Source organism: Anolis sagrei, chromosome 6, assembly GCF_037176765.1.
Source record: "Anolis sagrei isolate rAnoSag1 chromosome 6, rAnoSag1.mat, whole genome shotgun sequence".
Lineage (NCBI taxonomy): Eukaryota > Metazoa > Chordata > Lepidosauria > Squamata > Dactyloidae > Anolis > Anolis sagrei.
In genome coordinates, this window is record NC_090026.1 from 24,572,579 (window position 1) to 24,644,667 (window position 72,089).

At 41.9% G+C, this 72,089-nt stretch overlaps 3 protein-coding genes across 3 annotated transcripts in view; 2 read left to right on the top strand and 1 right to left on the bottom strand.

Moving 5' to 3' along the window:
- Positions 1–804, top strand: part of LOC132779523 (olfactory receptor 10AG1-like) — a 1,028-nt gene extending 224 nt beyond the window's left edge. Inside the window, 1 exon segment of the mRNA XM_060783208.2 lies at positions 1–804. This exon segment is cut by the window's left edge and continues 206 nt beyond it. Coding sequence (XP_060639191.2) covers positions 1–804 — 804 coding nt within the window.
- A 2,168-nt stretch (positions 805–2,972) lies between these two features.
- LOC132778001 (serine protease 33-like) lies at positions 2,973–18,142 on the bottom strand. Its single transcript, XM_060780588.2, has 6 exons — positions 17,843–18,142; positions 13,048–13,074; positions 8,176–8,341; positions 6,862–7,139; positions 6,392–6,579; positions 2,973–4,357 (listed from the first exon to the last, which is right to left on the bottom strand). The coding sequence occupies exons 1-6, from the start codon at positions 17,892–17,894 to the stop codon at positions 4,127–4,129; spliced, it is 942 nt and encodes a 313-aa protein (XP_060636571.1). The 5' UTR covers positions 17,895–18,142; the 3' UTR covers positions 2,973–4,126.
- Positions 18,143–29,705: 11,563 nt separating this feature from the next.
- VWA5A (von Willebrand factor A domain containing 5A) lies at positions 29,706–57,000 on the top strand. Its single transcript, XM_060780600.2, has 18 exons — positions 29,706–29,812; positions 34,672–34,729; positions 36,685–36,887; positions 37,250–37,472; positions 39,583–39,755; positions 42,344–42,458; positions 42,580–42,752; positions 44,427–44,515; positions 44,644–44,788; positions 45,791–45,870; positions 45,950–46,064; positions 48,919–49,083; positions 49,264–49,367; positions 50,726–50,943; positions 51,825–52,025; positions 53,728–53,864; positions 54,047–54,170; positions 56,187–57,000. The coding sequence occupies exons 2-18, from the start codon at positions 34,687–34,689 to the stop codon at positions 56,264–56,266; spliced, it is 2,388 nt and encodes a 795-aa protein (XP_060636583.2). The 5' UTR covers positions 29,706–29,812; positions 34,672–34,686; the 3' UTR covers positions 56,267–57,000.
- Positions 57,001–72,089: the final 15,089 nt, after the last annotated feature.

Genomic DNA, 72,089 nt, shown 5'->3' on the forward strand with positions numbered 1-72,089 from the left:
GATCCTGCCTTGCATACTCCCATGTATTTCTTCCTCCGCAGCCTCTCTGGACTAGAGATGTGCTATACCTCGGTCACACTTCCCAAGATGATGGCTAGTCTGGCCACTGGAGACCGCTCCATTTCTCTGCCAGCCTGTGCCTCTCAGATGTTCTTCCTGCTTTTCCTAGGTGGAACTGAGTGCCTCCTCCTGGCAACCATGGCCTATGACCGCTATCTCGCCATCTGCCTGCCTCTGCGCTATATGACCATCATGAACCAAAGGATGCAGGTAGGTCTGGTGGTTGGCTCATTTATCATCAGTCTTCCAATGCAGTTGGTGCAAATTGCACTCATCTTTTCCCTGCCATTCTGTGGACCCAATGAGATGGACCACTTCTTCTGTGACATCCCACCCATTTTGAGCCTAGCGTGTGCTGATCTCTATGCTAATGAGTTGACTATATATATAGAAGATACAACCTTTGTGTTGGTTCCATTTGTGGTCATCTTGGCTTCCTATGTATATATCGCGAGGACTATACTGCACATGCCATCAGCTACAAGTCGTCAGAAGGCCTTTTCCACGTGTTCATCACATGTGACTGTAGTAAGTCTTTTCTATGGCTCTGCAATGTTTTCATACATCCTCCCTAAGACTCCAAATTTCACGAAAGTTGGCAAGTTACTGTCGCTCTTCTACACCATCATCATTCCTCTCTGCAATCCTCTCATATACACTCTGAGGAACAAGGAGGTAAAATCTGCTTTGCAAAGGTTGCTGTACAATAAAAGAACTTCTGAAATGGGCATGGAGTCAAATTAAGAACGTAAGCTAGTTATCTCCTATGTTTTCATTCTGTCCGACATCTCTTGTATGCATTTCCTTAACTTTTGGTTTGTGAAAAGAAAATGCAGAAACCTTAATGATGATGGACAAAATGACATTACGAACCTGCTTGGAATGGCCAGTAATTATGATCCAAAATAGTGGCACTCATACTTACTCATAGATCCATCTTTTGGGTGTGAACCTCTTGTCATGTAGTCTAAACTTTGTAGGTAATTTACTCAACATACTTACCTATAACCAGTGTCATTGTCTTTTCAGTTCTGTGATATTTTAGATTCTTTACCCATAGTAAGAAAAATAATCCTCCCAGTATTTACATTTTTGTATGGGGCCTGGGCCAGATTTCCTTCATAGAAAACTAGCAAGGTTGTGGTTTAAATGTTCGACTATGGCTCTGAAGACAAAGGTTCAAATCTCTGCTCAGCCATGGAAACCATCTAGATGATTTTGACAAATCACATTTTCTTAGTCTCCTGGCATTGAACTGCATTATGTGAGACTATACTGACCATATAATGCAGTTTCAAATTGTATTATAGGGCAGTGTAGACAGGCCCTTACCACACCATGTCTCTTAAGATGGGTTCTCATTGTCAAAAATATGAAAATAATTCTGCTCATAAGGGGGTGCTGTAGAGCAGTTGAACTAATGAGAATTAATTGGATTTGCTGGTTAGTCCCTTTTTACAAAGGAAATGAAAACTTGAGAGACCTAAAGTCAATAATTGTACATGGCTGTTATAAAATTTCAGGGCTGCTCCAGTAGAGAACAAGGGAAGGCAACAAACCACTCTTGAGTAATTAACTCAATGAGATCTGGCCTGGGTAACTGGTGGTGGCCACTAGATGTTTTGGACCTCAAAATTCAGATCAGTCCTGGACAACATAACTAATCATGAGGGATTATAAGCAGTCGATTTGTGCGTGGAATTTGTTTCTTCCGTTTTCTCAGTTTCTTTCGGTACTTCATGAGCTCATAATGGTAAGGGCCCTCCCAGTATGAAAAACACACCCGTCATGAAAGCAAGTGGGAGCTGATCCTGGCTCCTCTCCTGCTTTTCGGCATCACAGTCTTGGGACTTCTGAGGGGCAGTCCAGATAGCCCTCTCTCATTTTCCAGGCTGATTAAGCTTGGAAAGCCTCAAGGACAATAAACCCCTTCCCAAACCCCACCCTGAAAAGCATTTAAAAATAAAATAACTTACTGGGCCAGCATTTCCCTGCTGCTGGCCCACTCCTGGCATGTAGGAATGACAGGCCTAGAGAAGGGAGATGGAGGAAAATGCTTTTTCAGGGGTTTGGGGAGGGGTGTATCCACCTCCCTGTCATCTGGACACCCTCCTAGAAAAGCATGTCCTTTCTGTGGGGAGGGGGTGGACTAGAACCTGGAAACATGCATTTTTAAAACCCGATTGCTCCCGGGATAAACGGTTGTCTGGAACTGCCCTTAGATCTGTTTAGGATTGGAAGTTCCTTTCCATAATCCATTCCACTGTATTTTGAGTTGGTTCTGGATAAGCACCTACCTTTGTCTTTTTAATTCTGCAGTGATTTTTTTCCTTCCCTTTTGTGATCTAGGATTCACCATTTTTCAGGCATAGCCATTGTTTGTCCATTTGTATTAAATCCCACCATTTTCCAGTGATCTTAAGGAAATATCCTTCCTCCCACAAAATCCCACAAATAGCCCTGTGAGGTAAGGCAGACAGGGAAAGTGCCTGGCCTATTGCTAAATTGTCCAAATCCCTCCAGCATCATATTAAAGTCTACAATAATGGCTCTTATTTCTAGTTGCATTAGACTTTACCATTTGTTCCACTTCTGATGTATTCTTCTTAGCCTTGCACTAACTCAATAAACACCCATCTCTCCCCCTCTGCATTGTGGCCAAGTGGCAGTAGACTCCTGGAATCCACTGTTTCATGTCTTTAAAAAAATGGAAAAGAAGTCAATTCTGCTGGGATCTGGTCTTCAAGCCCTGGAATAAAAATTAAGCACTTGACTATGTATTGTGAAAGAAAACATTTCACTTGAAGGAGTCCTAAAGCTTATTTTAACCCCTCCCCACATCACAACCACCACCTTTATTTAATGACTCTATAGTGGTAAGAAGACATAATGTCACAGAATTTTAAGGGGAAAGTCTGCTGTTTTTATTGGAGAAATTAAAGTAAAATATGGCTACGTATGTGAAGAAATGTTCCCACATTCATGCAGGCATATATTTCTGGAAAGCAGGAAACCATGGGTAATGGTGAACCATAATGCTAAAAACTTCCATAGAGCCTGGTTGGAGACCAAAAATATTCCTAGAGAGGTATTCCTCTCTAGGAATTTTCTAGTCCCTCCAGTGAGACTCTATGGTAACTTACAGAGGACCTAGAAATTCCCTAGAGAGGATATATTTTGTCATATCCAGGGAGGTGTCATTCCTACTGCTACTAAGGTCATACTGTATAGTGTAGTGTGTGGTATATGTAAAAAGGATCTGTTGGAACACTGGGGTGACTTCTGATTGGTTGAATGCCTTGAATGGGTTTTTTAAATAGGTGTGTATGGAAGTTAGAGACACGAGTCTTTCAAAATTAAGAATATGAGTGAGATCATTCTTTAGGGTCAATCAAAATTTGGATGTGAGAAATGAGTAACTTTTAACTGTATTCTAGACAGGGAGCTCTGGCGTGAGTGGTCTATAAGGTCATGAAGAGTCAAAAGCGACTGAACGAATAAACAGCAACAACAGACTTCTACTTCGTGAATTGATTTTTGGGTTAAACCATTGTGCCTCTGAGAACACCACCATAATGTCACTGGGTTAAATGAGTTCATCCATAAGGTGTCTGTGGAGGCAGCAGTGGTTTGAAATTGGCGATGTCCAGTGTTTGGGATTATAAGGCTCCCATATTTGATGCCATAGTGGATGGAGCTGGTGGAAGTCCTCACATTTAGTAACATAGTGGCGGGCTAAGGTGAGTCCTTACAATTGGTGGCAGTGCTGGGATAGGTGGACAATCTGGATGGAAGTGGGAAGACTTCTTGAAATTTATAGCCTGCTATCTGTTTGAGATGTAATTCCCAGAACAGATGAGATTATTGTAACAAACCAATGACACATGTGAATGTGCTCTTTGATATAGGAAGAAGTCCCATTGCACTGAGTGGGGCTATATAAGGCCATGCCATGGCTATAGGCATCACTTATTTTTTTTGGTGTGGTACAATGCTACATTGGCTGTGATGTTGAGCTTCTATTTTGATTGCACTTCCAACAGGTTTAGTACTAAACCTAAAGGGTTCAAGCATGAAAAATACCCAGGAGAATGGGCAGAACTAGGAGGATGGCAGGGAGATGGACACCACTAGCTGAGTTCTTTTCCATTGTGCTCTGAATCCAGTCCATGTAGGAAGTGACTCGGGTGTAGACTCCAGGTCGGTTGGGCTCTGAACAGCTCAACCCAAAGCTCACCAGGCCAGCCAGGTACCAAGTATCATTCTGCTTGCAAGCCAGGGGACCTCCAGAGTCACCCTAAAAAAAGGAAGAAGAAATCAGTGAACATCAGTCTTCTGAAAAGGGAACAGATATAAGATATTACATGTTGACACTGAGTGATAGTGTCAATGTAATTTTTAGCACCATGCTCTCACTTGTTCTAAATAAAAGCTATAGACTTTGACATTCTTCTCTGGTCAAAAGGAGAAAATTGTAGTGAAAGCAGTTGCACTGATAGGAATAGTATCAATCACTATTACTATTAATTAAAATTAATAACAATGCCATGAAAACCCACTGACTTGGGCATTTACACTTTCAAGCTCAGAAAACCCCATGATCACCTTAAGATCTCCATAAATCAGAAATTAAAGACACTCAACAACAATGGTTCTCAGTATCTATATTGCTGGAGGTGGACAACTTGTGTTCCTTTAGATATTAGATTGGGCATTGAAGGTTTGCCTTTCATGTTAGTGATAAACCATGAGATTTTCAGTCTAGCAACATATGTTCCCCACACCAATATTTAACTTGAGAACCATTTTCCTGTCCTACAGCTATGATTCACATAATCTCAATCAAACATGGTCAAATGTCACACTGGCTGGAGATAGTGATAATTGTAATCCAATGCATCTGGAGTGCACCAGGTTGGAAGCAGCTTGCTTTTCGAGAGCTAGAGCTTGTGTTATGGAATCATGGGTGTTATAGTTTGGTGAGGCACAATTTAGTAGAGAAATCTGAAGACAACAGCTCTATTTATTCTACAACATTGAGCCATTGTAGTTATTGTGGTGTTGAAACACATTAATTCTACAGTGTAGAGGCACCCTCAGTCAAGGAAGCCATAACTGGTAAATTTGGAGGCCTCTCATTCATAGGGCCATCATAAGTCAAAGTCAACTAGATGACAAAGGACCTCATCACATTTCAACATTTCAGCATCTTAGGACGCTTCCAGGATGCTGGGAGGACAAAGCCTGCCAGATCCCATCAGATGACACACAGCTAACTTCCAGTGGGGCTCTGCCCTCCCCAGCATCCTCACAGCCTCCTACAGTGGAGCCCTGGGAACACAGGAGGCTTCCCATGTTCTCAAACGACAAATAGGAGAAAGTGTGGAGGGAAGCCGGGCAGCGACACTTCCCCCCTTGGGATGGGGGAGTGATGCAGGCAATGCAGGGTACAGTGACAGTTTCCTTCACTGCCCACCAGATATGCCCCACAGTTGCCCCCGCTTTCCCCCAGGTTGAGGATCTCCATCTACTGAGGTCCAAAGAATAACAACTATGTGTGCTTATCTCACAATATGGCAACGTTTACTATGAGTCACACAGCTTGATAGTTTATGAAAAATAGTATCTGTTTAACTATTGATTTAGCATTATCTATATCTATGAATAGGGCCACCTGGTGGTGCAATGGATTAAACTGCTGAGCAGCTGTATTTGCTGACCAAAAAGTTGGCGGTACAACTCCCACTGTTAGCTCCAGCTTCTGCCAACCTAGCAATTTGAAAACATGCAAATGTGAGTAGATCAATAAGTACGGCTTTTGCAGGAATGAAATAGTGCTCCATGCAGCCATGGATCTAGTGGGTTAAACCACTGAGCTGCTGTATTTGCTGACCAAAAGGTTGGCAGTTCAAATCTAGGGAGCAGGGTGAGCTCCCACTGTTAGCCCCAGCTTCTGCCAACCTAGCAGTTCAAAAACATGCAAATGTGAGTAGATCAATAAGTACTGCTTATGTGGAAAGGTAACAGTGCTTCATGCAGGAGGTGTCTACTGACAACGCCGGCTCTTCGGCTCAGAGATGAGCACCACCCCTCAGAGTCAGACATGACTAGACTTAATGTCAGGGAAACCTTTACCTTTACTTATATCTATGAATAACAACAGGTTAACTGTGCATTGCCCAGCCTTCATTGAAGGCAATTCAAATGAAGCTGACACTGGACCCCAATCACAATTATGCACAGCTATCCATTTTTGCACACGTATATATAGTTACATAGATGCATTGTAGTTTTTATTGTTGATTTGCTGCTTCAAATCCATAATTCTTACCTGGCAGGAATCCTTTTTCCCTTCTGGAAACCCAGCACAGATCATATCATCATAGATCAGTTTGTAGCCCTCTGGGACAGTATCACTCTCACTTTCAGCATTGGAGTCATTGTGGTACATTTTGTCACAATTATCTACATCAAGGATTGGCACCTCCAACTCTTGCAGGGTTCGTGTAAGGAAGGGGGCTGGTACGAGAAAAGAGAGTCAGTGAGATTGAATGTGGACTCCATTGAACTAAACGCAAATTGAATATTCACCATTTAACCTTTAACCACCTCGACATGGTTCTTAAACCAGTTCGAGGCCAGTTTCTGGGGTTAACATACCTTCCTGACCTCAATCCTGTTCCAAATATGTCAATCTAATCATTCACACAGCAAAACTGCTTTCTGCCAAACTGTTTCCAAACTGACCTAAGTGGCCAGTGTAGATGAACCCTAAGGATAAAGTTGCAAGCTCATACTTACCCTCTGGATAGAGGCTTCCCCAACCAGTGACCCAACATGACATCCCAACAGGGAAGGGTTCTGGATCTTTTGTAGAGGGTAAGCAAATGGGCAGAACGGTGCGGGTGAAACTGACCGGCGTTTTTAATCGAACCAGTGCAATATCCCCACTGAGTCCATCTCCTGCATAATAGGGGTGCACTATGATCTGAGCAATTTCTGAGGAGACCATGGTGTCTGCAGGTTTGGGCAGCTCATATTCTCCCAGGTTTATCCGGTACATAAATCGATTCAATGGCCTATGAAGTTAAGGAAATATCAATGTCTCTTACTGTAGGAATGTATGGATTTAAATCCCTGTTCTAAAAGCAAATGGGAAGACATTCTTGCTCAAGCTCATCTGACTCACAGAGTTGTTGTAAATCTCAGGATGGATTAAAGGGTGAAGCATTTTATACACTGAACAATTATACTGCTAGCTTGATATACATTGCATTGATTTCAATTAGATTTATAAACATACTAGCCACCCCCTGCCACACATTGCTGTGGCCCAGTCTGTGTATATGTGTTTTGTGTATGTATATATGTATATATATATTTGTGTAGATGTGTATATATGTGTGTTTGCATGTGTGTGTGTGTGTGTGTGTGTGTGGTTTTGTGCATGCGTTGTAATGTATTTATCTATTTATTGTCTTTTAAAGTCTCTTCTGCTGTGTTTTTCAGTGTTTTTATGAGTGATAGTCACTTGTTGGCCTGATAGGTGTTTTGTGTCCAAATCTAGCGTCAATTCGTCCAGTGGTTTTTGAGTTCTGTTAATCCCACAAATGAACATTACATTTTTATTTATATAGATTTAGAAATTATGAACTGTGATAACATGGTCCATAGTAGGTATCAATTTTCCAAAAATGAACACAAAGTTTAATATTTGTATAGTGATTTTAGACTGCAATCCTTTACTCCCTTATCTGGCAATAAAGGAGTGTCTAAAATGGTGGAAATCATGCAATATGTCCATTTTAACAGGCATGATTCCATGCTATGGAATCTTAACAGTTATAGTTTGGCAAGACATCAGTATTCCTTGGCTGAGACAGCTAAAAAACTTGTAAAACTGGACTTCCCATGATCCCATAACATTGAGCTGTGGCTTCTAAAGTGATGTCAAAATGCATCACTTTAGAGGAGGAGGAGAAAATAGTTGAAGTTGCCCCCTTGCTGAATTGCTCTTAAATTAAGATGAATTGCCCCATACTGCTTTCTCTCTACTTCCACGCTCTGGTGCATTTGAGGTGAGCAGCATCTTAGCATGGTGTTCATTTTACTCACCCATCAAAGCAATGAGCTGCTGTCACCACCCAGTGGGGTGAGATGAGGCTTCCACCGCACACATGTCGCCTATGTTGTCGGATACTGACCTGCCAGGGCCATTCCCCTTCTTCGGCCTTCTGCCCTCCAACAATCCGGAGGGAGCGCACTTTAGGTTGGCCACAGACTTCAAAAGAACCAGAAAAGGGCAGAGGTAGGTTAGCAAGTATGAGCATGTAGATGTTCACATTATTCAGCAGTGCAAGCATGTATATTGCCATATTATAAGAAACGCAAACTACACATACTGTTGTAATTAACTTCTTTTTATCTTTGAAAGACGGATACCTTCCAGGGCCTTCTCTGTTGTAAAGTATGGTGCTTTTTATTGAAGTCTCAAAAGCTGTGGAATTGGAGTCCTGGAGTCAGAAATAATTCTGGATGAGTGGGAATTGAGTCAGAGTCGATAGAAACATTCTCACTCCAACTCCAGCTTCAAAGTATATACAGGCTGGGTATCTCTTATCTCAAACAGAGGTGTTTTGACTTTTTGAGTTTGGAGGATTTTGGGATACCTATATGTTATAGAATCATAGAATCAAAGAGTTGGAAGAGACCTCATGGGCCATCCAATCCAACCCCCTGCCAAGAAGCAGGAATATTGCATTCAAATCACCCCTGACAGATGGCCATCCAGCCTCTGTTTAAAAGCTTCCAAAGAAGGAGCCTCCACCACACTCCGGGGCAGAGAGTTCCACTGCTGAATGGCTCTCACGGTCAGGAAGTTCTTCCTCTTGTTCATATGGAATCTCCTTTCTTGTAGTTTGAAGCCATTGTTTCGTGTCCTAGTCTCCAGGGAAGCAGAAAACAAGCTTGCTCCCTCCTCCCTGTGGCTTCCTTTCACATATTTATACATGGCTATCATATCTCCTCTCAGTCTTCTCTTCTTCAGGCTAAACATGCCCAGCTCAGGCTAAACATGTCCAGTTATGTTTCATATACACCTTGTACACACTACCTGAAGGTTCGTTTTAGACACAGTATTTGTAATATTTTTGAGCATGAAACGAAGTTTCTATTCACTTTAGAATAGGTTATTAAAACATTCATTTGAAAAATAACATCAAATGTAATGTCATATTTCCAGAAACAGGGGTAATTAAGTAGATATATGAGGAACATGGAGGGCTAAATAGAGAAACAAAGGAAAAGATGCTGTTAGAGTTGGTGTTAGAGTTGGTGGACACATATGGGGAGAAAGGAGTACTGGATTAATATACGGAAGACCTCAGCCGCTTGACTGAGCAATACCAAGTAGTTATACTTAGGTAATCTCCCTTAGGGAGGTAATGCATAAAGCAGGGTGCTTTAAAAGAAAAACCAAAGATAGGCAAAGCGGGAGTTAGAGCAAAGATACACAAAAAATGACACAGGCAGGGTCTCAAAGCTTTATCTTGACTACTGATCAAACAGCCACCCGATCTAAAAAGCATGCATGGAAATAACACTCAGAAACACCAGAATAATGTAACAAAAGATAGTTTACACCTGAAACTTGCATGAAGGGAAATCATACAAGCAAATCGTAGGTTGCAGATATAAATCCAAATACAGCAAGAAAAATGCATGAGGCCTAAAGTGAATAAGGAGGCCCCACGTAGCATGCAATCTACATTCCTCAAAAAGGTGGATCCATGCAAAAGCAGGACCACGAAGAGTAACAGGAAGCCAAAAAGACCATCGGATGGAGCGGACGTGGACAAAAGACATAGCATTGCCTCTTCCTTTTATAGGTTTGTGGGATCAAAGAGCATGTCTATGTGCCTTGCCACTCCTATTCAATGGCGAAAGTTCCTCCAAACCTCAACATGCAAAGTTTATGAGGGCAATAAACTTGACAAGCACTCTAGTGATCCTGCACAGGAACATGCAAGGACCTAACCATTTCAATGTGTGCATGCCAGATTGCTAGTTCATCCAACAAGGCGTATATGAAAGAAATAATGGATAAAGGGACTAGTGAGACACACCTAAATGTGTATCATGAAAAATATGGTAGAAATTAATATAATGATGGACAGATGGGTTGAGATGCTAAATAAATCATGATGCATTATATTCTATGAGCTGCAGTCCAAAATTAACTTTTCCTAGCTCCGTGTGTTCAGTTAGCCTGGCAGCAGTATTTGACCATTGCCTGCATACAATCGGTAGGAACCACTTGGTAAGAACCAGTGTTACTATTGATGCACATCAATGATAGAATAATTTTCCATTGGGAACCCACTATAGTCAGAAGCTGAACATCTTCCAGATATCTTTGAAGGCATGTTTGGTTGGTTTGATCTGATCAAGTCTTTCATGTTTCCTATTTCTCTTCAAATGTTTACAAACACTGACACAACTGAAAGTCTGAAGAGTGGGGCGCGTCAGGAGTGGAGATTATTAAATCAAAACCAGTTATACACAACTAGTGGTTATTGTGGATAGAGAGAAATGGAGAGGGTGTGGGGGTGGATGGGGTGGATCAAATAACAACGGAGTAGTAAATGCAGAGAGAGAGAGGCGAATAAATATTAGGTTGTAAACAATTACGGGTAAATGAAGGACATTGTATTAATGAGCAAAGATTGGTATTTATGAGCAATGAGAAAACACGGATACACTGAGTTTTTCCATTCAGAAATACCTTGGGCTCTCAGGTCAGCTCATTCCATGAACCTAATATCTACAAGTAACTATTTTGATTTTCCTCCTTTCTATATGACAGAGAAGATTAATAAAAATATTACTTAACTAGCACATGGAAGTGAAACTCCCTCTGTGTCTTTTGATTCTTTTTCCTCTTGAATGTTCTTTCTCCTCTGATTGTGACCTTTCAATGCAGCGTAGCAAATATGCTCATCATTAAATGAAGAGATTGGTTGTACCACCTGGAGAAAAACGTATTTTCTCATAGGTGAAACAGAGAGATACTGGGTTGGGGGAAGTAAATACTGTTCTAACTTCCAGCAGATACTCGCTATACAGACTGGTCATTATAAACATTGTCAGCCCTCCATATTTACTGGCACAGGAGCCCCTCAACACTGAAAAAAATGTAAATAAAATCTGCTACTATTTAAATCTGAATGAATATAATTCTAGGCATCTCTAGGTCCTCTGGCATGGCTCTATATCAACTTCCACCAGAGCTAACCATAGAATTATACTAGAGGATCTAGCTTATCCTAGAGAAGCTTTCTTTCTATGGATTTGTATAGCATGGCTCTCTGATCAACTTCTGTCAGAAAATTGACTGCAGAGTTGCCTTTCAGGACTAGAGATTCTTAGAGATAAGATTTTCACCCAATTTGTGAATAATCAAATCCACAAAAGTACAAATCTGTAAATGCAGAGGGCAAATCTATATAAATAAAAATATAATGTTCATTTGTGGGATTAACAGAACTCAAAAACCACTGGGGGAATTGACACCAAAAGGGGGAAGGAAGGAAAGTTAGAGAAGGAAGGAAGGAGAGAAGGAAATAAAAAAGGGAAAGCAGGAAGGAAAGAGGGAGAGAAGGAAGGGGGAAGATGTAGAGAAAGAGGGAGGGAAGGAAAGAAGGAAAGAGAGAAGGAAGAAAAGAGAGTCAGCAGAAAAGAAAGAAAAGGTGGAAGGAAGGAAAGAGATAGAGAAGGAAGGAAGAAGAGAAGGAAAGACGGGAAGGAAGGAAGGAAGGAAAGAGGGAGTGAAGGAAGGAAGGAGGGAAAGAAGGGGAGAAAGAGGGAAGGCTGGCCACAGCAATGTGCGGCGGGTACAGCTAGTTGTAATATAAAAGGCTATTTTCCTAAGCTCTGGATGCAGTATAGATGGTTACATCTATATTACATATTCCCAAACATTTCACTAATGAAAACTGGGGAATATGAAGCTGTGCAAAATCAGAATGTGGTCAAGATGACAAAAATTACTTAAGAAGAAGAGACAACCTAGGAAAAGTTGCAACAGTCTTACCTATACCTCAGCCACACAGGAAAGGTAAATAGTCTGCCCCCTATTCTCCTATCTCCCCTGCTGACTTGATCTATCTATCTATCTATCTATCTATCTATCTATCTATCATCTATTTCTCTATCTAAAAGTCAAAGTACGTATGTTTGTTTGTCTGTACTACAAAGACTGTTGCTAGGTGAAGTGGATTGTGTCATTGTAATGCATGTTCCTATCTGAAAGATTGATCATTGCTAGGTGAAGTGGCCCTTTGTGATGTCATGTCACAGGGAAAGAAAGGTGACACGTGTATGAAAGGAAGAGAGGAAGGAAGGAAAAACACATGAAGAGAACCTGCCAGCATTGCCATGGAGACTTGGTGAAGTAGAGGTAGGCAGTATCAGAGCTGTAGAAGGGAGAAAGTCAGCAGGCAGCTGTTCCAAGAATACACAGGCAATGGCAGGTAAATACGCTGAGCATAAAATATTTCTGCACTTTGAACTCAGTTTGCATCTAGTAAACAAGCTTAGAATAAAAGAGGAAAGTGGGAGTTGAGGGAGAAAAACCAGGACATTTTGACATCTGCTTTAAAAGTGGGATGGCAGGATGATTACAGAGTTGTTCCTGCCACATCATGACAGTTGACACGTGTGCTATAAGGATAATTTTGTTAATTTTATGGTTTCCTCAGAGGTCATACCAAAAGGAGTTGACAATCACAAAATCAACTCAGTGAAACAACACCGGATGTGAAATGAATTTAAATTAAACATGGAAGGAATCTATTGCAGTAAACAGGAAAGGAATGTATTTGTTTGTGATTAGTTGCAGCATAAACTGCTTTTCTGTCCCCACCCCTATTGCATGTGGAGTCCATTTCCACCACATTGCGCCATTTGTGAGTAGGTGCAGCTTCTTACCTTTTGGAGCAGGAGTATTCTCAATACCTGTGAATTGAAAAACAGGATGTGAAATCAGAATGGGGACTTTTGAGACAGAGAGAGAACAGAAACTGTGGCTTTTGTACTCTTCCTGCCTTGCAAAAAGAAAAAAGAAAAAAAGACAAGCCTGTATACTAAGTTAATGCTGGAACTTTGGAAAACGTGAAATATGTGGAGCAGGGCAAGTCCAGCCAGGCCAACTAAAGTCACGGAGGCATTTCAAAAAGATTTGTTATCCACTTCTGCAATGGATCTGCCTCTCAAGCATGATAACCAAATCTCCCTAGCAATGCATGACAAGCATGGGAACAAAGCAGTAATTCAAACTTCCCGTGGGGCCCAAGAGGCACAAACTGTTTCAGTCCAGGTGAAAATATGCCATGGACTAATGGTATGATAGAAGAAATTCTCAAAAGGTTCAGCATTTAACAACAACAGGAGAAATCAAAATTATCCCACATTCTAAACTTTTCTCTTTATACTCCCTTCCTCTTTTCTCTTTCATTCATACACCCACAAATACGTCTACGTTTCCAGACATAGATTGCTGCAGGTGTTGTGGCCAGACGTTTGGACATTTACTATCTCCACATCAGACAGAAAATAAATGAGTTCAATCTTTCCTCTAATGGGCCCCTCCACAGCGGAGGAAATGCTAGATTGGCTGAATTTTTGCTGACATCCCCAGAGCAGAAAAAAAGCTGCACCTGTTGAAATACAGGCCACACAGGTATCATAGACCTGTTGTGGGAATAAACTGGTCCTGAGAGGTGCAAATGTAGTTTATACATCCAATTCTCAGACCTCCCTGCTCTAACCCACTAGAACAGGCATGGGCAAACTTTTTTGTCATGGGGCCACATTGTGGGCCCACCCGGGAGGGTTGGGCCAGAAGGAAGGGGGGGTCAAGCACATGCTGGGTGCAGTGGGCCTGGAAGGGGGGGGGAGGATGGAACAAGGAGGAGTAATCCTCAGGTTGTCCTCCCAGCATAAAGAAGGGGCTGCTCACCCTATCTGTATGTTGGGAGGAAGGTGGGACATGCAGTGACTGCCCCGATCCTCCACCACGATTCCCCTCCCTGTCCTCCACCCCCGATCCTCGAGCTGTCCTCTTGGCAGTATGCCAGGAGGAGGGCAAGACAGGCAGTGTTTGAGAGGGCTCTGGAGGTCTCTCAGCCACTGTGTGCCTTCTTTGAGCCATCCTCCCAACATAAAGATGAGTCCGTTCACACCATCCTTTTCTTGGGAGGAGGCCGAGACACACTATGGCCAGGAGTGCTCCAGAGGGCTTTCAGCTGCTGTGTGTCCTTCCCCATCTTTTTTGGCATAAGGACACAGCAGGCCGCCAAGTCCTTCTGCCAAGAGGGTAAGGAAAATGAGGAGGGCCTGAGGTAAGCACCCAAAGGGCCAGATCTGGCGCCTGCGTCTTAGTTTACACATGCCTGCACTAAAAGAACTTCCATTCAATGCTATGTTTTCATAGTACAGAGAACACATGAGTCCTTTGTTACAACAGCTACACTGCTAATTTATGTTTCCACACCCAGTTCAAAGTGATGGTTGTAATCTATGAAGCCCTTTATGGCTCATGTCCAAGCTATATGATGGACCATATTTTCCCATATAAGTTACCCTGATCTGAAAGCCTGGATGATCTTCTCCAATCTAGAAGATGAGAGAGGGGAGTCTCAGAGTGAGAATGCTGCCATGGAAATATTGGCATATGTATTTTCTCATCTGTTTGTCTTTAAATGGCATACTCTACTCCTAATAACATCAGCCCTATAATATCATTTGAACCTGCCAGCCCTGACTTCTCAAGGAGTCAATCCCGGGTCTCTAGTTTAGAACCTGACTGAATTGACTGAACGGAATGGATTTATGGAACTCTGAACACTGAGCATGAGATTAGTTTACCGATTGTGTTATGTACTGATGATTTTAACCTGTTAATTGTTTAATTGCTGTTTTGTATGTATGTATATTTGACATAGGCATCGAATTGTGCCTTTTTGTAAGCCGCCCTGAGTCCCCCCTCGGGGTGGGGAAGGGCGGGGTAGAAGTAATCGAAATAAATAAATAAAATAGTTTAGAACCTGAAGTCTCAGGGCTTAGGGTAGTTCTGAACTTAAGAAATTTCTTTGTATTGTTCAACAAAATGTTTACATAACTCATACTATAATGAGTTTATTGTTAACTGCCTTGAATCTCCCTTTAAGACCTCATCACACTAGAGAATGAATCCTCTTTAAATCTGGTTGCTGCCTCCTGTAAAAGTCTGGGGGTTGTAGTTTAGGGAGGAGCCTTTAACAGCCTCACTAAACTACAAATCCCAGAATTCTGCTGGAGGCAGAAACCAGATTTAAAGTGGATTAATTCTCTAGTGTGATGAAGTAGCATATCAGGAAAAAGATGGAATAAAAACAAAAGAAATAATAATAGTAGTAATATCACATTTTTCTTCAGCTTCAGCAGCATGTTATAGATCTAAGGGAAGGCGAAATTGACCAGCTAGGATCTTATGCTAACTCAGTGGACTGATACTGAGAAGTTATAGTTAGCACTGTCCATACAAAATGTACCCAAGACCTCTTTGCACAAGTGGGAAGAGTGACAGCAGCAAGAAACCATTATGGAGCACCCAAATCCTGACACAGAACAGCTTCATTCACACTACCTGTCCATTGTCCAACAAGAGGACACTATGCCATCGCCCTTTCTCTGAGCTGATCAGTGCAGGGGAAGAGCATTCCATGTGTGGCCATTGTCATTTTCCATTAGCCACAGTGGCTGGGTAACCAACAAGGAAGAGGAAGTTGATCTACCGATACTTGATGGTTGCACAAATGCTCCATCTTGACATCACAGACATGACAAGTGAGAGCCAGGCACTAGTCTAGGACCAGTGGTAGTGACACAGAGGACAAGGTGATGGTCCAATGGGTCCAATGAAGTCTCAGACCATTCTAGAACATTATGCTCCAAAGTGGCTATGGAGTGATCATGATGGTGACCAGTTGGATGCCAATGTGATGATGCAAGGGATTTGGACAGGTGCATCTGACTGCCTCCTGCTCTGCAACCAGTCTGAATCATAAAACTCCAGACTGGCCCCAGTTTTAGAGACCAGGGTTGATTTTCCCTATTCAAGATATCCTTCTAATGCCAAAAACTATCTAAAGCTCCAAATATCTCTCAAAGTGAGGCACTGCAGAGGTAGACACATTTGTCTGTCAGATAGTCAGTGTCTGTTAGAAGGTGACACACACCAGGTTGTCACTGATAACACTAGAGGAACATTTTGCTTTGTCAAAATCAGATAGGATTTCCACTGTGTCAACATCAGTCCTGTATAGCCTGATCAACAATCTGAATATCTTTGACATCTCTGCTGCCAGAAAAATAAAGCAAATACTAAACAGAGAAATTTCAACACTTTTGCACTTTCCCACCAATCTGTTAAATTGAGTTTATCCATCAGTCATCTGTAGACTACACTTGAGATCTTCTGCCCCAAAACCTACCACCAACCTTGTAACTTTCTCAGGCAATAAGAATTCCCTGTGTGTTTCCTTCTAAAATTCAGTATTTTTGGCCAAGTTTAACAAACAAACAAAAAAGAATGTTCTGAGGATTCCAAAATTCTTTTTAAGATATGGAACTCAGTATTGGCAGCCAGGTGATTATTAATTTTATCTACTCGCAGGTACCAGTCAAGTGAAGGACAAATTCACCCATCCATCATCATCATCATCATCATTATTATTATTATTATTATATCAACTATCAAGGTTCTTATAGCAGAATCCATACTTCTAGTTGTGCCCATGTGTTCCCTGTAGCTAATTTCCAGGTTATAGTTTATAGGATAGACCGTATGAAATCTTTGATATTCTTGGGAGGATTCACAATAGCTATTTAAATTTGTGTGTGTTTCGTGATCATTAGGCAAGCCCCCTCCTTAGCAGACTTCAAGAAAAATCTGAAAGCCTGGCTTTTTCAATGTGCCTTTGAAGAGTGACCTTTCACACCAGTTGTGTTGCCCCATCTATAGTGTTCCCCCTATAACACACTTTCCCCCCATTTTAAACTGAAAGCCTGAACCCACTGTTTAGGCCCCCCTCGTGTGCATATTTCCTACTCCTACCTCATCCAGGGTTTAGCATTTTATCTTTTCCATTTGGCCTGCCCACCCTATTCAATTTTACATTGTGTGAATTTGTTTTATTATTTCATTTTGTTATTGTAATTTATTTATTATTATTATTTTCTTCTTTTTCTTTTTCTGGATGTATTTTGTTTGCTATTTGGTATTTTACTGTGTTGTATTGTATTTTTAAAAGGGCTTGGCCTCATGTTAGCTGCCCCGAGTCCCCATTGGGGAGATGGTGGTGGGATATAAATAAAGATTATTATTATTATTATTATTATTATTATTATGTAAAATTCTTATTGACTATTCCTGATGGGGCTCAACTTCATAGTAGTTTTGGAGGTGTAATCGCACCAGTTAATTTCAGGCATTGTCTAATCTTAAACCCAATCTCAGAGGGGAGATCTTGAGACCCCACTCTTCCATGGTTTGTGGAATGATCCTCTAATGCTCAGTCCCTGGAAGAAGAGCCCAAGGATGCTCCCTATATTCTTAGGAGATTTCACACTTATTCACATACAGCATGGAAAAATGGCCATGCTGTGTGGGTAATTCTGGGAATTGTGATCCCATAAAGTATCACTTGGAAGTACACAGACTCATATCCCTCCAGACACTCACCTCTCAGCAACAAGAATACCAGCACAATTTGACAGCAAGAGAAAGTCAGCATGGTCCAGGATCATCAACCTTGGATCATCCAGCTCTGACACCAATCAGGCAAGGTGAGAGGAATATATGCCGGGATGCTGAAGACAGGAACTCTTGGACAGGATTGGTGCACAGCTAAAAGGAACAGCCTCTTGGCATTGTGGAGTACCAGGGAGGTTGCCAACGAGCTAAACCTGAGCTGTTGAGTATTGTCCTACACACTCCACTCCCAGCTACCCAGTGGGGCCAGCTCAGCTGCCTACTCACTGGGAAGCCAAGCTATCCTTAACCTTTTTTATCTCCACCTCCATCTCTGGGCGGGGAGGAGACACTAGTGATTTTAGAGCAATATGAAAGAGGGAGGAATTGATGCCTCTCTGTGTGCGTATGAGAGAGAGAGAGAGACGTGAGCAAAGGAAGACAGGACTCTCTCTTATTTCACAATTCTGTAGAACAGAAAACTTCATCCAGTTCTTAATAGAGGAGAGCAGGTGATTGCTGTACTCACTGAAATTCCTTCTTCGGGAACTATTTTGGCTACCAATTGTTTGCATGTAGTAGAATGCAAAGTGTTGGCACAAGACCTTTGAAAGCCCCTAAATTATCTGGGATTAGCATACCTGAAAGACTATCTGCAGAAACCTGTTCTTTTGTTTCTTTTTCGCTCTGTAGGTTTCACTTAGGAATTGTTCTATAGCACTTCAGTGTTCTTAGTGCCCCAACAAGGGAGGAGAACCAACATGTTGGTTTCTCTGACCTTTTACTCCAGCTCCTTGTTAGCTTAGCTTCTCTGCCCACCACCCTAACATCCCGCAATGGACACCAATCTTCATTCAGTTGTCTCATCAGGGGAAGACCTCGGGGGAGAAATTCAGGGACCTAATCCAGCAAAAATGTACAGAAGTCTTCCAAACACAATATTTGCCACAGAATGATGTAAATGACATAATCCATATTAAAGTCCATAGCAGGGATGGGAAGCTATGCTGGGTCCAAGGACAATTTTATTGTCCCTGGCATGTATTATCCAAAATGTCAGAGATGAACACCTGGACAGATGTGGCAAGACAACATGAGAGTGTGCTGAAGATGGAAAACCTTTTGAGCTCAGAGCGAGTGCAGAAGTTTGCTTTGGTCTGATCCTATAGGGATATTATTTATTTATTTATTTATTTATTTATTTATTTATTAGGAGCATTTCTATTCTGTCCTTCTCACCTCCGAAGAGGGACTCAGGACGGCTACCAGCAGTCACCATTTGGTGCCGAAGAATAAATAACAAAGCATAAAATAGACTTAGCATACATCCAAAACCATTAAAAATATGCATTAAACAGTTCGCCATGTCAAGTCATCTTTCAAATCAATCCATTGTCGTTCACTAAAACAATCTTACCATTAAATAATCTATTCTGCAAACACTTGATCCCATAACCAGGGTTTGAGCTTCTTCTGGAAGGTCATGAGGGAGGAGGCAGATCTGATCTCATTAGGGAGGAAATTCCACAGCCAAGGGGCCACCACCAAGAAGGCCCTGTCTCTCGTTTCCACCAAACGTGACTGCAATGGCAGTGGGACTGAGAACAGGGCCTCTCCAGACTATGTTAAGGTCCTTGGAGGTTTGTAGAGGGAGATACGTTCGGACAGGTAAGCTGGGCCGGAACTGTTTAGGTTTTATAGGTCAAGACCAGCACTTTAAATTGTGCTCGTAAGCTAATAGGCAGCCAGTGAAGCTGGCATAACAAGGGGGTTGTATGCACCCTGTACCCCGCTCTATGAGCAACCTGGCTGCTGAGCATTGGACTAGCTGGAGCTTCCGAGCAGTCTTCAGAGGCAACACAGAGTGCGTTGCAGTAATCTATGTGGGATATAACCAGAGCGTCGGCCGCCGTGGATAGATTCTGCCTCCCCCCCAATTGAATCCATTGAGTACAAACTATTTTTTACATTTTGAACTCAGTTTGGAGCAACTAACATAATGTTTGGACAAAGGTGGCGAAATCAGAAGAAGGGACATTCTAATAGCAGATGAAAAATAGTAGGTTGACAAATAATTAATAGGGACTCTCCTTGCCAAATCAGGACAGCTGAGGAGTGTGCTTGGACCTTCCAGGGCCTCAGCAGGTAGCTCAAAAACAAAACCAAAGTGACCAGAACTTCACTTTTGCTACTGAAAGCATGATATTATCTATATATTTATGCCATAGGATCCCTGCATCCTATGTAAAAAGTTGAACCACCAGTCCTGGAGGTTTTGAGGAGAGGCAATTCCACCCACCTTTTGTTATTATGTTTATTTTGGCCAGGAAAGAGGTGAGGAAGCCTGGAGAGGTTGGGGGAAACAAGAATAGCATCAAAGCCAGATGTAATTGCCAAACTGCATTTTATTTATTTATTTACAACATTTCTACCCCGCCCTTCTCAACCGCCGAGGGGGGACTCAGAGCGGCTAACACTGGCAACAATTCGATGCCACAAAACACAGTATAACAACAGTATAAAACCATAAATACAGAATAGATTAAAAACAATAACATTAGTTATTGTGCCCTACCCTGATCTGAAAATGGATTTTCTATCCTCACTTCATCTAAATTACCATGGTGTCAAGACTAAAGTTGCCAACCTGCCCTACTAAATTTTGCAAGTGTGTGTACAGCTGGCTACGTACACATACATAATACAAAATGGAAGAAAAACAGTTAGGAGAGAATGTTTCTGCAACACAGCCGTACAGCCAGAAAACTCACAACAACCCAGTACAACAGTGCTTGGGAAAGCTGAAGGCACTAGAAAAATAGGAAAACTCAATTACAAGTGGATAGTCTCAAATTCTCAATTATGGAAAACCATGGCCTGGAATTGCAAGACCTAGGCAAAACAAGTTAATGACGGCATGTCTTAAATATGTTTCAATCACAGGGTCAACCTAAATCAAAGCCAATTTGACAGCAGTGAGCAAAAATAAACAAGGGCAGGGGGAACTTCAGTTAAATGAGGCTGGACTTCAGACAGATATTCTTTGTTGTTGTTGTTCATTCGTTCAGTCGTCTCCGACTCTTCGTGACCTCATGGACCAGCCCACGCCAGAGCTCCCTGTCGGCCGTCACCCAGCTCCTTCAAGGTAAGTCCAGTCACTTCAAGGATGCCATCCATCCATCTTGCCCTTGGTCGGCCCCTCTTCGTTTTACCTTCCACTTTCCCCAGCATAATTCTCTTCTCTAGGCTTTGCTGTCTCCTCATGATGTGGCCAAAGTACTTCAACTTTGTCTCTACTATCCTCCAGTGAGCAGTCGGGCTTTATTTCCTGGAGGATGGACTGGTTGGATCTTCTCGCAGTCCAAGGCACTCTCAGAACTTTCCTCCAACACCACAGCACAAAAGCATCTATCTTCCTTCGCTCAGCCTTCCCTAAGGTCCAGCTCTCACATCCGTAGGTTACTACAGAGAATACCATGGCTTTGACTAGGCGGATCTTTGTTGCCAGTGTGATGTCTCTACTCTTTACTATTTTATCGAGATTGGACATTGCTCTCCTCCCAAGAAGTAAGCGTCACATTCTACACTTCAGTAAAATGTGGGTGAACATCCACAGAAATGCCCATAAGAACTTGGTATCTGTATGTCATGCTCTTAAATGGCGAAACGGTGGGAAAAAGCTTCAATCCACTGAATAGTTCATAATGTAGTCTTCAAACAATTTTAAAAAGCATGGGGTGATTATATGCATCTTTAGTTTAAGGGCATCCAGCTTTTCTTAGGTGAGGTACAAAACCACCAATTTTTCATGTATCAAAATCAGACATATGTGGTTAAGCAACATCAGAATGTCATCAAAATGACAAAAAGGAACAAAGAGAAAGAATCCCACAAACTGGGACATGTTGTAGCAGATTGCTTTTGCTTGAGCCTACGGGGGGGGGGGGGGGGGCTCCAGACATTGCTTTTATCCCAGGAGCTCCCGCAACAAACAGGAGAGTGGCCAGGTGCTATTCCCTGTAAATGCGGAAGCAATAGCTACAAAAGATTTGCAGGTGCGAGAATATCCCGGTTCTGAGCTGGAAATCCACATCTTTCAATGCCTGTCTGTCCCTGCACTCGGGAAGCAAAGGATTTTTAATCTTGGTTTCTTCCCGGGTTTCAAATGTCTGTCCCTGATTGGGGGCTACAAAACCCTGGGACAAATCAGGAAGTGTGGACTATGGAGTCAGACATCCCGGGACCAACAGGTCCATGTGTGGACCTGCTCACAGGTCCGGGGGGGGGGCGGGGGGGACGCAATTTGGCGGTATCTGAAACTGCCCTGAAAGGAGAAAGATTTTTTATTCTTCATTTAATTAAACTCTTCATTAAACTCTGCTATGACTGCAATGACTGCTGTTCTTTCTTTTCTTTCTCTTTTCTCTTTTGCTTACAATTTTCTGTGCAAGTGAAACTTCATTACGAAATTTTAAAATTATTTTCCCTACATTGTGATATGAGTTGATATACAAAGGAATGCAATAACAAATCTGAAAGTATATGCATAATTAAAATCCTATCAAAAGGACAGATATATTCACCTCTAAAAGAAGGGTGGGCAGATTATAGACTTATAAGACACATATAAAGTTAGCCCTCCATATTTTCAGGGTTTGATTTCTGTAGATTTTATTAAAATATTTCTAGAAATCTCTAGATACTCCAGTATGATTCTATAGTTAGGTTTTTAGATGCTCCTGAATGGTTCGTTATCGCTTCGTTAACAAAAAAAATAACGTATTTTTATGAATTGCGAAATTACGAAACGAAACCGCCCAGGCCTAGTGGCCAAAGTACTTTATCTTTGCCTTTAATATCCTTTCTTCCAGTGAACGGTTGTGCATTATTTCCTTGTGTATGGACTGGTTTGATCTTCTTGCAGCCCAAGGCACTCTCAGAATTTTCCTCCAGCACCACACTTCAAAAGCTTCTATCTTCTTTTGCCCAGCTTTCCTTATGGTCCAGCTCTCACAGCCATAGGTTACTACAGAGAATCAGAGAATACAATTGCTTTAACTATGTGGATATTAATTGCCAGTGTGATGTCTCTACTCTTAACTATTTTATCAAGATTAGTCATTGATCATGCTGGAGGATCTAGAAATGTCTAGAGATGTTTTCTTCCAGTTTTTAAAAAATAGCATTTTTTTTATTTACAGGGCTTTTTTTTTCTTTCAGGAGGGTCCTGTGCACTTAACTACAACAAATGTGACAGGATAGACTACGTGTGTGTGTTTTCCACTAGAAGCCTGAGGCGCTATTTAAAATGAGATGTAAATGCTGGGTCAGATGTGTAGTCATACCTATGAATAAAGAACAAGGAGAACAGGACTTGATATCTCACTCAGATATGGATACCCATTGGGTGACTTTGGGCAAGTCACCTGCTCTCAGTTGCAGAAAACACAGTGATAGTCTTGAAGGGACACAACAACTATCCTCTGCTTCAGCCCAGGAATGGTTTTCTTCAGTCTGAAATACTGAACTCCTAGTAATTTGACCCAAAGTCCATTAATTCAGGAGTGTAGCTACACACATGCGCACAACCGTGCACACGCGCGCACACACACACACATCCATTACCATCTTCTTCCAAACTTTTTCCATTTTTCCACTTTCAGCTGCTTATTTTGTATGAATAGGCTGCTGGTAGTCTTCTTAGTACAGCTGGAAATAATGGTGCTTTGCCAATCTGCAAAAATATCCAGATGAACCATACCCGGAGTCCTCTATAACAAGGTTGTCAAGCTCATTTTTATTGAGGGCCACATCAGCCTTACAGTTTTCTGCAAAAGGCCATAGTATCCATGGACTGAGAATCTGTGGATACAGAGGGCCATCTATAGTTATTTTACATCGTTTCTACCCCAGTGACATAACAGGTTAAATGGCTGAGCTGGTGAACTTGCTAACCAAAAGGTCAGGGTGAGCTGTGGTCAGGGTGAGCTGTGCACCCTAGCTTCTGCCAACCTAGCAGTTTGAAAATATGCAAATGTGTGTAGATCAATAGATACCACTTCGGTGAGAAGGTAACAGTGCTCCATGCAGTCACACTGGCCACATGATCTTGGAGGTGTCTACAAAAAGCACCGGCTGTTCAGCATAGAAAGGGAGATGGGCACCATCCCCAGAGTTGGGCACAACTAGACTTAGTGTCAAGGAAAAACCTTTACCTTTACCTTTACCTTTGGGTCTCCATGTGTTATTGAACAACTTGCATCACTTTTGATTATCCACTATGCAGACTATAATGGGGAATTGCAACCCCATTATAGCACTTGAGTCTCTGAGGAGGGGGAAAGGTTGAAGGACATTTTAAAGTCAGACATCATATCCACAAGACTTGTATCTAAATTCCAACCCTGCTATCTTGACTAAACAGAACAAACTACAACCTTCCAGATGTTACTATATCACAACTCCTATCTGCTCTAGTCAGGATGTCTAATGATGAGGAATAGTCCACCATCTGGAGGGCCACATAAAATGACATGGCAGACTGAATTCAGTCCGTGGGCCTTGAGTTTGGTACATGTGCTCTAGAATATGAATCATAGCGGTAGTTTACGTGATTGGAACCTTGTTTGTCTCTTATATAACAGGAAAGCAGAAATGCTAAGCATGAAAACCAAAAACCCAGGACATTGTAGCTCCTCCGGTTTCCTTCCTGTAAATCCAGCTTCCCTCCCATCTCCTCCGCATACTTTATCCCATGCTACAGCTTCCTCTCACCTCTTATGGGAGCAACCCAGAAAAAACCTGGGCGCTTGTAGAGCCGGTTTCCCTGGAATTGTGCTCATAAACAGTACTGTAAGTGAGATGCAAAGCAGATGAGTCACTCTGGGACACTTCCAAAGCCTGCCAGCATTCATTTGTGCAAAAACATCTACATTTCCCCAGAGTGGCTAGCGGCATCCATGTCAGAAGGGTGCTCATCCGCCCAAGGTTTTAGTCCTAAAGTTATCCAAAATGCGATCCTTCACAACGAATGTAATGGAATAGCCAGCCCTCCATATTTATGGATTGGGCATTCACAGATTCAACCATTTGCAGCTTGAAAATATTCCCCAAAATAATACAAAAATGATTTTGCCATTTTCTATAAGGGATATCATTTTATTACATCATGGTATATAATGGAACTTGAACACCCAGAGATTTTGGTATCCACAGAGGAGTGGGAGGTCATGGAATTAAACTCCACCAGATACCAAGGACCCACTGTGTACCAACTGATATAATTTAATATTGCTACATGGTAATAATAATAATGATAAACTTTATTTCTACCCCGCCACCATCTCCCCGATGGGGACTCGGAGCGGCTTACATGGGGCCAAGCCCGGGCAACATAATACAGCAATAAAATCAAAACATATACAGCAAACAACAACAACATAATCAGAATAACATTAAAAGGATAAAAGAAATAATAAGATAAATATTCCAATAAACACAATCACAGTAAGGATAACAATGGGTGGGCCACATATTCAGTATAAAAACCATTAACAAACTATAATGAGATAAAATAGGAGCGGAGCATTTATATGGAACTCATGAAACACACAGAGTTGTGAGGCTACACATCGTATTTGAAGGGAACGAACTCCATTTGCAGAAAACGTTGAGGGAGCAGAATATCATGCTGTGTACTACTCACTAAAGGAAAAGCCAGGTGTTGAGGTTCTTTCTAAACATTTCTAGTGAAAGGGCTTTCCTGATCTCCCCAGGTAAGGAATTCCAAAGTCAGGGGGCCATAGAGTAACCTGTTTTAAAATTTTGGTTGAATTCTATTGAAGGCTATTGCATTTTATTTTAGACTGTTATGACCTGATTTTTTTAAATGTTCACACTAAATTCAGAGAATATTTACTTTCCCAATGACATGGGAGCCACAAGATATATTTCCTGTGTGGTGTGCTATATATCTAAGTGGTTCTCTTTTCTCAGAAACTGGGTATACAGCACTGAAGGTATATATAGCTTAGAAATAACTAAACTCGGCCCTCTACTTTTGGTGGTTTGAATTTTACAGATTTGATTATACACATATTTGAGTAAAATGTTCTCTCTTGTTGGTGTCTAAACATGTGAAGGCATAAAAATATTTAACTTGCAAAAAGGAAGGAAGGAAGGAAGGAAGGAAGGAAGGAAGGAAGGAAGGAAGGAAAGAAAGAGGCATTCTGCCCTTTCTAAGGAGGGTGTTCCTAAATCTGGGAGTAGCCCCCCTCTCTTTTGGTCCCACCAAACAACCCTGAGAAAGTGATGGGACAGAGAGAAGTACCTCCCCATAACATCTTTGGACTATAATGAGTTCATAAAAGGAAATACAGTCCTTCAAATAGCCTGGATCTAAGCCATATATGATTGTATATGTCAACACGAGCCCTTTGAATTGTATCTATAAACAGACCAGCAGCCAATGGAGCTGTTGCAATAAGAAAGGGAAGATCCATCATAACAAAACTCAGCTGGCAATACTAAAAATGTACCTAAATCTCTGAACAGTCTTGTATAGAGTGATCTGTAACAGAAGGAAAGCAAATGTCTGTTAGGAGTCAAGAATTAGCCCTTGTACTAACAGTTTGTAAGCCCACTGCAGGGTACTCATTTTTGTCACCCTGTACAACTGACACTATAGAGCAGTGGTTCCCAACCTATGGTCCATGGATCACCAATGGTCCACAAGAACTAAAATATGGTCTGTGGCCTCACCATTACTACACCATTGCAACAAGAGCAACTGGTCATGCGAAACCCTTTTATAGTGCCAAGGCTTATTAAATATGGTTTTCTGTGGGTGAGCAGATGGCAACTACTGGATGGCATATGTTCTGTATCAGAAACTAGAGCTGATGTGGTCTATCCGATGCAAAAATTTTAATTAGCACCCCAAATAACCAAACCAAATCTAAAGTTGACCAAAAACTGATTTGTAACCCCTTTGGTACGAATGTTAGAGAGTGGTCTCTGGTCAAGTGATCCCTGGTCAAAAAAAAGTTGGGAACCACTGCTATAGAGTAGTGGTGTCAGACTTGTAGTCCTCCAAGTGTTTTGGACTTCAGCTCACAGAATTCCTGGCTTTTGGTCAAGCTGGCTATGGCTTCTGGGAGTTAAAGACCCAAACATCTGGAGGGCCACAAGTTTGACACCTCTGCTATAGAGCATTCAAATATTATCAACATCAATCATCATCATTCATTCCATTGTCTTCCAGGTGTTCCTGACTGGAGTTTTGGACCATCAATGACTTGGGATCTATCCAAGAATGTGGGAATCAGGAAGATATTATCAGATAATGTGCCACGTTCCAAGCAATGTCACTTTTCTTTTCTAATTGTACCATAATGATTCTATCTATAGCAACTTCATTCCAACGTTTTGTTAGTCCAATTGGAATTGCTTCTAGGCACCTATCACCACTAGAATCAGAGAATCATTGAGCTGGAAGAGATGACATGGGCCATGCAATCCAAGCCCCTGCCAAGAAGCAGGAAAATCGCATTCAAAGTACCCCGACAGATGGCCATCCAGTTTCCATTTAAAAACCTCCAAAGAAGGAACCTACACCACATATTTTCTTTTGTAGGCCTACAAAAGGATGTTCTCTCTCTCTCTCTCTCTCTTTCCCTCTCTTTCTCTCTCTCTCTGTGTGTGTATTCAGTCTTTCTGTGCCCAAAGACCGATGCACCTATAACACAGCCCAACAAAAAAAATACTTAGTGTCCTGAGGGCTCTGATTCAGAAAATTCCATTGGATAGATAACATCAGCTCTTGTTTAGATATGGTTATTATGATTTTTATGGGTAGGCAGATGACGACTGGTACATGGCATATGTTCCATATCCAAAAACTAGAGTTGATAAAGGGACAGTGATGCCATTTTTGCAATAAGCAGGTCAAGTATACCAAGAAACAGGGCTAACATCTGAGGCACCAAAATGTGTATTGGCTGGCTTAATCCATATTTTCTGTTTCTCAGGACAGTTATGTCTGGTATATCATGTTCTAATGGTTTATCAGTTTGAATCTTATTTTTATCACTGTTTTGACTAGTGCTAAGAGTAGGAGAGATAGCTAGAATGGCCAATAGTTTGTGTGTTGGACTAGGGCTTTGGGAGAACAGTGTGTGAATCCCAGTGGAAACTCAGACCCCTTCTATACTGTCTTTATACCCCAGGATCGGATCCCAGATTATCTGCTTATCCCTGATTATATAGCAGTGAAGACCCAGGCCCCTTCCACACAGCTGGATAAAATCCCACATTATCTGCTTTGAAGTGAGTTATATGGCAGTGTGGAGTCAGATAACCCAGTTCAAAGCAAATAACCCACAATATCTGCTTTGAATTGGATTATTTTAGTCCACACTGCCATATAATCCAGTTCAATGTGGATTATAAAATCCAGATTATCTGATTTGAACTTGATTATATGGAAGTGTAGAAGGGGCCTCATATAATCCAGTTCAAAGTAGATAACTTGGGATCAGGTTCTGGGATATAAGGATAGTGTACAGGGTGCTGCAGTAGGTGAACTTGTGCAAGTCACACTCTCCTAGCCTTAAAAAGGGACCCTCTCTGAACAAATCAAACTAAGACTACCTATAATTGGGTCATTTTATGTCAAAGCTGACTCAAAGCCATGCAACATCAATAGAACCAGTATTAAAAGTACCCATGCACTGTTTAATAATTAAAATGTACTGATTTTTCCTTGACAGCTTCTGCCCAGTTCTGTTTTCAGAGGTGGGTCATTGTTTGATATTTTTGGCAATCTACATGCGCCCCCCTCCCCTCCCCAGAAGTTGCCCACAACTGCTATATAATATACGCCATTCAGCTGTATTGATGTGACTGCCTTCCATCTGGAAATCTATGTCCCTCAGTATGAAAAACCATGCAGATCCAGAGTAAGTTTCCACAGTCACGTACGGATCCAATGCCATACTTTGCCACAAGTGATTGTCTATGATGATGAATATGCAATGTTCTGTCCACCAGAGTCTGTTGCCTGAGGCATCTTTTCTTCCCCACCCACCCCTTTCCCTAATACAGTGTTGTCGAACTAGTGGCCCTCCAAGTGTTTGGGGGTTCAGTTCCCAGAATTCCTGGCCATTGGACAAGCTGGCTAGGACTTCTGGAAGCTGAAAGCCGAAACATCTGGAGGGCCGCAAATTTGATACCTCTGTGGTAGAACTGGTCCAGATATCTGCTGTAGGCTGTGTGCAAAGTGAGAAGACTTAGGACTTCATCACACTAAAGCATGGGTCCACTTGAAATCCAGTTTCTGCCTCCTGCAGTATTCTGGGGCTTGTAGTTTAGGAAGGGGCCTAAACTACAGATCTTGGGCCGCACTTAATTACAAACACCAGAATTTTGCAGGAGGCAGAAACTGGTGTAAAATGCATCTGTGCCCTACCTCTCAGGATCTACTTTGCTTTTTTACCTGAACCTTAGGCGCCACCATCTGGAGTCAGCAGTGAAATCGTGATGACTTACCCAAACCAATTAGATTTCCCCCCAGAAAATACAAAAACAAAATTACACAACTGCTGTCAAATTGCATTAATTTTACAGTGTAGATGCGGCCTTTGTTTCTTCCATTCTATGGACTCCTTTTGGACCATCTCCAAAGCAAACGATGAGGCAGTTTCTGTTTGGCCTTTAGCTGCAGATCTCATTTCGCCGTTGCTGTCAATCTGCCTCACCCTGAAAAGCTACAATTACACAATGAAGGGTGAGGATTCATACCAGCGTAGGAATTTGTGGCCTTTCCCTTACAGAGAGGCGGGGATAACGGGAAAGTACACTGAACCCAGCCAAAAGGGGAAATGCTCACTTTCGTTTTCAGCTCTGCCTTTCTGTTGCTGAAAGCAGTGAAGAAGCAGCTGCAAACCAGTTGGGATCTGCAGGGTGAGTTTTATTTTTATAACTATGGTTCAACTTCTGAGGGATCCTGGGGCTTTTTGGTGAGTTTAGGTTGCTGCCTTTAGAGTTTGGGTCTTTAGGATGCTCAGCCAAGAGTTGAAGCACCTTGCCAAACTACAAATCCTAATATTCCATTCGAGGGAGCCATTGCCAAACCCCCCAAAATTATTTTTCTTCGTGTATTGGTTTTTAGCCTCACTCACTGAGTTGTTTTGAACACCGATTCAGAAAATCGCATTGTATAAACTGCTACAGCTCTTGTTTCTTAAATATTCTTATAATGATTTTCTATGGGTGAGCAGATGAAGAGTGGTATATATAGAGAGAGACAGTGATATATACTAGGCCTGGGCGGTTTCGTTCGTTAATTTTGTAATTCGTTAAATATTCGTTAATTTTAGCAATTACAAAACGATTACAAAACTTATTTTTAAACTCGGAAGTGTTTTTAAATATCGAAACGGCAGGCGCCAAAAAATTTTGTATTTCCGTCCATTTCGGAAATACGTAAGATGGCCGCCTGGCGATGCTTGCTGGGAGCTCTCCTCTCTCTCCTCTCTTAGCCAGTCAGAGGCAGAGCCTGAAAGAGGAGGAGGAGGAGGAGGAGAGGGCGGGGAAGGCGCCGGCTGAGCAAGCGAGCGAGAGGGCGAGCGAGAGGGCGAGCGGCGAGCGAGAGGGCGAGTGAGAGGGCGAGCGGCAAGCGAGAGGGCGAGCGGCGAGCGAGAGGGCGAGCGAGAGGGCGAGAGGGCGAGCGAGAGGGCGAGCGGCAAGCGAGAGGGCGAGCGGCGAGCGAGAGGGCGAGCGAGAGGGCGAGCGGCGAGCGAGAGGGCGAGCGGCGAGCGAGAGGGCGAGCGGCGAGCGAGAGGGCCCGCCAGAGTGAGTGCCTGCCTTCCCTCCTTAATAATAATTTCTCCTCCCTATTCTACTAAATTAATAATTAAATTAAAAAAATATTTAAAAAATATTGAAAAAAAAAAGGGCGCCATCTTTACAAAATGTTTTGTAAATATTAACGAAATTTCGTAAACACCGAACTTTTTTAAGGGAAAATTTTGTAATTATTTTAAATATCGAAACAAAAAAAACCCCCAAATACAAATCAATTTTAGAAACAAATTTTTGCGTTGTTACCCAGGCCTAATATATACATTTCTGTTTCCTTTTGCTTTCCTCCTTTCTTGGGCTACTTCCAGTGTCTCAGCAGACAATCATTTTGCCTTCTTGGTTTTCTTTTTCTTTGGGACGTACTTTCTTGCCGCCTCCTGAACAATGTAACGGACTTCTACAAGTGTGGAAAGTTTTATCCTGAGAGCCATTAAAATGATAGAAAAACGAGCCTCATAAGTCTCCCCACTGGCGCTAATATACCGCATCTTACCAAAATGATACTGAAACTGGATTTTGAATTATGAATCAAAACACCCCTCTGAATCTTCCAATTTTTTTCCAAAACAAAATGAGAGAGGATCTGAAATTTAAAACGAAACCAAAACAATTTCTGCCATTTCGCACACCTCTAGTATATAGCATTTGTTCTGTATGTCAAAAACTAGGATTGATAGGGACAAAAGGGGGGCCATTTTTGGAATCAGCAGGTCAAATATAATCAAACACGGGGCTAATATTTGAAGCACCAACATGTGTGTTGGCCAGTGAGGTTTGCCATTGCCTTCCTCAGAGGCAAAGATAATGTGATTTGTCTAGGGCAGTGGTTCTCAACCTGTGGGTCCCCAGGTATTTTGACCTACAACTCCCTGAAATACCAGCCAGTTTACCAGCTGTTAGAATTTCTGGGAGTTGAAGGCCAAAACATCCACAGGTTGAGAACCACTGGTCTAGGATCATAACCAAGCAGGATTCAAACCACAGTTCCTTGAGTCGCAGTCCAACATTAAAACTACTACACCCTGCTAGCACTATAATTGTATAGCATGAATGGTGCAAAAGTATAGCACTCTATATGGTGGAAATAAAGTTAAGTTGTCCTGATAATGTTTGACTTGATCATCTATGAGTTTTAGCCACCATTGCTGGAATGGTGGATGTTAGCATTCAGTGTCATCTGAAGGGACGTATACAGGCAGTCCCCAATTTACAGACATCCGACTTACAAATGACTCATAGTTAAGAACAGGAAATAAGCGAAATTTACCTCTCAGAAAGGAAATTCACTCCTGAAAGAGTTATCATGAGGGAAAGGTGTCTCCACTGAAGCTTTCTCACCAATCCTTGTTTCCACAACAAGCCACATTTTTCAAAATCGAATTATCACTGGGACAGGAAGGGCCCTTCCACATAGCCATATAACCCAGAATATCAAAGCAGAAAAATCCCACAGTCTGCTTTGAACTGGGTTATCTGCCATATATTCCAGTTCAAAGCAGAAAATGTGGGATTTTATTCAGCTGTGTGGATAGAGTGAGGTGAAATCAGGGGCACAGGCAGCAAAACAAACACAACAATGGGATTAACCCTTCTCTATGCTATCCAAAGCCATATCAGCTCAGAATCAGAACCTTACTCTCGGTATTGTAATGCATAACACTGTGGAATTGTATTGTAGAACCTAGAAATTCCCAAAAGGTATTCTCTCTAGAAATCTCTATATCTTCCAGCATGGTTGGAAGAGGTTGATCATAGAGTCACACTGAAGGACCTAGAGATTCCTAGAGAGAACATTATTAATCTAATTTGTGAAGAATCACATCCACAAAAATCCAAGCTGCAAATATAGATGGCTGCATACTGCTCTATCTTCCAACCAGCTGGATTCCAAACAAGTTACCCTGAAAACACATGCAGTGGCAAACCTGTAAGAGGGAGAAAAATAAGAATTCTTCCTCCTCTGTGAACTTTTCCTTGAGTCCTAAAGTTCTAGTATAGTCGTAACTTGAACATTTAAAAACAGAGGGCTTTTTATCCAAAGTAAAGGGACAGGAAAAATTAATCAGAGGAAATATAGGTTGAGTATCCCTTATCCAAAACACTTTGGATGAGAAATGTTTTAGATTTTGGATTTTGCAATACCTGTATTGGCATGTACGTAGAGTTAGAAACAGAACTCAAGTGTAAACATGACATTTGTGTATGTTTCTTATATACCTTACACACATAGCCTGAAGGTAATTCTATAGTAATGGTTCTCAACCTTCCTAATGCCACGACTCCTCATATTGTGGTGACCCCCCAGCCATAATATTATTTTCATTGCTACTTCATAACTGTAATTTTGCTACTGCTATGAATCGTAATGGAAATACCTGATATGCAGGATGTATTTTCATTCACTGGACCAAATTTGGCACAAATACATGATAGGCCCAAATTTGACTACTGGTGGAGTTGGAGGGGCATTGATTTTGTCATTTGTGAGTTGTAGTTGCTGGGATTTCTAGTTAACCTACAATCAATGAGCATTCTGAACTCCATCAATGATGAAATTGAACCAGTCTTGACACACAGAACTCCCATGATCAACAGAAAATACTGGAAGGGTTTGGTGGACATTGACCTTGGAGTTGTAGTTCACCTCTATCCAGAGAGCACTGTGGACACAAAAAATGATGGATCTGGACCAAACTTGGCACGAATCCCCAATATGCCCAAATGTGAACAGTGGTGGAGTTTGGGCAAAATAGACTTGACATTTGAGTGCTGTAGCTGCTGAGATTTATAGTTCACCCACAATCAAAGAGCATTCTGAACCCCACCAATAATAGAATTGAGCCAAACTTCCCAAACAGAGCACCCATGACCAACAGAAAATACTGTGTTTTCTGATGGTCTTTGGCGACCCCTCTGACACTATCCTGCCCCCCCCCCCCCAGGGTTGAGAAACACTGTTCTATACAATAGTTCTCATAATTTTGTGCATGAAACAAAGTTTATGTCCATTGAACCATCAGAAAGCCAATGTGTCACTATCTCAGTCACCCTGGCGGACAATTACGGATTGTGGAGTATATCAGAATATCAAATAGAAGATGTTTAACCCGTGTCAGGATCCTAAACGTGGATGATTTTCAGTGTCTCTTTGCAATGCTACACATTTGGGAACTAAATGAAAAGGTCATTAGAAGAGTTAGAATTCTTAGTTGGAAGGACAATGGTCTCATTCTCCTCCCTCTCTGTAGCTACACCCCCATACAGGAGGTGACTCAGTTTTGTCTAAGAAGATCAATAAACTCTATGCATTCCTTTGAAGCAGCACAAGTGAAGTTGTGCATTAAGGAGTGACCATGGGTTGGCTTTGTTCCATATCTGTCTGCCAAGCCACTGATTCTTTGTATATTAGAGGTTGAGGCAGGAATGCCATTGCTTCTATGACTCAGTTTTCTAGTTTGTGTTGAGAACCCACAAACTAGAAAACAGAGTCATGAGAGCAATGGCGTTCCTGCAGTCTTTGGTCAATGTAGAGTCATAATGCAGTTCAGGGAAAAATTCATTATATGAGTGTACACTAGCTATAACCATGTAATGCATTTTCAAACTGCATGATATGGCAGTGTAGATGGGCCCTGGAGAAATAAAGATGCTCATGGCAGCAACTCCCTTCACTCATCCCTCATCATTGGCTACAGTCCTAGGACTGATTGGGAGTTGTAGTTCCTCAAGATCTGGAAGGTCATGGGTTCACCAGCCTGCCCTGCAGGATCCTTTCTCTCATAAGGTACAAAAACTAGACCCCCCCCCCCCCCCAAAGCTAATGCCCACTGCTATAGAAAAGGAGAGAAAGAGGAGCGCATGATCTCTGGGCAGCCGGCCAAACAAAAATAAAATCAGAAGTACAATGGTTGTTTTCCGCAGCTAACAGATGTGTCATGTGGCCTTTCTTTTTGTTTCAGAGATCATCATCAGCCATGACAGTTATCTGTGGCCTTCTGACCCAGTCGAAGCAACCAGGTGATCTCCTCTCTGTGATTATTCAGTGAAGTGTTTGCAGAATGACGAATGCCTATTGCTTGAAACTGTAAGCTTGGTACTAGACACTGTGTGCAGCTTAAAATTGCTACTATAATCTAGCTCTTCATCCATTCAACTGGTTGACCTAGTCTTGAAAAGTCAAGGTGTTTGGAGAAGGATCCATCCAAATGATAATCAGAATGGGCAAGCCCACGTTAGTTTCTGGATACTTCTTGAATCAGCACTGAACCTAGAGGCGGAGGTTTCTGCAATGGCCAAGAGTCATATGTTTCCTGAACTGTACCCGTTTCTTGAGACGCTGTGGATCTGGCCACAGTGGTACATGCCTTAGTAGCATCCTATTTGGATCACTATAACAGGTCTAGTTGAGGGTGCCTTTGAAGGGCATTTGAAAACTTTGGCTTGTCCAAACAGCTGCAGCCAGATTGTTAACTGGGGCTGGCTATAGGGAGCATACAAGCTTTTTGTTGGCTGCCAGTCTGTTTCAAAGTGCTTTTTATGACCTTTAAAACCCTATATGGCACAGGTCCAGGCTGTTTGGCAGGGTGTATCTCCTAGTACAACCCAGATTCTGAAATCATCAAGAGAGGCCCTTATCTCAGATATGTAGTTGGATGGGACACAAGGAAGCACTCTGTTACTGGGCTCTGTAACCGGCTTCCCGGGAGGGCTAGGATGGCCCCCTCCTTTTTAGAAGCAAGCTAAAAATTTAGGCAAGACATAAGTGTCTTTATCTTTTATAGGTTTTAAAGTTGTGAGTCGTTTTGGAACTCAGTCCTGAGAAAAAAAGTGGATAATAATAATAATATTAATAATAATAATAATAATAATAATAATAATAGGATTATAATAATAATAACCGGGATTGTGGTGCAGCTGGCTGAGTGTCAGCTGCATTAAGGTCATGAGTTCGAAGTCAGCCCGGGTTAGAGTGGGCTTCCAACCAATTGTGTAGCCTGTTGTCGACCCTTGCTACCCGAAAGACAGTTGCATCTGTCAAGTAGGGAAAATTAGGTACCACCTTAAAGTGTGGAGAGGCTAAATTAACTAATTTATGAGGCCATAAAAAAGACTCCAGCAAAGCACTCCAGAAAAAGCATGCGGGGAATGAGGAAGTACTTCATCAGTGTCGCAGATGGACGATGAAAGCGACAGCTCCTCTGGCGGCCAGAAAAAGTTAAATAGCCTCTGTGTATGTCTGTATCCGTTGTATGTCAAATTGGCATTGAATGTTTGCCATATATGTGTACACTGTAATCCGCCCTGAGTCCCCTGAGGGATGAGAAGGGCGGAATATAAATACTGTAAATAAACAAATAAATAAATAAAATAAACTTATGTCACAAGTACCACCTGCCAGTAGAAAAGAATTGGTGGGATCATAAACCTGGAAAGGTAATAGAAAATGATCACTCAAAAAAACTGTGGAACTTTTGAATCCAGACTGACAAAGTTTTGGAACACAATACAGCAGACATCATGATTGTGGAAAAGAAAAAAAGTTTGGATTATTGATGTCTCCATACCAGGTGACAGTCGCATTGAGGAAAACCAACAGGAAAAACTCAGCCATTATCAAGACCTCGAAATCGAACTGCAAATGCTCTGGCATAAACCAGTACAGGTGGTCCCAGTGGTAATCAGCACACTGGGTGCCGTGCCAAAAGATCTCTGCCGGCATTTGGAAACAATAAACATTGGCAAAATCACGATCTGTCAACTGCAAAAAAGCCACCTTACTTGGATCTGTGCGGGTCATTCGAAAATACATCACACATTCCTAGACGCTTGGGAAGTGTTCGACTTGTGATGATGTGATACGAAATCCAGCATCTATATATCTTGTTTGCTGTGACATACTGTGTTTTTGTTTCAGTAAAATAATAATAGTATCCTTGAAGTAATTTGTTTATTTCCCTGTTTCCTTGTCCTAGTGCCTTTAAAAAGTATCTCTGTGGATGTGTTGGTCCAGGGCTTCATAGCCGATGTGGTGTCTGAACTTCAGTACAAGAATGAGGAGAAGAACCCAGTGGAGGCTGTCTTTGTCTTTCCTCTGGAAGATGAAGCTGCCGTATATGCCTTTGAGGGTGTGATTGGAGGGACACGCATTGAGGCCCAGATCCGAGAGAAGAAGCAGGTATGTGGTACCAAAAAAGAATACATCTTTGGGGAACATAGTGTCCTCATTTTTGAAGTAAAACAGAAAATATATTACAGTATTGCCACATCGATACGAGGAGTGCCATCTTGGATCCCATATTAGGAAAAAGGTGAGAATATACATTGCATGAAAAAGAATGAATAAATAAATGTCTGAAAAGCTTTATGTGTTCAATCAACTTCCACATGCATGGAAAGCCATCAGTAGTTGAAAACCAATGAGTCAAAAGTTCCAAGTTGTTTTACGGTTCAGGAAAGTTCTTGATTATAACCATATTGTTGATTTCTTCATACCTCAAGTTTTCTCTCTTGCTGTCTCTTGTCCTCCATCCATTTCAGGCAGAGCAAGAGTATGAGGATGCCTTGACCGAAGGCCGTGAGGCTTTCCTACTCGAAAGGGAAGAAAACACCAGTGACATTTTCACCATCAGTTTGGGGAATCTTCCTCCCGAAGGGGAGGCCACACTGAAGCTGCGCTATGTCCAAGCTTTAGCTCCAGAGCCTGATGGAGCCATCCGTTTTGTCCTGCCTGCTGTTCTGAACCCCCGCTATGTGCCACGAGGTAAAATTCTGCATCTCCAAATATAGGAGTTAGACCCCTGATAAAAACATCAAGCAGCATAAATTGGCTCTTACTCTTCCTGCTACTTCCCCAAAATTGGTCTGAGCTGAGGTATATCTCAGATTACCACCCACCCACCCACACACACTCATATCCACATGTCTAGATCCTACTTCTAGCTTTGTACAGAGAGGAACAGACATACAGCACCAGTGGGCTAGAGTCTTGGAACCTCCTTTGATCCACACACTTTGACCCTTGAGATCTTTAGGATTTCATTTCTTAGAATCTCCAAACTCATGTCCAGTGGGAATGTGTGGATGGACAAATGTCTCCCTGCCTTCATGCACACATCCATTATGATTGCTCTGTGCGTGTGGCAGAATGAGGTTCTTACTTGCAACATACTACTCCAGACAGCAAGTGAAGGTCTGCCCTTTATAATGTTCTTTGGCATTAGAACTTCTTTAAATACAATTTTAAAATCTTGAGAAAGAAGTAAGCTCTCTCATCTACTTAGGCAAAGTTAGACACTGAAATGCAGAATGAATGGCAACTGTTTTGACAGCAGTACATGTGAAAAGGACCTAGGAGTCTTAGTCAACCACAAGCTGAACATGATACAGCAGCTAAACAAGCAAATACAATTTTAGTCTGCATCAACAAGAGACAGAGGAAAATAATAGTGCCACTCTATTCTCCTTTGGTTAGACTTTACCTGGAATCCTCTGTACATATAATAATAATAATAATAATAATAATAATAATAATAATAATACCTACTTTATTCTTGCATCCCACCACCATCTCCCTGTAGGGACCCACGGCACCAAGTACCTAAAACCAAAACATAAAATAAAACACAATTAAAAATCCTATTGAATAAAACTTATAGACATATAAAGCAACCGGTTAAACCTCAATTAAAACAGTGCTCATCAACCAATGGCGGTAAGCTACTGTAAATGTAGCCAGGCTGTAAACAATTGGACAGGGAATGGGATAAGTGCAAAGCTGTAACCATGGGAAGAGAACATAGGATGAAGTGCAAGACTGCATAACAATTGCATAGATCAAGTAGGGACTAAGCATTATCAAAAGCTTGTTTGAACAGCCAGGTCTTCAGGTCTGTATGGAAGGAGGACAGTATGGGGACTTGCCTAATCTCCCTGGGGAGGGCATTCTAGAGCCGGGGGGCCACCACCAAGAAGGCCCTCTCCCTTGTCCCCACCAACCAAGCTTGTGACAGTGGTGGAACCGAGAGGAAAGCCTCCTTGACGGATCTTATTCCCCATGCCAGTTCATGAGGAGTGGGGGATATGGTCATGAAGATAGGCAAACCCTGTGAGAAAAGCCTTAGGGAACTGTAAATGTTTAGCTTGGAGAACAGAAGGTTAAGAAGAGACATAATAGCTATGTTTAAATATATGAAAGGATGTCCTATCGAAGCTTAGAGCAAGCTTCTGAAGCTTTTCTTATGAAACTGCAGACCAAACCTAAGTCTAAGTTCAGTCATACTGGTATAAGTTCCTCTCGGATGGTATTTCTATCTCATGCAGTTATGTTTCCTATGCTTCTTTTGATCCTAGGCCTGTGTATCTTATAGTTTGCAGTGCAGTTTGTCATGATGCTCAGTTTAGGATTTTCAGCAGAACTTTCCAAGATTCACAAACATAGTGGAAAGAACATGAGGTTTAAAATAATTTGAATGTAGAACAAGGTTGGCAACTCTGTAATCCAGGCAGAGGATTTTTTTGCAAAATCTTTAAAATGTGTATTTGAATCCCTATGTTTGTTGTACAAAGTAAGATCACCAAGGGATTTTTCTGAGCTATTCATTGTCTTTTAAAAGTTACATAGCAGACTAGTCCTCTATCTACTAGGAACAGCTGTGACACGTGAATCTAATCAGCTCAGATGAGTTGTGACATTTTTGATAAGCTTGTTTCGGCCAAGAATTGAGTCAGTATCTGTAATTTCTTTAAAATTGATATGGGGATTTAAAGAATTTGAATGTGAAAATACAGTTAAACTAGCAGATTACTCTAACCTGGTTATTATTCTCTTGATAAACATTGTCCACTGACTTGTGTTGTGTCTCTGTCCTCAGGATCAGAAGGAGACAGTGTAACCAAGTCTGTACCACGGATGCCCAAAGGACAACTTCCCTACACACTTAGTCTGAATGCCACTGTAGAGTCCACTTATGGCATCAACCGTGTAGAATCAAAATGCACCCTTGACCCACTCCGCTACATACTAGAGGACCGGACCAGTGCCCAGGTAAATCTAATGACAAACTGAGTTGTTGACCTTTTTGGAAAATTAGCGTGCCTTTCTTTTCATTCTCTATTGCAAAGTCTATATGCATCTCACCTAAAATCAGGACCATTTATGGTGAATCTTACAGGCCATGGTAGAAATATTCCCATTCTTGGGCTTTGTGAGGCAGATTCCAAAGCAAATAGCCAACATCACGATGACCTGGATTGGGATCATGGCACACAAACGGGGAGATATTAATGCTTTGTGTTGGTCCAAATTCGTATCAGCATGTTCTCAAGTCTGCCCTTAGCATTCGAAGTATTGCAAATAGCCACCATGCAGATAATGAGAGGAAAATGTGAGGAGGGGGATTGTATCTAGTCTTTAATTTCCTGCTGTTCCCATGTCATGGATCTGATCCTCATCACTGTCTCCCTCGTGATAGCTATCTATTTGATTTTGATAATTCAGCTGTGAAAAATAAATAACAGCAGGCAATATATGCCTAATTTGGATGGAAATCAAGAGTGGAAAGCCCTGAGCCACTATGGTCAGTGGTCAACGTTATGTGGAGATTGGACATTTAGACAGCTATCCCCAACTCGGCTCAAAATCCTGGCTTTACCATTTTGAGAAAGAATGGGCCACTAACATCCACAAGCAGTATGTAACACGATTTTTTTTGTTCCTGGGTTATAAATGTCATTTCTTAATTGGTTCTATCATCAAAGCATGGGAAAGGATTATTAAAGTGCCAAAACTTTATTTTTGTGGAACATCCTGCAGCACATTTTGCTAAAGTTTTTCAATTAATAGAGTCTCAACCAATTCAACATAGTTTGTGTTGGCCACAAAAAAGAAGTTTCTGGAGTATAACAACTCATTTAAAGGAAGTACTGCAAAATTAAACAGGAAATAATACTTCCAAACCAAGAACAAAAACCTTTCCCATTTTTATTGAATAGTGTAATAAATGGGCTTTGTATAATAGTTCACTGACTCATATCTATGAATCATAAGGTGGCAGTTAGCCTTTGCAGGTAGGGAAAGGTACATTGAAAACATCATAATCTGGTGGCTTTTATACTTCTTTGTTGGGCTGTCACATAACTGCAAGACTAGTTTAGCAGGTATAGCTTCACTAGGTTTAAAAGAGAATGCACCAGCCTTCTGTCCCCATGAGATCACATGCTGATATCACAAGGCAGGCTGGATTCATGGAGTTAATCCCATTACAATGCTATCGGTCTGCATGAGCAAATAGTGCTATAGAGTAAATGTGTGCCAGAGCACAAATTTTACCATACTAACAAAAAAGTATGCATAGGGTGTGAGAAACATTGTGGTCGTTTAAATCCAGAGTGAAACCTTGTAGATTAAGAACAAGCATGGACAAGCTCCATTAGTCCTGCTTCCCAGGACACTCTGGGACTGCATCAGCCCATCAAAATGACAACAGAAATAAATGGAAGACAATTAAGACACCGGGATCGATACAAGGCCTAAATGTTTTATATTGTATCTTTGATTGTTGTTATAATCTGATAGGTCGATCTGTTGTCATTTGTTATCGATTTGATGTGTCATGTTTATACATGTGAGACAATTTGCCATTGATTGTGTTGTGAACCTTTTTGAGTCCCCCCGGGAGTGAGAAAAGCAGTGTATAAATGCAATAAATAAATAATTTTTCTGGTGTATAAGATGACTGGGTGTATAAGATGACCCCCAACCTTTCCAGTTAAAATATAGAGTTTGGGATATACTTGCCGTATAAGCCTACCCCTCTTCCAATGCACACCAAAAAAATTTTTTTTAAAAAACATCAGATTTTATTTCAATATGGTAATGTTCCTATTACCGTACCTCCTTTTCTGCCTCTCAGATTTTGTACATGTACACCTGTGCCGCTTCACTGCAGTCCTCAGGAGCGAGATCTGAGAGGCAGAGAAGGAGGTGCAGTAATAGGATACAAGGGCAAGCCAGATAGGTGAAAGAGGCGTGTTTTTCTGGGCACAGCACCGCTCTATCTCTTTTTTTCCATACTCCGTGCATCCCAGACACCTGCAGCTTGCTCCGCTTACACCTTCCTGGTGAGGCTCCCCCTCACCTCGTCATCAGATTAAGTCACTTCTTTCCATGAATCCCATTGAGTGGATTTTCTTCTACCTAAACTTGTGCAGTGCCACCCTTGCTGCTTTCATACAGTTGCTGCCCCCCCCCCCCCCCCCATGTGCAGCGACCGCAGATTCTCCAGTTTGGCTCGAAATTTTCAGCGCCCACCCTATAAAATGACACCCAGCGTATGACAACATCCAACTTTTGAGAAGATTTTCCTGGGTTAAAAAGTAGTCTTATACCCCAGAAAATACAGTAAATAAGTGTCCTGTTTTGACAAAAACTGGATTTTGAATTGAAATAAGGTTGGTATGCAAGACAAGAGACTACTGTCAGGACAGAATACAATGAAATTGAATGGTTTCCAACTGGTTTGTCTTGTATACTGAATGTATCCTTCCAGATGAGAATGAGAGGAAAACAGATGAGGGAAAGCTCATTAGAAAGTCAGTTTACAAGATGTTTTGTTTGTCATCTTCATCCCAAAGGTCTCCTTGGCTGAAGGGCATCAGTTTGACCGAGATGTGGAGCTCCTGATTTATTATGAGGATGTTCACAAGCCCAGTGCCTTCCTTGAAGCAGGAAAGGCCGGAGTTGCCCCTGGTGAGTAAAGGCTAAGGTGATGTCTCAGGAATTTGCAATACAACAGGCTGCTATAAAGCAAATAAACACCACTATGGGTTAAAAATCCTTCTTTGGATGTTCTGCTTCCTTCAAAACACAGGTTCGCTGATGGGTGACCCAGCACTTTTGCTTACCTTGTATCCCAATGTCACAACCACCAAGACAGGTCAGAATGCTACTGGGGAATTCATCTTCCTGTTGGATCGTTCTGGCAGTATGGATTGCAATACTGGACATAGTCCTGATTCGCCACCACGCATCCAGAGTGCTAAGGTGCCCTGTGCATGAATGGAGTGAAAATATGGGACTTCTGAGAGATGGAGGGAGTAATTTTTGTGGGCTGCAAGATGCGGAGATTAAGTGTACAGCAGTGGTTTCCAACCTGTGGAAGTGGGCCATGAGACCTAAAATAAGGTCCATGGCTCTAGATCATTAAATATGGTTTTCTATGGGTGAGTAGATGGTGACTCCTGGATGGCATATGTTTTATATCAGAAACTAGCGCTGATGTGATCTATCTAATGCAATTTCTTGAATCAGCACCCCAAATAACCAAAATGACACTAGAGTTGACTAAAAGATTATTTGTAACCCTTTTGGTACTCATGTTGGAGAGTGGTCAAAGTGGTCACTGGTTAAAAAAGGTTGGGAACCACTGGTGTACAGGAAAGGAGACAGTATTTTTGCTCTTTTTGTGGCATTTTTATTATGCTGTACCTCCATATTCTCCATACATGGTAACAGGTGGCACTCACTCAGGTCAGTGGAAGCAATGTATCTTCTCTGGGGTTTTCTCTGGACTTTATAGAACCTACACGAGATGCTGAATGCTCTCTCATTAAAACAAGTCCATCACCATGGATAGCACCTTTAAACTCCAGTTAGTTTAAAGGTGCTATCCAAGGTGATGGATAGCAATGTCTCACTAATATGGAAGCCACCAGGTGCTACTGATACTCATAGGGGTGTATGTGTTTCACACTCTTGTTTTATCTTAACAACAAGCCTGTGAAATATTGGTTGAACAAAAGTCAGAAAGTAGCATTCCTAGTTGAGTAAGGATTTCAGCTTGGAGTGAAGGAATCCTTCACTCCAACCATCACAACATCAGGGCACTATGAATCATTGGGGGTAATTTTTTTTAAAAGATTTTATTTAAGTACAATAACAACTTACAAAATAGACAAAACCCAAAACAGTGAACATTTTACAAACACATAACCCCACCACCAACGCCTGAACAAGTATAATTTCCTTCACCATGTATTTATAAATCAGCCATTAATCAAATGTCATCTCCAAAATTCCTGACCAACCAAATTCTGTTGTTTTCCATTTTCGCTCTCTAAGACATATTTAATAAAGACCGACCAGTATGTCTCAAAATCTGACCTGTTAATTTCCCCCCTGAATACCCTCATTTCCATTGTTAGTTTATTGTTTAAAGCTACATTCCAAACTTCCCTATACCATGCATCCAGTGTTAGATTGGTTATTATTTTCCAGTTCTTTGCTATTATAATTCTTCCCACTGTGAGCAAAATAGTCACCAATTCTTTCTTAGTTATTTCTACATTCAGCTTCGTGGTGTCCATTAATAATGCTAACCTAGCATCCGGCATAATATTTGATCCTATAATGTTGTTTATTTCGGTAAATATATCCTTCCAAAAATTCTTCACTTGGGGGCATTCCCACCATAGATGAAAATATGTCCCTTTGTGTTTGCCACATCTCCAGCAGAGGTTACTTTGCTTGCTATCCATCTGATGTTGTTTGACTGGCGTAGTATACCACTATGAATATGAATCATTGGGGGTAAAATCATAGAGTGAAAGGAGTGGGTTGTTGGAAGGAGCAAGTGCTTGTAATGTTGAAACACCTCCTAAATAACGCGGTGGGATGTTCAAGATGACTCTAGTCTTTTCTCCCCTTTCAACATCGCAGGAGACCCTGATCCTCCTTCTGAAAAGTCTGCCTTTGGGATGTTACTTCAACATCTATGGTTTTGGATCAGACCATGATTCATTCTACCCGTGAGTATTGAACCACCAATATTATCAGACCTTTTGCTTCAAGGGTGGGAAACCTTTGCTTCCCAAAGTTTTTGGAACTTCCAGAATCCCTAACTCCTCTAGCTTTGGCTCTCTCGTCTCTTCTGCAGGCAAAGTGTCGAATACACCCAGCAGACCATGACGGAGTCCCTAGAGCGTGTCAAGAAGCTGAAGGCTGATTTGGGTGGGACAGAGATCTTACAGCCTCTAAAGGCTATTTATGGCCAATCCTGCCGTGAAGGACATCCTCGGCAGGTACTTGTTGAAAGCAAAGAGGCATCAATGCTTGGATGAAGATTCTAGTGAAAGGGACATCTAGATAATATATCTGCACTTTTGTTTTACATCTCTGCTTCTTTCTTTATGTACTCAAGTCTTTTTGCTTCTTTCCTGCCTGCAGTGGTTGCTTGGCCTTCCAAAAATTAGTGAGTCCTTTGCTCCCTTTTGTCTGTAAAGGGAGCATCCATGGGGGTCTTGTCTCAAGATAATTTACATATACACGAGAGGCAATCTCCTTTTGTTGGCCTCCTTTCCTATCTCAAGATGGATTTTCTGTATGTTTGTGTAAGTTTTCCCCTTTTTTTAACTTTCCATCATAAGCTCATATTGCACTGGTTATGCTGCACTCTGTTGGTATAGATACCAAACATTCCTACAATGGTGGGGATCTGTGGTGCAAAAATGTTGTTTGTTTGTTTTTTGTAGAGAATCAACTTTTGTGGAGAAGTACAAAGACTTCCAAAAGATCCATAAATACAAATGATTAGGGATATAGGAAGAGTAGTTGAACACACATGGTCACGTGGAAGTTAGTAGTCAGAAATCTGATTCTAACTATACATAAGAAAGCAAGCATGCCTGGCATCACACTTATTTACTAGTTGTATAATAATCATTGATTAAATCTTATTTATTTATTAATTAAATAATATTGGTGGATTAGATAATTAATTATTTACGTTCAGTTACATTTCATCCAGTGACCAGCCTTCCCAGCTACTTTGTGATTGCAACCATCCCACAAGGGAGGTCAGCCTTTAAAAAACAGAGAGACTCAAGACCATCAAATAAGATTTCCTGACATAAGTATGAGCTTGGGTCAATAACTTGCAAGTCCCAATCCGGCACTCTAACCACTACACCACAATATCTCTTGAACAGTCGAATGCTGGATGTGGGCTCTTACAGGAGGTGAAAAAAGACCCAAGGATTAGTCTCACACCTACTTTCTCTCCCTTCCATTTTATCTTCCCCCAGCTTTTTTTGTTCACTGATGGTGAGGTCCACAATACAAATGAGGTCATAGCTGAAGTTAAACGTCACAGCGACTCCCACAGGTAAGGCTAAAGATAAGATGCCTCTTGGTCTCTATTTTTTGGTTCTTTGAGCCATAATCTTCCAATTGCCTCTGAATAGGTGCTTCTCTTTTGGGATTGGCGAAGGAGCCTCCACTGCCCTCATAAAAGGAGTGGCTCGAGCAGCCGGTGGAAGTGCAGAGTTCATCACAGGCAAGGAGCGCATGCAAGCCAAGGTGAGGGCAGAAGACCTCTGTACTCTTAATAATAAAAAAATAATAAAACTTTATTTATATTCCGCTCTATCTCCCCAAGGGGACTCACCATCAATACATACAGAGTAAACAACATAACCATAAGATTAACAAAACAATATAAGCATAAAAATTGTCACCATAACACATATATATTAAAAGTAATCCTGCCTGTTCAAAGGAATTTAAAAGGCCAGGCCGAGATTAGTGCAAGCTCAAAAATTCTAGGTGGCGCAGGAATTAAGTGCAGGCAACAACAATAATAGGTACGTGTTTGTGGCTGTTCATTTCCGGGGCCTAGTTCCTGTTCAGGGTTTCATTTCCATCTGCACTGCCTGAGCTGTAAGCAACTTGCTGCATTGCTTTTCGGCTTTGGAAGCATTTGCATTTGGATAGCTTTACCCTTAAAAGCTTTGTTTGGAGAGCCTGGGTAAAACTTGAATAAATAGTGACCATGCCTCTGGACACAGAAGCAGTTGAGCCTTGCACTTGCATTTTGGCACAATTGTCTCCTCCCTTTCCACTGATTACCTGGTTGACAGTCAATAGATCTCTTTTAAAGGGAACTAGCAATATGGTACTGTAGTAGCTGTTGGGTGAATAGGCTTAATAACAAAAAGACCCTCCCCATAAATGCACAGCAGAGTAACTTATCGGCAGCAGCGTGACCCAGCACCAGTAGCCAAAACTGATAAAAGAATAAAAATACTGAGACCCATGTTATCTCTTCCTTAGGAGGCTTTTCTTTGTAGTAAAATGATAAGGCTGCACTATTTCCAAGAACAAGAGCATTTGATTAAACAGTGTAATTGAACATAGGAATACGGAATAATGGATGATGAGACTGGATTCTGATTTTACTGTTGAGGCGCTAATGATTGTTATACTGATGTTTAATGATTTATGTTACAATTGTTTTTAATTGCCCTATACTTGTCTCGTGATGTTTTGTATTGATGTTGTTCACCGCTTTGAGTCGCCTGAGGGCTGAGAAAAACAGTATATAAATAAAGTAAATAAATAATAAATAAATAAACAAGGTTTCCATAACACAAACAAAGTTCTTTATACTTCCCTCTTTGCTTCCACATTGGCCTTGTTTCTCATGCAGATAAACAGCTTCACTCTCACAGAGCCTCTTCTGACACCGAACTTACACAGCAGCCTTCACACTAGAGCTTCACACACAAGGGCCTTCAACCTGGGACTTCTATCACACAAGCATCTCACAGCAGGTCTTCACACACTGAGGCCTACTAACACTGAGGCCTTTCTCCCACTGAGGCTTTCTAACACTGGGAGCTCTCTCAGACTGAGACCTCACACATACTGAGGCAAACTAGCACTGAGGCCGTTCTCCCACAGAGACCTCTCACAGACTGAGGGCTACTAAACTACAGGCACAGCTGCTTATATTGAACTGCAGCTTTTGCTGAGTCATTGTATCCATTTAACCCTTTCAATGCTTCACTCACATTTTGGAATTAAAAATATCTAGTTAATTTTTAATATTTCTGATAGTAGCCATAAGTTTCTTTGCACAATTTAAGTAAGTTTGCAGACGACACCAAATTGGGAAGGATAGCCAATAGTCCAGAGGACAGGAGCAGAATTCAAAACGATCTTGACAGATTAGAGAGATGGGCCAAAACTAACAAAATGAAGTTCAACAGTGACAAATGCAAGATACTCCACTTTGGCAGAAAAAATGAAATGCAAAGATACAGAATGGGGGACGCCTGGCTCGAGAGCAGTACGTGTGAAAAAGATCTTGGAGTCCTCGTGGACAACAAGTTAAACATGAGCCAACAATGTGATGTGGCGGCAAAAAAAGCCAATGGGATTTTGGCCTGCATCAATAGGAGCATAGTGTCTAGATCTAAGGAAGTAATGCTACCCCTCTATTCTGCTTTGGTTAGACCACATCTGGAATATTGTGTCCAATTCTGGGCACCACAATTCAAGAGAGATATTGACAAGCTGGAATGTGTCCAGAGGAGGGCGACTAAAATGATCAAGGGTCTGGAGAACAAGCCCTATGAGGAGCGGCTTAGGGAACTGGGCATGTTTAGCCTGAAGAAGAGAAGGCTGAGAGGAGATATGATAGCCATGTATAAATATGTGAGAGGAAGCCACAGGGAAGAGGGAGCAAGCTTGTTTTCTGCTTCCTTGGAGACTAGGACGCGGAACAATGGCTTCAAACTACAAGAGAGGAGATTCCATCTGAATATTAGGAAGAACTTCCTGACTGTGAGAGCCGTTCAGCAGTGGAACTCTCTGCCCCGGAGTGTGGTGGAGGCTCCTTCTTTGGAAGCTTTTAAGCAGAGGCTGGATGGCCATCTGTCAGGGGTGATTTGAATGCAATATTCCTGCTTCTTGGCAGGGGGTTGGACTGGATGGCCCATGAGGTCTCTTCCAACTCTTTGATTCTATGATTCTATGATTCTAAGTGTGCCAGCTGTAGTCATTCCTTGATTTGTCTAATGTATCCACAGTGCCTTAGTTATATGCAGTTTGGATTTTATAATGCCATGTTTGCCTGTTGTAGCAGCTATGTTTTAGACTTTTTCCAAACATCCTTTGAAGCCATGTTTTCTTTTCTTTTTTCTTTTTTGCCTGCCTTCAAAGAGTGTTTAGAAAACATTTAGTTTACAGCTACTACCGAATTACTCACCAGGGTCATCTACATTGGAACAGCTTCATTGATGTATACTATATACAATCTTGGGCTGAGCTGAAAGGTCATATTTGTATTTTATTTTATTTTTTAATGTGAAACCTGATCTGCTAATTTTGCACTCCCCCACTCCAAAGTAAGATGGATGTCTCTTTGCAGGCAATGCAGTCATTGAAGAAAGCCCTTCAGCCAGCAGTGACAAAGATTTCTCTCAATTGGGACTTGCCTTCTGGTCTCGAGGCTGTGCTTGTCGGATCTGGCCCTCAGGTCATTTTCCAGGGACAGCGGTGCCTCATCTATGCTCAGATTCGTGGACAGCATCAGGCAAGTAGCCTTCCTCAAGGTCCTTCTCATTGAAGAATCCCTGCCTCATATCCTGTATAACAAATAAGGCAAGGCTTTGCTACAAGAGCCTTAGGAATTTTACATCCCTGCATTCATTTCTCCACTTAGAAGAAACTGTTGCCACCCCATCACCTGGTGACACCCTCTTTTCCTTTGCAGTCTTCACACTCCACAGAGGGTACTGCTGTCCTTCATTACACCTTCCAAGATCAGACTTTCATGGAGAAGGCAACATTCTCAGTTCACGCTTTGGAAAAGGATAGGTAGGACTATCTTTTTGTATGCTCACTTTGACTTTGTAAAAGAGGATAGGGTTTCTTAATTATAGAGAAGACTTGGGCATTCCCATTGTACTATGATTTCTAGCAAGATGAAGAAGCTATGGGTCCTGGTTCCAGTGTGAAGTCCACCAACTCTGTTGCAGGACACGAATTATAGAAATCTAATAGTTCCTGGTTATGTTCATGATAAATGAGCAAAAGTTTCAGTAGATAAGTGGTTGATCAATGAGCAAAAGTTTCAGTAGATATTTTCTAAGACAGAATCTTAGGTAACATAACCTTATGTTAGTAGGACCTAATTGACATACCTGGAAGTAGCAATGGATAACAATAACACTGGATGTCCCAGTCTAATTCCCCACTAATGCAAACCATTAGGAAGATGAAGAATTGGGGAAGTGCCACCCAAGGGACATATACTGTCTCTAATATCCTCCATTATCCTTCCAAATCTACTAAATTAGGGTTTCCAGATTTTAAAAAAATGGGAATGGTTCATATACCTGTAATGATCAGGTAAAGGTAAAGGTTTCCCCTTGACATTAAGTCTAGTCGAGTCCAACTCTGGGGGATGGTGCTCATCTCCATTTCTAAGCTGAAGAGCTGGCATTATTCATAGACGCTTTCTAGGTCATGTGGCCGACAGGCTGCATGGAGCGTCATTGCCTTCCCACCTCAGTGGTACCTATTGATCTATTCACGTTTGCATGTTTTTGTCCTGTGCATTTGACCCACCGACCTTCTGGTCAGCAAGTTCTGCAATTCAGCAGTTCAACCCACTGTGCTACCACAGCCCCTATTTATTTATCATGTCAGGAGCGAACCAAAACTGTTGTATTGCATTAAAAAAAACACACACACACACCACGGCCCTTGAATGATCATGTAGAAGAGGGCATTTCAACAGCTAGCAAGCAGTATTCCCTCTTCTAAACAACTGATTTTATTTGTATCCCACTCTCCCATTTGGGGAGTATCTCCTGGCTGTGAGAGCTGTTCAGCAGTGGAACTCTCTGCCCCAAAGTGCAGTAGAGGCTCCTTCTTTGGAGGCTTTTAAACAGAGGTTGGATGGCCATCTATTGGGGGTGCTTTGAATGCAATTTTCCTGCTTCTTGACAAGGGGTTGGACTGGATGGCCCATGAGGTCTCTTCTAACTCTTATGATTCTATTATTCTATGTGCCAAAACCACAAGTTACATGAAAGTGGTTTCTCTGAAAGCCAACCACCAACTCCAGTTGGGTTTTGGAGGTTTTACTCATATGTAGAAGCTGTGATGTTTCCATTGTTCAAGAGTGAAACAGTGCCTATTCTTCTGTTTTTCTCTCTCTTTCTCTGTAGGCTCCCTATTCACCGACTGGCTGCTCAGACTCTGTTGCAGGAACTAGAGGGAGCTGGGGAGTTGGAGGAGGAAAAGAAACGCCTGGCCCTGGAGACAAGCCTAAATTCTGGGGTGGTGTGTTCACAGACAGCCTATGTTGGTGTCAACACAGAGCTGGGCAAACCGATTCAAGGGCCTCTCATCCATCGAAATATACCACTATCAATGGGATATGGAGGTGAATTGAAGGAAATGTTTATTGGATGGATGGATCTCTAAGGGCAATCAAACTGAAAGCTTCTATTATTTGCTTGGAGACTTCCAAATGACGAAGAGTGTCTTTACTGTGGCAATATTTAGATTTAATGATTGACAGTTCAGCACCCATTCTAAATTTGTACTCCATGTCACATCAATGTCAGTTGTGCCCACTAGAAAAACAATTAAGCCTAAGAGCAGTCATTGCCCAAATCTTTTAAGGCCACTTAAAGACTAATTCACCGCTCAAAGTAAAACAGACATTTATTATGGAATTTTCAGTGGGCTGTACATTTCTTCCCTTCCAAAATGTCTTTCTCTGAAATGCAGTTGCTCTTCCTTTATAAAAATCTCACATTGTGTTTATGAGCCAGAGACCTAGTTGACTTGCAAGCCTGTGCTGGAGAATCATGATCTCTTGAAGCTTCTGTCCTGCCTCAACATTCCTGTAAGGAAAATTGGCCCACTCCACATCAGCTGCCAAATTCAAGACTAGTACTTCTAAAATTATTTGATGTGACAAACCTGGTTTTGCACCCAACAAAAGGTGCAACCATCTGTATTCACCATCTTGATTAGCACTGATGTGGATCATGCTCAGCTCCGTGGAGGAATCGCAGGGTAGGGGCCAACATATCAGCCTGAATTTATTAACCTCATGTGATTTTGAAAGTAAAGCTGGGTTGATCCTACTGAATCCTGCCCATCATTCTTGAGAGACTCTGGCAGTCCTGTTGACAGCACTAACCTGGATGATCTCTCTTGATAGGAAGAATATTACTATGTCCCTATATTTTTGAAGAAAATAAATGTGTTCCTCTTTGATGCCAAGGGCTTTTTGTTGTTGTTGTTTCCTCCAAGGTTTTTATTCTGCACCACCGGGTGCTATGGCATGCCCTCCAAGGATGGCAATGTGTTCAATGCCAGCAGCAGCACACTTCAGGCCACAGGTCCTAGCAAAGTGCAAGAAACGAAGGTCACCAAATGCTAGGAATCAGGTTTTAATGACGCTAAGCCATGGTGGAGATTTATCAAGCAACACTGGACAGCCGCAGCAGGATGGTAATGAATTGAATAATCTCATTGCATGCTATTAGCACATTTTGGAGGATTGTATGTGTTTATAAAATGACCATGAATTATGTTGCTGAAATTTGGTGCAAACATCTGTGTCTTTGGAAGTTTACATTTGGTTGCACCTCTATTTTTTTCTTCTGATGTGGATGTTTTTGAATTGAAGAGAGCAGTAGAAAGAAAAAGCCAAGGATTTGCACACACACGTATCCCAAACCCCATCCCTATCACAGAATTCTAAACAGGTATCGGATTTCACAAGAGTTCTTTTTTTTAAAAAAAACCTGAAAGTTTGATGGTCTGTAGTTAACAAGGAGATTCCCAAATTTTCTTCCCAAAGTGTTGCTGTAAGTTTTTCAGGCTGTATGGCCATGTTCCAGAAGCATTCTCTCCTGACGTTTTGCCTGCATCTATGGCAGGCATCCTCAGAGGTTGTGAGGTCTGTTGGAAACTAGGATGCCTGCCATAGATGCAGGCAAAACGTCAGGAGAGAATACTTCTGGAAGATGGCCATACAGCCCGAAAAACTTACAGCAACCCAGTGATTCCAGCCATGAAAGCCTTCGACAACACATTTCTCCCTAAAGGTTTTATACTAACATCGATATTCTGCTAACTGTAGCCCACATAGATCTATACAAAAAAAAGGAGCCAGTCATAGACTGTATGTGCATACTTGCTCTAAACAAAAATACAAATAAAGATTTTTTTTAAAATAAAACAGGTCTAGAACAGATCAGATTAATAATAAAGACTTGAAGGGGATATTCATAGGAAATAACTACAGTGAATCTATTAATAAGTTCTTTCTTTTTTGCATTTGCTTCTACAGTTGTGCAGAAGAAAGGAGTGTTTAATTTATAAAGTAATGCATAAGGTTTCTTGGAGGTAAATAAATTGACAATTATACGTCAATAAATAAATGCAAAAGCTTTAGTAGAATCCCATGATAGGTACTGGGTAGCAAGAAGACAACTGCATTGCAATTGCATTTGTTCCCTGTAATCTTCCATACACTGATATTAAACTAAACACACAATTAGAGTGAACTTCCCTGCTCAGTCACACTCTGTTCTGGCAATGATCCTCCAAATATTTTCTCAAAGCCTGCAAACAGATGTGAAGGTAACTGCTTCATCTTGTATTTTGAACCCAACATGAGCTGATTGGGAATTCATATGCGACTGCTCTTTATAGCTCATTTTTGTTGCTGTGTGCCTTGAATTTGTTTCTGACTTATGGTGATCCTAAAGTAACCTGATCACAGGGTTTTCTGGGGTTAAAAGTGTGCAACTCTTCCAATGTCACATAGTAGGTTTCCATGGTCAAGTGGGCAATCAAACTTTGATCCAAGGCTACACCACAGTTGTTGTTTTTTTCATGCTCTTTATACAATAGTTCTTTAATCAACTTATGTGGACTTCAAGGGGGAAAGGTGGCCGGTGGGGCACTTCGAAGAGATAGTTTCCCACATCTTGGAATAATTACTTTGGACGTTGTATCCTAATCTTAATCATTGGGAGTGTTGACCGTTATTCGGTGTGATGGATCATGGTATAATCTGTAGTGGTTTGCAACAATAGCTACTATATAGAAAAACAAATTCCTAAATGCATATTTGGATTTAAAATGAATTTTAAAAACTTGAACCTGTATGTGTGTGTGTGTAATATTTATTTGTATATTTTAGGTGGAGCAATAGAAAAAGAATCACCACTCTTGAACATGGTCTCACTGCAGAACGCCGATGGGTCTTGGTGCCTTGATTCTGGATTAGCCCACATTCTAGGCCAGAGTGAGACCGCACTGAAAAAAACACCTTCCCAGGTGAGTTTGCTGCAGGCTGTCTAAACCCTAACCCTAACTCATTTGACTAGATGCCTGTGCTTTGACATAACCATTTTAACCATCAAAATATGGTCTAGAGGTCTAGAGCTAATAACTGTTATAATTAGCAAGTATGGGAACAGGAATCATTATGTTTCTTCTATGTTCTGCATCATGACCAGGTGTCTCCTAATGTGTGGGCAACAGTGTTGGCCATCCTGTGGCTCCATTCCAAGGCTTTGGAGCAGAGGGATGAGTGGGAACTACTGGAAGCAAAAGCACTCAGCTGGCTGCAGGCGACTTCAGGTGAGATGCTGTGGGTCTGAGAGACCTGAGAATGGGGTGAGGATGAACAAAGGGTAATAGGGCTTAGAGCAGTGGTTCTCAGCTTGTCAGTCCCCAGATGTTTTGGCCTTCAATTCTCAGAAATCCTAACAGCTGGCAAACTCCCTGGGATTTCTGGAAGTTGGACGCCAAAATACCTGGGGACAGACAGGTTGAGAACCATTGGCTTAGAGCCAGGAGAAAAGGGCACCAATTGCCACCCAGTTCCACTGGTACAACAGATCCTTATAAGGATTCTAATTCCCAAGGAAGGACCTCGGTCTAGTTTTAATTTCCCTTTTCCAAAAATATGACATTCTGACTAAAAATGTTGACTTTTTATGCATAGAAAGGAAAGGGAAAGGGGAAAGCTAAAGGCAGAGTATATAGGACAGGTGAAAGTATAAGCCATCATCTAAATCTCCTGAAATGAATAAGACATAAAGCACAGATAGCAATTGTTCATGGAAAGTTGCAAGAAAGGAAAGGTTGATCTTCCTCTATATTTTGTCTCAGTTCAGCTCTGATTTTTTTAAAGTGCTGATGAAGGTGATGAGGCCTACTGCTACCATTTTCATATATCTGATTATTACGTACTGTTTATTTACTTTATTTTTAACCTGCCTTTTCCCCAATATAGGAACTATATTGGGGAAAATTATATAATATTGCTTGACTTCTCCAGGTTTTTGTTTAAACATCCAATATTGAGTTGGTTTATTGTTTATTAAGCACTTGGAGAACAAGGATAGTATGCATTCAGAGTAACAGTCAATTTTGAAACAAACTGCCCAAACTATATTTTCGTGGGCCATATTTTTATTTCCATATGTAAACTTTGGTAACATATGGGTTTCATCCTTGTAGATGCCCCTTAAGGACTTTGGCCTTGTGTCTTACGCCTATCTCAAGACCTGTGTTCTCTTTTCCCCTTGGCTCAAATTGGGATTTGTACAACAGGGGTATATAATTTTAAAAAATCTCTGAGTTTCTCCACAATAGTAATTGTTTCAAATGGTAAACCTTGAGAGCAAAGATGTCTCCTTCTCTTTTTTGATCATAGAGGTGAGAATGAATTGGAGAACAATTGACCCTACTTTGTTGTTTGCCCCATTCACTCAAGGGATATTATTACTCCCAGCAGGAGCCCCCGGTGGCACAATGGGTTAAACCCTTGTGCCGACAGGACTGCTGACTGAAAGGTTGGTGGTTCGAATCCGGGGAGCGGGGTGAGCTCTCACCTGTCAGCTCCAGCTTCCCTTGCGGGGACATGAGAAAAGCCTCCCACAGGATAGTAAAACATCCAGGCGTCCCCTGGGCAACATCTTTACAGACGGCCAATTCTCTCACACCAGAAGCAACTTGCAGTTCCTCAAGTCACTCCTGATATGAAAAAATTACTCCCAGTCACTGAAGGAGATTCTTCTCTGGCCATGTTGAATTACCATCTTGTGCAGCTCAGAATCAAAGCAGCCCAGGCCCAAAAATACCAACATTTTCTCATTCTCAGAATAAAGAGCATCTCAAAATCATCTAAGGTTATTTCTATTGATCAGAAACTTTTAGAAGTGGTTAGTTATGGAAGTTTATTTTTCCAAGCTTCATATGCACTTCAGAGTACATCTTCACAATACAATTAATGCAATTTGACACTGCTTTAACAGCCATGAATCAAAACTATAGATTCACGGGAGCTGTAGTTTAACAAGATCTTTAACTAAGTTCTTGTGGGTTTTTTCAGGCTATATGGCCATGTTCTTTAACCTTTTTTGCTAAAGAGTCCTGGTGTCTGACCAGGCTGCAAATCTTGGGATTCCATAGCATTTAAAGTGCTGTCAACCTGCATTAATTCTACAGTGCAGATTCAGTCTGAGATTAGAGTGCCGTTGACACTTTTTTGGGGAAAAAAAATAGCTGATCACTTGTGCACAGGGTAAAACATGGTGGAAATGCTGATAAAGATTAAATTCCTGTTTCCCTTTATTTCTCTATTTGCAGGGCCTCATTTGGGTGAATGTATAAAGGCTGGCAATGCTCTTCTGGGAACCAGTGTCAGCCCCCAGGTGTTTGGGCTCTGAATTTGCACAATGAGCTGGACCTCTTGCTTCTTTCCTATATTTGCGTCAAAGCTGATTCCTCCTGGATTGGTGGTTCCTTCTAGTTCCTCAATGTCTTAATGGCAAAAGTTGTGGAATTTCTTCTCATTGATAAATGCCTTGGCTTGATGGTTCTGTACTTTTCCTTATATACTAATGCCATGGGCAAGAAAAACCAAAGCAACATGTGAATCCATAAAAAAAGAGTACAGTACAATCAGTCCTCCATAGCCACAGATTCTGTTTCCACGGATTCCACCAACTATAGCCTGGAAATATTCCCCAAAAATCTAAAAAACAAACCTTGATTTTGCCCTGGACACCATGTTATTATGCCTTTATATATAACATGGGTATATACAGTAACATGCAATTTTCCAGCTTCTTGGCAATGGGTTGAACTGGATGGCCCATGAGGTCTCTTCCAACTCTTGGATTCTATGACTCTAAGACCTGTAACCAAACCCCAGTGGATACCAAAAGCCCACTGCACAGTACATGCTTTCTTCTTAATACAAATTTACAATCCAGGAGAAGAGAATCAAAGCAAGCATTCTATATTGAATCCTAACCTCTCTTGAAATCATCTTAAATGATTTGTCTGAAGCATCCTTGTAATCCAAAGCATATAACGTTAACCACATCAATGCACTGTGCCTTAAGCTTCTGTATTATTTGCTTACAGAGATGAGGGATAATAAATTGCTATTCATGTATATATGTTTATGGTTATCACTGAGTGAGTAGTCTGTTTTTCAACACATGATTAAAGCCTTGGGGGATGGGCACAAATGAGTTACGGATGGATGATGGATATGTGCAAACTTTTGTTGCCCTCCAAACTCACTGGACCACCCTTTTCCTGTCCTCTCACCTACCCATCCACTTTCAGTTTTGTTTTAGGGAGGTCAAGAGGTCCATCTGACTTCTGGAGGGTCCCCAGAGGTAGAAAATCCCCACATACACACTCAACGAAATAGCCCACAACCATAACCTAAACCTTGGCCTTAAAGCTGTGATGTTTTCTTTGACCTCTCAGCCTCATGAGATTTGTCATCACTTCCACTCTTAAAATATGTTTTTGGCCCTATCTCCCTGAAGGGTTCAGGGTTGATTCCAGCATATGCAGACACAAGGCAAACATTCAATGCCTCAAAACAATGAAACACAGATAAAGGTAAAGGCTTCCCCTTCATCTCCAGCTCTAGGGGATGGTACTCATCTCCAGCTCTGGGGGTAGTTATCATCATTTCAAAGCTGAAAGGCCTGTGTTGTCCATAGACACTTCCAAGGTCATTAACCAGCATGACTGCACGGAGCGCCATTTACCTTCCCCCCAACACAGTACTTATTGATCTACTCACATTTTGCATGTTTTCAAACTGCTAGGTTGGCAGGAGCTGGTGATAACAGCAGGAGCTTACCCCATCCCATGGATTCAAACCACCAACCTTCCGGTTAGCAAGTTCAGCAGCTCAACAGTTTAACCTGTTGTATCATCACAGCCCCATTTTTTACCTCACTCTAGACCTCATGCTTGACCTAACCCCAAAAATGGTACTGCATTTTGACAAGGCATAGATTCACACATACCTTCCAAAATATACATTTTCATTAAATTGCTTACTTTTTTATGGGGTAGACATCCCAAACGTGGCCTACAGGCTGGTGTTCTTTGTCACATCATCAGTCTTATGGTGAGCCTTTTCTAGAGGATGCTGTTTTGTCTGCCAGTAGTTAATCCTTTCTATCTATACACTGCCATCTTGTGGTTGCATCTGAACAAAATATCTGTCTGTCTGTCTGTCTTAGTTTGAGGCCCTTAACCCAAAATGGGGTTAAACCCCTAATTTTTAAAAGTTGGATTATGAAAGCAATGTGTGCCAAGTTTGGTCCAGCTCCAACCAGCTGTAAGAACCTTTGTGGATCATACAAACATACATATACATACATACTATTTTGTTTTGGTTTTTAAGAAAGAAGAAAGACAGTCCTAAAACAAGTGCCATGTGGAGAGCTCAGAAAGTGTCTGTGGCCTTGGGGCAGGGAAGGGAGGCACTTTTGTCAGTTCTGCTTCTCCTTTTATTATTTCAAGTTCTCTCCTCGTTTGCCCTTCTAAACATGCCACAGACTGGGGGAGGAGGAAGACCCCGGAAATGTGGTTGGTGAGTCACAAACACAATGTGTATATATGCCTATTTTCACTCATACAAGGATTAGGTCTGTTTAGTTAGCATGTAGAACCTGGCACAAAAAATAGATGTATATGTGCAATGAGTGTGCAGCAAAACATCAAATCTGTTTCTATCCATTCAGTCAGCATGTCATAACAGATATATCAAAATATGTTCTAATCCTCCTCACAATTCAGCGCTCCTAACTTGACAAGATTAAAAATGCAGATGATACAACTTTGTTGGTGATGCTTTCCTAATGTCTAAGAGCCTAAGGAAGCAGACTTTTCAAGACCATGGACAAAGTCCAAGGAGCAGACTCTTTTCCTCTTGAGATTTGAGATGTTTCTTCCTACTCTTCTGATGCTCCACTCCTTCCAGGGAATGTCAAATCTCACAGGGCACTGGATGGTCCTTTGAGGCAGTCCAGTTGGCCCTTTCCTAGAAACAGAGTTTGCAGTTTCTTCTCCAGGTTTGACTGAAAATGACACTCAGGCTCTATACATCTTTTCTGCACAACTAGATCTTTAGCCTCTAGGTTTCTGTCACTGCTGAAATTTATATCCATGGTATGTTTGACTTAAATTGTGAACAGTTCTATACTATTGCTGCTCAAACTGTGGTTTCTTGACCCCCCCCCCCCCCCAGCTGAATGTTGAGGTCGCAAAAAAAAATTGGCAACAGTAAAAGATTTCCAAATAGCAGCCATAGATAACTCTGTTATCATCAACATGCAATGTTTACAGTGGATTCTGCAGAAAATGCTCCAGCTGCATTTCATACAAAAAAGGAAAACCAGCCTTAGCAAGCCTTGCAAAGGCTGATTTATTATCAGTAAATGTTTGATTTTCATGAGTTTGTGCGTGAATGGAGTCTGAAGTCTAAAAATGGAGTCTGAGCTCAGAGTAGTCCCAGATCTGATCCTGTGGTCTGCACCCTCAAGAAACATAGAGTAAAGGGAAAACTGCACTGCATACCAAAACATACATACACAATAGAGTAAGCAAACAGAATAATATACAAACAAATTACTAGTGGTGGCTTGAAAAGGGGTGTTATTTTCATCAGGGCATGAGCAGAAGTTGGCTCTACTATGCTGTTACTGTAGCTTGATACCACTTTAAACTGTCATGATTCCATCCTACAGAACCATGGTATTTGAGGTTTGGTGAAAGACTTAGATTTAAACTTCTGCAAAAAAAAAAAAAAAAGTGGGCTTCCAGGAACCACAACACTAAAGCTCTCCAACTAGTAATATAAGTACCAATATAAGTACCAATGTTTGGGGTTTCAGATATTGTCAAATGTTGGGATTTTTGAATTTACAGTGTAGATGCATCCCCGGGTGTCATATTATTCTGTTTCCTCTGCAAAAAAAAAAAAAAAAAAGGAGATGGTGAATCGAGTGTGTCATCAAAGTGATTAATGATAAAAGTCCATTTTAACTCAATGCATTTTTAGATACAGAGCAAAACCACTGTTTGCTTTGCAGGCTCCCTGGATGCCTCCCTCCCATCTGCTTTCCCTGCAAGTGGAGGTTGAGGAATTTGTTGATGCTCCCTGGTGGGGAAGAGGGTGTGTTTTTATCCACTTAGACTGCCTCTGAAGCTGCTTCTGCATTCATTTTCACGGATTATGTCCCAGAGCCCAATCAAGATTTCCAGAAAAGGAAAAATAGCTGCATTCTGCTTTATGCACTCATTCTTTGCACCTTTTACGCACAGGAGAAAGATTCCATCCACACCAGTGGTTCCCAATTTATTTATTTTTTTTGACCAGGACCACTTTGACCAGGGACCACTTTCCAACATTAATACCAAAAGGGTTACGAATCAGTTTTTGGTCAACTTTAGATTCGGTTTGGGATGCTGATTCAGAAAATTGCACTGGATAGACCACATTAGCTCTAGCTTCTGATGCAGAACATATACCATGGTCAGCAACAGGGACGGAGTGGCAGGCAGCGCGAAAGGGGCAGAAATTAAATAAATAAATAAATAAATAAATAAAGAGGATAGAGGTTCACAGCCCAGATTTTCATCATCACAACCCACTGGTGGTACGTGGCCCACAGGCTAAGAACCATTGATCTACACTGTAGAATAGATGCAGTTTAGCACCACTTGAACAGCCATGGCTCAGGGCTATGGAGCCCTGGGAGCTATAGTTTTCCATTCATCTATTGGACAGATGGCAAGTTCTTTAACCTGAGCAGACTGAAAGCCAAAACCAAGGTTACAACAATATCTGTTATAGAACTCCAATATGCTGATGACAATTTCATCTGTGCGCATTCAAAAGAAGACCTACAAGCCACTCTTAACACCTTCGCAGAAGCATACGAGAAGCTCGGCCTGTCATTTAACATCGCGAAAACCAAAGTGCTCTTATAGCAGTCACCAGCCAATCTCTGTCCAATGCCAGAAATACAGCTTAATGCAAGTATTAGAAAATGTTGACGATTTCCACTACCTTGGCAGCCTCCTCTCCACAAAACTCAACATTGACACTGAAATACAACACCGCCTGAGCTCTGCGAGTACAGCTTTTTTTCCGAATGAAGCACAGAGTATTTGAGGACAGGGACATCCGTAGGGATATCAAGGTGCTTGTTTATAAAGCTGTTGTCCTCCCAACCCTGCTACATGCCTGCAAGACGTGGACTATCTACAGACATCACATGCAACTCCTAGAATGATTCCATCAGCGTTGCCTCCAAAAAATCCTGCAAATATTTTGGGAAGACAAGCACACAAATGTCAGCTTGCTGGAAGAAGCAAAGACCACCAGCATTGAAGCGATGGTCCTCCGCTATCAACTCCACTAGACCAGCCACGTTGTCCAGATACCCGACCACCGTCTCCCAAAGCAGTTGCTCTAATCCGAACTCAAGAATGGAAAACGGAATGTTGGTGGGCGGGAAAAGAGATTTAAAGATGGGCTCAAAGCCAAACCTTAAAAACTCTGGCATAGACACTGAGAACGGGAAGCCCTGGCCCTTGACCGCTCCAGCTGGAGGTCAGCTGTAACCAGCAGTGCTGCAGAATTTGAGGAGGCACGAGTGGAGGGTGAAAGAGAGAAACTTGCCAAGAGAAAAGCGCGTCAAGCCAACCCCGGCCGAGACCACCTTCCACCTGGAAACCAATGCCCTCACTGCGGAAGAAGATGCAGAGCAAGAATAGGGCTCCACAGTCACCTACGGACCCACCACCAGTACACCGATCTTGGAAGACAATCCTACTTGGACAACGAGGGATCACCTAAGGAAGGATTCCCATCCCTCCCCTGAAGCCTTCTGCTCCAATGGGGATGTGCAGATTGCCAGAACATCCATCCCTTAATCAGTTTCACCATGTGATGACCTCATCACACATTCTGATGCGCATTACGGGCCTTATTTCAGAGTCTATCGCAATTTTGTTTATCTCGGTTTAAGGCTTCTAATGTGCATTCTTGCCTGTGCTCATGCCGTGCATCATTAAAACACTTTTTGAGATGCTTTCAACCCACATTAAATGGTCAGTGGAAGTGTGTTCCTTCTCTCTTTGTCCATTTCAATCTGTAGCATAGCATTGACAAGTCTACATAGGGACCACCAAACGCAGCGCCCAGACGCGCATCAAGGAACATGAAAGGCACTGCAAACTACTCCAACCAGAGAAATCAGCCATAGCAGAGCACCTGATGAACCAACCTGGACACAGCATTTTATTTGAGAACACAGAAGTGCTGGACCACTCTCACAACCACCATGTCAGACTACACAGAGAAGCCATTGAAATCCACAAGCATGTGGACAATTTCAACAGAAAGGAAGAAACCATGAAAATGAACAAAATCTGGCTACCAGTATTAAAAAACTCAAAAATTACAACAGCAAAACAACAGAGGGGAAACAAACAGGCACATAAAATCACTCCCAACAAAAGATTCCCCCCAGGCCCTTCCAAGCCATTGAATGCTAATCAAGGTGATCAGCTGAAACATTCACAGCTAGCGCCAGCAGACAAAAGTCCTTTGTCTCACCCTGGTCATTCCACAGATATATAAACCCATTTTTCCTACTTCCAACAGACCTCACTACCTCTGAGGATGCTTGCCATAGATGCAGGCGAAACGTCAGGAGAAAAATTGCCTCCAGAACATGGCCATACAGCCCGGAAAAACCTACAACAACCCAGTGATTCCGGCCATGAAAGCCTTCGACAATACAGTAACAAAACTGCAGTTATGAAGTAGCAACAAAAATAATGTTATGGTTGGGGGTCACCACAACATGAGGAACTGTATTAAAAGGTAGCAGCATTAGGAAGGTTGAGAACCACTGTTCTAATCCCTCCGGTAGTCCTTTCATCTCAACATGGTGAGGTCTTGCCGTGCTAAGTCACAGGTCCACCCTGTTAGTAGGCTTGGTTTTGGCAAGATTATGGCAGCTGGAAATGGATTTTCCCCTCTGCCACCTCAGCCAGAAAAATAGTTTTATGATGTCATTTACAAATACAGAGCATACAAGTCCTTGAAATCACTTTTCTATTTTATTGTTTCCATACCCCAGTGCCTTTGAGAAGCATTTCTGTGGATGTGATAGTCCAAGGCTTCGTGGGTGACGTAGCATCTGTGTTTCTGTACCAGAATAAGGAGAAGAACCCAGTGGAGGTCAAATTTGTCTTTCCCATGGATGAAGAGGCTGCTGTATATGCCTTCGAGGGCCTAATTGGAGAACTGTGATAATGATTAACTGTTGATGTTGCTGACTTAATTAACTTTTGGTGGAAAAACAATGACTCTTTAAGATAAGGAAATGTTTACAAGGTTCCTTACAAGTCTACATAGGGACCACCAAACGCAGCATTGCCCAAACACGAATCAAGGAACATGAAAGGCACTGCAGACTACTTCAACCAGAGAAATCAGCCATAGCAGAGCACCTGATGAACCAACCTGGACACAGCATATTATTTGAGAACACAGAAATGCTGGACCACTCTCACAACTACCATGTCAGACTACACAGAGAAGCCACTGAAATACACAAGCATGTATTTCAACAGAAAGGAGGAAACCATGAAAATGAACAAAATCTGACTACCAGTATTTAAAAAACTCTAAAATTGCAACAGCACAACAACTGGAAGGAAGCAGGCAGGGACATCTAATTACCTCTCAACAAAAGTTTGCTCCAGGCACAGTCAGCCCATTGTATGCTAATCAAGGTGGTCAGTTGAAACATTCACACCTAGCTCCAGCAGACAAGCCTTTGTCTCACCCTGGTCTTTCCACAGATATATAAACCCTTTTTCCTAGTTCCAACAGACCTCACTACCTCTGAGGATGCTTGCCATAGATGCAGGCGAAACGTCAGGAGAGAATGCCTCTAGACCATGGCCATACAGCCTGAAAAAACCTACAACAACCCAAGATTCCTTACAACACTAGTTTTGGAGAATCAACATCTGCCATGAACAAGCCAGGATGTTTCAGGCTGGAAAAACATCTGTCATTCATTTACAACTTTGGAACAACATCAGCAAGAAATATTACTATATAAGAGATCTTCTAATATTCCAAAACTGTGTCATTTGTGGTAGATTGGAGCCCCTCCCCCTGCCTCTCTTCTCCATGGGAAGGAGAGAGATGGTATACCTTTGGGAGTGGCAGATCTGCAATGGAAAGCAGAAGTCCAGTCACTTGCTCCTTTTCTCATGGGAAGCTGAATTAAATCCTACACTGTCAATGCACCCTGAGAAAACAAAGTTGGTGAAGCTTTGATAGGCTAGGGCTGTATCCATACTGCAGAATGATAGCAGGATGACACCACATTACACACACAGCCTTTATTGTCATACAACAACAAAATCACAGCACAAGCATATACAAGAGGAAGTCACAGAAATAAAAAGGCAAGCATAATTAAGGGTTACTAATCTCAAAAATAAAATTTGCAAGTCTCGCAAAAGAATGCATCAGAGTTGTTCAAAAGATATGGAATTTTATAACACCCTTGCTATTGAGAACACTGAAAAAATGGATTTTCTGTAATTCAACCATATATTATCACATTTAGGGTCACAACAAACTACGAATCAAGGAACCATTGCATTTAAAGTGGAGTCAAACTACTATAAATCTGCTGAGTGGATGGTCTGTTGATCTACTTCCTCATACTGAGTCGACCAACTTCATTTTCTCAGTTACTTGCTATAAGGCACTACAAGATCCCTTTGCTTACTGATTCCAGACTAACAGAGCTGTGTCTTTGAACAAGAACTCTTGTAACAGGAGTAAAGTATTATCTATGCTGTACCAAAGTGTATGCTTGTAACATGGCCCAGTCACTGAGCCAGATTAAACTGCATGGACAATATATGTTTGTTTGTCTGTCTGCTTCTTATTGGGCACTTTCAGTTGTTGTTAATATTTTTATGTAAACCTTTATCACTTTGTAACAAAACACAGAAACAACTCAGATATTTGCATGTAGAACTCATGTCTAAAGTGCCAAGAGTTTTGTAAATTCTTTCATCCTAATACAATAACGGACAGAGACTGGCTGCAAAATCTTTGGACGTTTATAAAGGCAATCTAATAGAAAGGAGGACTAGAAGGAGCAAGACACAAAACAGGAACATCACCCAGTGACATTTGAAATAATCCAAGAATCCATTTATTGAATTATAATCAATAAACAAAGGAACATAGGCAGTGCTGAAGATGGTAAACAGCTCTGATTTGCCCAGGAAATGTTATTTTTGTTGAGGTAACTGAGGCCCCTTCTACACTGCCATATGAAATCCAGATCATCTGATTTGAACTAGATTACATGGCAGTTCAAAGCAGATAATGTGGATTATCTACTTTGATAATTATATGGCTGTGCTGATACGTCTGTACCAGGAGTTCCAACTTTATTTTCTTTGTATTAAGTGTTTGCATGCATTCCAAAGTTTCAGGGATTCTGCAAAAAGGTGTCTTCCTTTGGTTTGCAGTTATAGGGCTGTCTATCATTGTTAAGTTTGGATCCGCCCCTTCCCCCAGGGAGATGGGAAGGAAAGAGGGGGCCATTTTAGTTAGTCTTAGTGAGGAAAGCTAAGTTAGAGGACATGGACAAGCTTCACCTGCTGAAAAGCTTCATTTCTCAAGACATTCCGGGGGGAAATTCCCAAAGCTCTGGCTGGGTGCTTGCAGCCTCTCGGCCTTGCAGCATCTGAGGGAAACAGCCCTAAAGTCTTAAAGAAATTCCAGAGGGAAAACAGCTTTACAGACCCAAAGAACTCCAGGTGGAGAATCTACAAGCTTTGTCTGGTAGGTTTACTCGGTACCAAGACGCAGTTTGGAAATGGTAGTAGATCCCACACCAACAAAACTTAGATAACAGACAGACTGGGAGAGGTTTAAAAAAGGTTTTCCTCTCAAAGTATAAGAACAATTAATGAAGACAGTTGCCTGTCCCTTGTGGACAAGATTAAGGAAGCCACCATGTTGATTCAAAGCCTTGAAGCATTTGTTTGACTCATTGAAGATTTGAGAAGTATCTGTTTAATTTGTTCAATAATAAAGGACTTTGTTACATCATTAAAGTCCTTGAGAGCCTCTTTCGTGGTGCCCTGGCTTCCCGCCGGGCACAAGGTGCACATCCTATTTCAAAAGACAATTATTACAGGCCCAGTGCGTGACAGAACAATGGCAGTTAGAAAGGAGCCCCCGGTGGCGCAACAGGTTAAACCACTGAGCTGCTGAACTTGCTGACTAGAAGGTCGGTGGGTTGAATCTGGGGAGGTAGGTGAGCTCCTGCTGTTAGCCCCAGCTTCTGCCAACCTAGCACTGCAAAAACATGCAAATGTGAGTTGATCACTAGGTACTGCTTTGGTGGGAAGGTAATGGCTCTTCATGCAGTCATGCTGGCCACATGAACTAGGAGGTGTCTATGGACAATGCCAGCTCTTTGGCTTAGAAATGGAGATGAGCACAGAGTCAGACATGACTAGACTTAATGTCAAGGGGAAACTTTTACCTTTACTTAGAAGGGGCCTTAGCTATATCTAAGGCCCCTTCCACACAGCTGAATAAAATCCCACATTATCTGCTTTGAACTGGAATATAGGGCAGTGTGGACTCAGATAACCCAGTTCAAAGCAGATACTGTGGGATTTTCTGCCTTAATATTCTGGGTTTTATGGCTGTGTGGAAGGGCCCTAAGATAGCTATGATTGTATTTGGATGTTGCAAGATCTCACCAGCTAGTACACTGGATCTTAACTATGCGCAATCCATATCATGGGACTTCTACAGAATGAGCTGTATCCAAAGTAGCATTTCTTTTCCTTTGAATTTTTGCCAGAAACATTTTTGAAGCATGATGCAAAATTATTGGGAGGAAAATTCTTGTGTAGAGTTGGCAAATAATTGCTTGAATGTGTTTGTTGACTGTGGCCACCAGATGGTGCTCTGCACTCGGATAATATTAGAACCCCCAAGTGATCCTGAGGAAGAAATTAGAGTTTATTTCAGATCTGGATGAATCTAGTACTAGATTGGGCTGAGCTGAACACAGATGCCTGAATCAGTGCAGGACTTCTATAAAATGAACCAAATCCAAACGTGAATACTTCTACAGATTTGTTTGCAAATTGAATTTGAAAGTGTCAACATCGACACCGAAATACAACACCGCCTGAGCTCTGCAAGCGCAGCATTTTTCCGAATGAAGCAGAGAGTGTTTGAAGACTGGGACATCCGTAGGATACCAAGGTACTTGTTTATAAAGCTATTGTCCTCCCAACCCTGCTCTATGCCTGTGAGACGTGGACTGTCTACAGACGTCACATGCAACTCCTGGAACGATTCCATCAGCGCTGCCTCCGGGAAATCCTGCAAATCTCTTGGGAAGACAAGCGGACAAACGTCAGCGTGCTTGAAGAAGCAAAGACCACCAGCATTGAAGCGATGGTCCTCTGCCACCAACTCCGCTGGACCAGCCATGTTGTCCGGATGCCCGACCACCGTCTCCCAAAGCAGCTGCTCTACTCCGAACTCAAGAACGGAAAACGGAATGTTGGAGGACAGGAAAAGAGATTTAAAGATGGGCTCAAAGCCAACCTTAAAAACTCTGGCATAGACACTGAGAACTGGGAGGCCCTGGCCCTTGACCGCTCCAGCTGGAGGTCAGCTGTGACCAGCAGTGCTGCAGAATTTGAGGAGGCACGAGTGGAGAAATGTGCCAAGAGGAAGGCGCGTCAAGCCAACCCCGGCCGAGACCGCCTTCCACCTGGAAACCAATGCCCTCACTGCGGAAAAAGATGCAGAGCAAGAATAGGGCTCCACAGCCACATATGGACCCACATGTGGACCCACAAGAATATTGGAAGACAATCATCCTCGGAAAGCGAGGGATCGCCTAACTGTCTAACTGAATTTGAAAGAAATGTAAATTCCACATTCATCCTTCACCTTTGGCCAATGTGCAGTTTTTGACTTCAGTGCTAACGGAGATTGACCTCCACCAGAAATTTGACAAAATTACATTGTAAGACCTATAGGAGTGTTTCTCTCTGGGCCCTTCCACACAGCCCTATATCCCAGAATATCAAAGCAGAAAATCCCACAATATCTGCTTTGAACTGGATTATCTGAGTTTACACTGTCTTGATATTCTAGGATATAGGCTGTGTGGAAGGGCCCTAAGAATGTCTAGATCCTTCATTATGGTTCTATGGTCGGTTTCCACCTGACATTAACCATAGATTAGGTCTGGAAAACTTAAGAGACTCCTAGTCTGTGAATAATCAGATCTGCAAAAGCTGTAGCATTACAATGTATTCAGCCTTCTCTCCCAAAGAGTGTTAGTATCTAACCAAACTACAAATCCCAGGAATCCATAGCTTTGAGTGATGGCAATTAAAGTGGCATCAGATTGTATTAATTCTACAGCATAGAATTATTCTATCAGGATGTAAAATTGACTATATTGACTAAGATCAGTTGGAAATGTCATCTTAGAGCTTCCACTGTTGTCTTCAGCACTGACACTTAGCTTCAGTCCCTTGTCAAAGGCTTTCATAGCTGGAATCACTAGGTTGCTGTGAGTTTTCCAGACTGTATGGCCATGTTCCAGAAGCATTCTCTCCTGACATTTTGCCCACATCTATGTCAGGCATAATCAGAGGTTGAGGGGTCTGTTGGAAACTAGGAAAGTGGGGTTTATGTATCTGTGGAATGTCCAGGGTGTTGCTACAGTGCATATTTACTCAGGCACAAATCCCATCAAGGTTCAGGGGAATTTAATCTTATGTCTATATGTAGGAATATGGCCTAAATATATTATTTCCATGCAAATTGAATGAGTAAGCTGTATGCAGCATTTCTGAGTTATGTCTGATAATGGACTTCAGCTCATATAAGAATAGAATTCAGTATAAATATGTGAGGGGTGAAGTGTTCCTACTGCAGTCCTTTGAGCATCCCAAAAGCCTTCTCCTGGGAACTGGAAATCTATCTGCTTTGAACTGGGTTTTGTTAGTCTGTATTGCCACATAATCCAGTTCAAAGCACACACACACAAACACATGTTGTAGCAACCCAGGAAGCCTATGAAACTAGCCTTGATGAACTAGTCTTTTCTTACTTAAGCAATCCCTCATAGCTCAAGGATTATTGTCTTCCAGATGTGTTGTCTTGGCAGTGAGTCCGTAGATGGCTAGTCTTGATCCGCATGTTCTCCCGCAGTGAGGACATTGGTTTCCAGATAGAAGGCAGCCCCAGTTAGGGTTGGCTTGACATGCCTTCCTCTTGGCATGTTTCTCCCTTTCACCCTCCATTCGTGCCTCTTCAAATTCTGCAGCACTGCTGGTCACAGCTGACCTCCAGTTAGAGCACTCAAGGGCCAGGGCTTTCCAGTTCTCGGTATCTATGCCACAGTTTTTGAGGTTGGCTTTAAGCCCATCTTTAAATCTCTTTTCCTGCCCACCAACATTCTGTTTTCCGTTCTTGAGTTTGGAGTAGAGTAACTGCTTTGGGAGACGGTGATGGGGCATTCAGACAACATGGCCAGTCCAGCAGAGTTGATGGTGGAGGAGCATCACTTCAATGCTGGTGGTCTTTGCTTCTTCCAGCACACTGATATCTGTCCACCTGGCTTCCCAAGAGATTTGCAGGATTTTTGGAGGCAGCACTGATGGAATCATTCAAGGAGTTGCGTATGACGTCTGTAGACAGTCCACGTTTCGCAAGTGTATAGCAGGGTTGGGAGGACAATGGCTTTATAAGCAAGCACCTTGGTATCCCTATGGATGTCCCGGTCCTCAAACACTCCCTGATTCATTCAGAAGAATGTTGCGCTCGCAAAGCTCAGGCCATCTTGTATTTCGGTGTCAATGTTGACTTTTGTGGAGAGGTGGCTGCCAAGGTAGCGGAAATGGTCAACGTTTTCTAATGTTACACCAATAAGCAGTAAGTTCTTTTCTTATCCAGAGCTGATTCTCTCAAAACTAGAGAATTTGCACAGAGGTAACACTGATCCAATGAACAGCAGCTGCCCCTGGACTTATTTTCCTGAGCATATAAATAGATTTCTTCATTTATTTGTGAAATGGTTGTGGTGTTTGTAAACCTTGCTTAACTTGATGTTTGCTAAGCCAAACACAAAACTCCTGTCATTAGTTGTGGCTCATAAGAGATTTGATAAAACCTAACTCACAAAAACACACACAGAATTAAGCACCCAGCAGGTGGCAGTGGACTTTATACAAATACATTGTTGTCGCCACCATGATCCGTCCTTGTCTAATGCTACACACATGACAGTCACTATTTCTTGGACTGTTCTTAAGCCATTTGGACTAGAATTTGCAGTTGAGGAAAGAAATTTCCATTTTGTATTACTGAGACTTAACATGCAGCCTATATTTCCTGGATTAAATTTTCTTGATGCATGCTTAGCCTTTCTTGGCATTCAAAGCTATGCAACCTACTTTTTAATATTTAGAAGCTGTCATTTTCCGCTGCTTCAGGTTTTTTCCTCCCTTGGTTTCCGCCATTTGTGTCTAATTCCTTGTAAACGCCTTTGTGCATGTGTACGTGGCAAACATAGAATCACCTTTATGAAATGTCTCCCTACACCATTTATTTTCTTCTTTCAATGTCGCAATCAAAACCTGGCATAATAATTTATTTGAAGTCTTTCCAATGTCAACTAGTGTGTTCTAAAGCTTGGCACCAAGTCAGATTTTGACCAACCAGCCTGGCTTAAATGCACCAAACATTTTAAGCTAATAGTTTGCTTGGTAAACAACAACTTTTCTGATCATTTGAGAGAGCAGAAAGTAGTGTTAACTGAGTTGCTGTGAGTTTTTCTAACAGCCCCTAAAACTGACTATATTGGCTAAGATTAATTGGAAATGTCATGTTAGAGCTTCCACAGTTAGCTTCAGCACTGACATTTAGCTTCAGTGCCTTTTTGAAGGCTTTCATGGCCGGAATCACTAGGTTGCTGTGAGTATTCCTGACTGTACGGCCATGTTCCAAAAGCATTCTCTCCTGATGTTTCGCCCACATCTATGTCAGGCATCCTCAGAGGTTGTAAGGTCTGTTGGAAACTAGGCAAGAGAGGTTTAAATATCTGTGGAAGGTCCAGGGTGGGAGAAAGAACTCTTGTCTGTTTGAGGCAAGAGGAAGGCATGGCAATAAATGCTAATTGGTCACCTTAATTAGAATTTATTGGCCTTGAAGCTTCAAAGTTTCCTGGTTGCTGCCTGGGGAATCCTTTGTTGGGAGATGTTAGCTGGCCCTGAATGTTTCTTGTCTGGAATTCCCCTGCTTTTTTAGTATTCCTCTTTATTTACTGTCCTGATTTTAGAGGGTTTTTTTTAATACTGGTGGTCAGATTTTGTTCATTTTCATGGTTTCTTCCTTTCTGTTGAAATTGTCCCCATGCTTGTGGATTTCAGTGGTGTCTCTGTGTAGTCTGACATGGTGGTTGTTAGAGTGGTCCAGCATTTCTGTGTTCTCAAATAATATGCTGTGTCCAAGTTGGTTCATCAGGTCTTCTGCTATGGCTGACTTCTCTGGTTGAATCAGTCTGCAGAGCCTTTCATGTTCCTTGATTCATGTTTGGATGCTGCATTGTGTGGGCCCTATATAGACTTGTCCACAGCTGCACGATATACGGTAGACTCCTTCAGAGGTGGGAAGATCCCTCCTGTCCTTTGCTGAAAATAGCTTTTGTTGGTTTTTCTTAGTGGGTCTGTAGATAGTTTGTAGATTGTCTTTCTTCATCAGCATCCCTATAGAGTCCCCAGTGGCGCAATGGGTTAAACCCTTGTGCTGCCAGGACTGAAGATCGACAGGTCGTAGGTTCGAATCTGGGTAGCACATGGATGAGCTCCCTCTGTCAGCTCCAACTCCCCATGTGGGGAAATGAGAGAAGCCTTCCACAAGGATGGTAAAACATCAAAACATCTGGGCGTCCCCTGTGCAGCGTCCTTGCAGACGGCCAATTCTCCCACAGCAGAAACCTTAGGATTGTTTAGGACACAACCATGGCAATTAAAGTGGCATCATAATACTGCAAATGGGAGCCCCCAGTGGCGCAGTGGGTTAAACCCCTGTGCCAGCAGGACTGAAAACCGACAGGTCAC

What these genes read in the sequence shown, in the direction of transcription:
- LOC132778001 (XM_060780588.2), bottom strand. Translation starts at nt 17,894, where the DNA reads ATGCTGACTTTCTCTTGCTGTCAAATTGTGCTGGTATTCTTGTTGCTG. An exon ending in GAATACTCCTGCTCCAAAAG is followed by an intron (nt 8,342 to 13,047) that starts GTAAGAAGCTGC and finishes GTTCTTTTGAAG; the next exon opens with TCTGTGGCCAACCTAAAGTG. An exon ending in GGGAAGCCTCTATCCAGAGG is followed by an intron (nt 6,580 to 6,861) that starts GTAAGTATGAGC and finishes TTCTCGTACCAG; the next exon opens with CCCCCTTCCTTACACGAACC.
- VWA5A (XM_060780600.2), top strand. Translation starts at nt 34,687, where the DNA reads ATGACAGTTATCTGTGGCCTTCTGACCCAGTCGAAGCAACCAG. An exon ending in AAAGGCCGGAGTTGCCCCTG is followed by an intron (nt 42,459 to 42,579) that starts GTGAGTAAAGGC and finishes TTCAAAACACAG; the next exon opens with GTTCGCTGATGGGTGACCCA. An exon ending in CTGGCTGCAGGCGACTTCAG is followed by an intron (nt 54,171 to 56,186) that starts GTGAGATGCTGT and finishes CTCTATTTGCAG; the next exon opens with GGCCTCATTTGGGTGAATGT.